Genomic DNA, 72,089 nt, shown 5'->3' with positions numbered 1-72,089 from the left:
AGAGCATTTGCTCCCTCCTTGCTCTCATTTCTACTGGCTCTTTATTTCCTTCCAATCTCTTCTCCAGTTCTCCCAATAGGCCATTAATCCAGTTAGTATCTCAATAGACTTACCTAGCTTAGATTGCATACACTAAAAAAATACAAAACAATCACCAAGTAAACCAGAAAAAAAGTTCTCAATCTAAAAGAAAGTAGAAAATATTAAAATGAGTCAAAAGAGAGGTGGAATAATGAGGTGTTAGATTTTAACCTAACTTGTTCTGCAGTCGACAAGAGAGCAAGGGTATTCACGTCTCTGGTTCATGGCTAGATGGAGTTTCCCAGAGGCCCAATCCATGGGTAGTTCCCATGCACTGCTTTTTATCTTCGTTTTTAAATAAAACAAGATTAAAATGGGTCAGAAGGTAGATTTACCTTAATTGTTGCCTGGTGTCATTCACACTTTCATAGAGGAATAAACAGATACCAAAGGACTGATTGCATGCCTGGAGTCATGTAATGAAAATCCGGTCATAGAAAGGCTAATCGTGTTAGCTCATATTTACTGAGTGCTTGCTGTAATACAAGAACTGAGTGGGTAGATACTTAATAGGCATGATCTTATTGAATTCTCACCTTATTTCTAAGAAACCAAAAATAAAACAGGTTACCACTGAGTCAAGACCAATGCATAGCAATCTTATGGGATAGCAAAATACTACCCAGAACATTTCCAAAGTTGTTAATCTTTGCAAAATAAGACTGCTGCATTTTCCTTCTACTTAGTCATAAGAGATAGGTATTGTTCTGATATCCATTTTACAGGTATGGGAAACTGAGGCAGGAGTGATGAAGTTACTAGGCCAAGATTACATGGTGGGAATATAATAGAAACCAACGGTTCCTCACTCAGACTGAGACCTCTTAGATTTACTCTATGTTGCCTCTAATTATTAGAAATATGCTTATAAGTGTGTTTCCTTCTGTACATTCAGTCACAGGATGACACAGTTATGCTGATTATAATTAAAAGTACGTTATGCTAATTATAAATGTCAACTTCCCTCTGCAAGAAACCCAGGAGAAGAGCTATGATGGAAGGCGTGATGCTGAAGCTTCATAGGCATAAGAGTTCTCCTTCGAGACAAGGATGGTGGGACGACTTCTTACATACTCTGGTCATGTTGGCAGGGGAGGCCAGTCCCTGGAGCGGAGCACCATGCTTGTTAAAGTACAGGGGCCAAAAAAGAGGAAGGGTCTCAATGACATAGACTAACCCCCTGGCTACACCAATGGGCTCACACATAGGAACGCTTGTGCGGATGGGGCAGTGTTTCATGATCCCTCATCCATTCCACGTTCTGATGACTGACAGCTGGTTGCACCTGTTTATTCTCATTTTCCTCAGTGTGTCCTCAGCCAGTGAAGGTCCTGAGAGCTATACTACAGTTGAATCATTATGATTAGCTCTACTTTGAGCAGGTAGCTCTTCCTCAGTCTTATTTTGAGTGTCTTTGGTACTGAGGGACTCAACATTAAGTACTATATATGACAATATTCCATTGATATTTGTCAGGTTTTCAGTATATCTGACAATGTCCCACTGGTATTCATATGTAAATTGTTCATGTATATTTATAAATTACTAAATGTTTGTGGCAGCAACCTATCAGTCAATATACTTCTGATGGAAAATACACTTCAATACTAATGTAGGTCCTCTGGCTCCAGAAATTTCATACAAAATCAGGTTCAACCAGATGTTTGAACCCACAAGTAATTTTCAAAATCTGCTGACTCCCAGTGTGTCTATTACCCCTAATGTGCTTTCACAACTTCTTCAACTCATACCGAAGCCCTCATAAAGAATCCCCAATGCCAAAATGTAAAAGTGAAATTCATTTGCAAACCTCATGCAATACACGCTGCGCTTGGAGTAGAATGTTATAATATTACACCTCATTCAGAGTATGCCCTGAAGTGCAGTAAAGCAGGAAACCTTTCAAGCTCGTAACACTGAAAACATTTAATTTTCTGGCCCTTCGGAAATTGAAGGGGTGATAGCAAGGTGGGTTTCCACATCAATTTACCAGGAGAAGCTAAATGAAGTCGCGGGTAGAAAATTCTGAAAGAAAAGCAAGACTTGAGAATTGGTTAAAAAATATGTGCAGGAAAATATATAAATGAAACACACAAAATGAGTGCAATGCATAAGAATATGTGTTGTCATATAAAGCTTGTATGTTGACCGCACTTTAAATAAGATTTAAGCAAAATTGATAGCTTCAATAATGATCGTCTCTTACGCTAGCTATGTTGGTGATTGTTCAAAGTATTCATGAAAACAGGAAGCAAGGTGGCAAAAATGGAAAATGCTTATGTTTGAACTACATACTACCTTTTGCAAGGTCTTGACCGACCATGGAAACAAGTGACTACAGTCCTTGTCAACAATCATGACCATTTCTAAACCCGATCTATCTCTTTAGTAACATAGTACTTCCATTGCTGAAATGTCACAAGTGGATGTCTTTTAAAAACAGATACTTGTTTTTTCATGGTTTTAAAGTCTAAAAGTACAATTTGGCTTGGCCATGTCAGCTTTTCTTGTAGTTATCCCCAATCATGACTTACTCCCTGGGCATTCCTTGGCTTATAGATAAGCTTCGCATGGCCTCTCACTTCTCCTATTAGTCCCTGTGTCTGTTCTGGTCTTTCTCTAATTCAGAAGTGATTGGGTTTAGGATCCACTTTACACATGCATTGCTTCATCCATATAACAAAAGAAAAACTTACTTCCACATAGGATCACAATAATTGGTATGACCAAGAATTCAACAACATATATTTAGGAGACACACAATTCAATCCCTAATGATAACACATAATGGTATCAACATAATCGTACCACATCCTTTGCTACCATTACATGGCAGCCTAATGGTAGCATGTGTCTTCATTATCCAGTGCTATTTAACACATGTTTCATCAATGGGTAGCTTTCCCAAAAAGAATAATAAATATTTTCTCGTGGTGTAGTAAACTGAAAGTACAAGGGTCTGGTCTTTCTTGGGGTAATATTCATGTGGTTTGGTATCTCTCATACCTCATCTCTATTTCCTACTTTACTTGTTTGATTTTAATATCTTTTACATTTTCAAGTAGGTCAACTCAAGATGAAAACTGAAACTGTCATTGAGTCAATTCTGACTGATCACAACCTTGTGAACAGAGCAGAACAGAAATGGTTGTGGGTTCCCTAGACTGTAAATCCTTATGGGAGCAGAAAACCTCATCTTTCCCCTGTGGAGTGTCTGGTGAGTTTGAACTGCTGACCTTGTTGTTAGCAGCCCAACTTGTAACCCCACTAAGCCACCAGAGCTCCTTGACTCAAGATATACCCTACCAAATCCTGTCCAATTGACATAAAAGGGAGTCCATTTCCCAATGGGTTTATAACCACAGGGTACCCGTCAGTGGATTTGAACTCACAGGGACCCTATGTGCAACAGAAAGAAACACTACTGCCCAATCTTGAGCCATCCTCACAGCCACTGTCAGTACATCTCACTGAGAGTCTTCCTCTTTATCGCTGATTATCTACTTTACCTAGCACATTGCCCTTCTCCAGAGGTTGGAACTTCCTGATAATGTGTTGAAAATACACACATGCCATCTCAAATAACTAAAGATGAGAATGGCGGTACAGATATCAAATTAGCTCACTCACCACATATTCCCACTTGCTGTTATGATTAATCTATTACTTATAGTAAATCTTCCTGCTCTTTGGCAATGAGGAAGATAAAAGTCATATTCCCCAGTTCTGGTGCAGTTAGGTTTGTACATATGATTAATGTTCCGTGCAGCATATTGTATTACCAAAGTTGCTGAAGAGGAAAATGGGGAAGGTAAAATTGCAGCCTCACCCAGGGAATTGAATTCTACACTGACAGGGGTTGGGGGGGGGGAACCGGCTGTCTGGGATGGTTTTGACGGGGGCTCTAACTGTGAAGCATAAGTGTCCAGTAGCAGATGGAAGGAGCCGGGAGATTTCTCCTAGACAGTCCCCGTGGGTGGCGGCGTGATTCTTGTATTTTGTCCCTGACTTCCTGGCATACAGGCCTTATCCTTGACCTTCCTGAATACACAGTATGCTACTACATTTTAATAAACAGATTTAACAAATCTGTACACAGTATGCTACTACACTTTAATAAATCTGTAGCTACATTTTCTATTGTTCACAGTGAAGAATTTTGAACAAAAACTGTATGGATGAACCTAAAAAACATTGTGCTTTGTAAAATAAGTCAGTTAGAATGGGACAAAGACTGCGCAGTTCCATTTATATGAAAGATTTAGGATAGGTGAATGTATGCAGATAAAAGATTGTTAGTGGGAACCAGAAGAGGAGTTTTTAAGGGGGCCTCACTTCTAGGGGCCCTGAACCCCTGCTAGGGTGATGAGAAAATTTGGAAATGGAAAATGATAATGATTGGACAACATGATAAATAAAACTAATGTCACTGAATTGTATAATATTTAATGTTGGAATGGCAGAGGATTTGTTGCATATGTGTTTAACACAGCCATGCACACATGCGCACATGCACATTAGAAGAAATGAACCAGTAAGGGATGAAAAGGAATTCTAACCACTAAAATACTGTTTACACAAAGAAGATGATTTTAAATAAAGTTTACTCTTTGCATAGTAATATGCCCTAGGGAAACAAATACACAATTTAATAGGTTATTTAAAATGTGTATTCCTGTACATTTCAGTAGATGTAGTTTTCATACTCTAAAATGTAGAGACGAGTGACAGGGTTTGATGAGTTTTGACAAATGCCTACCATGGTGAGCCCCCCTACTGAGACATGGAATAAGCCCATCAGCTGAACATGTTCTCTCACATCCCTGGAGTTCCTCCTACCTTGAGAGGTGACTCACTGCTGATTCCTGATAGAATTGGTTTTCTGATCAAAAACTTCCTATCATTAGAATCATGCAATAAATAGGCATTGCTGCCCAGGGGCTTTCATTTAGCATAATATTTTTATATAGATTCATCCATGTTACTGTATGTATCATTAAATTTCTTAGCGTTATTATTGAGTTTTAATCAACGTGCCACAACTTTGTTATCTATTCTCCTATTGATGGATATTAAGGTGGCTTCCATCTCTGGATATTATGAATTGAGCTGTTAAAACTATTTTGACACAAGTGTTTTTATTTGCATACATTTTTATATCTATCAGTGCAATACACAAGAATGAAGTTTCAGGAACATGAAGTAGAATCACGTTCACTTTAGATGTTCCACACCCTCATTATTATTTCTGGTTATATCATTTTGTAGCCTCACCCATGATGCTTGAAAGTCCCAGTGATACTAAACTTTTCCAATATTTGATGTTCCGGGTTTTTTAATTTTAAAAATTCTAAAAGGGAGCATGTAAGGTATGAGAGAGGAATCAAAGTTCACTGCCTTCCACTCCGTTTCTCTGATATCATTGGGTGAAGAGATGTTCTTTCCACATGGAATTGCTTCCGCACCTATGTAGATATTAATGTGACAGCCTGTGGGCATCTATTTGTGGTCAGTACTACAATACAGCCTGTGCAAGGCAGAACTTCTGTAAGGCGGAAACTGTCAGAGAAGGAAACCTTGTGAGACCCAGAAAATCAAGACAGTTACAGTTTACACAGCATACATATTTTACTGTATTTTTCTTCTATCATTTTGTCAAAACTTGTGTCTGCACCACACTTTGTAGATTATTGTACTTTTATAAAAGTCTGTAGATTATCTTTATTAAATCCTGAAAACTAGGTAGAAAAAGCCATCAATTTTTGTTCTTTTAAAAAGTGTTATTGGTTATTCTAGACTCATTGTACTCTCCAAGTTTTTAATCATCTTGTTATTTTTGAAAATCTTTCTAACATATTAATTGGGATTGCAATGAATTTATAGAATATTCTGAGTATAACTGACCTCAGCACTTGTGTACAAAATATTAAGTAATATAGAAAGCATCAAAAGAATAGGGAAGGACTACACAGAGTAACTATACCAAAATAAATCAATGTTCAGCAATTTAAAAAAATAGCCTGTGATGGAGAAATGGTGGTATTGAAGGCAGAATTCCAAGCTGCACCGCAGGCATTAGCAAAAAGCAGGCTCCTAGATTGGCAGAATACCAGTTTAGACACTGCACCAAGTGGATGGAACACTGGAAGTTCTTACTCTGCTTTGCCAAGATATTCAAAAGACAGTTACCTGGCCGGCCATCTGGAATGGATCCTATATATGTCCATTTAAAAGAAAGGTGATGCATGAAATTCAGAAGTTCTCAAACAATACATTTAATATTATACACCACTAAAATTTTACTGAGCATAATCCAAATAGGACAGTAGCAGTATATCAACATGGAATTGCCAGAAATTCAACCTGGGGTCAAAAGAGGATGTAGAATGAAAAACCTAACTGATGCTGTCAGATGGACCCTGGCTGAAAGCAGGAAGCACCAGGCATAACTTTAGCTGTGCTTCATTGACTATGCAAATACATTCAACTGTATGGATTATAACGGATTACTAATAACACTGGGAAGAATGAGAATTCCAGAATGTGTCATTGTGCTCATGCAGAAACTGTACATAAGGACATGTTACATTAATTCCAACAGAAAAAGAGACCAGTGCATGTTTAGAATTGGGAAAGGTGTGTGTATCAGGAAAGGTGCCAGGATTGTATCCATTCATGAAATTTACTCAATTAGCATGCTAAGCAAATGACCTGACTGTATGAAGAAAATGCTGCATCAGCATTGCAAGCAGTTACATTAACAACCTGACAAATGCATATGTGCTTTTTCAACAAGATGTGCTTATTGAGAACGCACAGGAAACTTAAGGGATTGACTGATACAGAACAAAACTGCAGCATTCCATATAGATTACAACCCACTGTAAAAACAACAACAAACATTTCTCACAATTGAACCAATAGGCAACATCATGATAAAAGGAGGAGAGATCAAAGTTGGCAAGGACTTCATTTTATCTGGATCTTCAATCGCCTCTCATGGCAGCAGCAGTCAAGAAACAAAAGAATGTGTTGCATTGGGAAAATATGCTGCCCAGACCTCTGTGAAACATCACATTGAAGACCAAGGGGAACCTGATTCAAGCCATGCTATTTTCAATGACCTCTTAGGCACATGAAAGTTCAGCAGTTAATACGGAACACTAGAGATGAATTGGTGCATTTGAATTATGGTGTTGGTGAAAATACCGATAGTACCATGGACTGCCACAAGAAAAAAACCTAATATATCTTGAAGGAAGTACAGCCAGATTGCTCCTTAGAAAGGTAGGTAGTGAAACGTTGACTCCTGGACTGTGATAAGGGACATGGATCATACATTATCAGGAGAGACCAATCCCTGGGAAAGGGTATTACGCAGGGTAAAGTAAAGGATCAGCAAAAAAGAGAATTCTTGACAAGATGGATTGACACAATGTCTTCCCCAATGGGTCCAACATAATAATTGCGAGGGTGGGTAGGATGTGTTAGTCTGGGTAGAGTAGAGAAACAAATTTGACACTTTCTTGCAACTCTTTAGCCCTATACAATTTTCAAATAAGCAATAAAATCATGTCTGTACCCAACAGGATAAAACTACAAAGCATACAATTCAATATGTGCCATCTTCATTTAAACATAACATTCTATAAGTGACAAAACAAAAAATATCCTATTCCTAACAATTTCAGTTAAGTAACACCTACACCCTAATCCCATAGGCCTACAAATATCTTCTCCCACATATGAAATTTTTTAAAACAAATACTTCATGCCCCCCCCCCCAATTTTGGGTATCCAATTTTTATTCTGCCCACTTACATCAACTCAGTGCTCTGATGAGGCAATCATATTCTTTGATGTGAAGAATCTTCATTCCAGTTGGAGCCTTGTGAAATCTGCATCAATAAACAAATTCAAATCAGGACAGACCATCCATAAAGTCTGCAGCAATATGCACCAATTCAGCGGCTCAAAAAGCTTCTCTTCATCTGGTCGGGTTCTGGTCAACTCAATGTGGGCTGCCTCACTTAGCCTCACCAGGGTGCCCATTGGCCACCTTGCCATTAGACCATGGGCCACATCACAAACCCTGGACCCCTTGGGCTACATCATGAACTTCACACCAGTCAACCTGCTCTCATCTTCTCCTCTAGTGCCTGTAAACCAGGTCCACATGTGTCAGTGGCCACACTCGACCCATCTCTATTGCTGTATTTCCCTCACTTCCACTCAACAAGTAGATCCAGGTGGTCAGCTAGCAAGCATTTCAGCTTGCCCACAGATTTCCCTCAACATTCAGTCCTAAAGAGGAGGTTTCTTCATGATTACAGATTTTTTTTTCAGCTTCAAGGACAAGCCACTAGTTCAAGAATCAAAAAACCAAAAAGGTCTTTTTTCTTCCATCTGTCAACAGCCCCCTAAGGCAAGTCTCTGGGAATGCAAATGTCCTAAGTATTCCAAAGCACTGGGTGAGGATTATCTTTTCAGAGCCTTCTTTGCAGGCATGTCCTAAACCCATTTAAAGATCAAATTTCAATGACTCTAGGCAAGCAGGTTTACAAGCTCTCTATTTACATATTTCCCAATAATCATTTCTATCAATCATTATATCAACAATAATAAGAAGAAAATAGTATAAACAAAGTAGAATCAGATACTAATCTCAATTCTTAAAGCAGTCAAATCCAATCCTTATTTAGTTTCTCTTAATCCTTATCTATACTATTCTATTGAAACAAAATATGGGATTAGGCCTCCGACAGCATCAAGCCAGAGCCAAGCTTTTGGTCAGCAATATTCATTTTCATCATCTCAAACAGGAATAGCCAAAGACAACAACCAAACAAAATAATCAAAACTTTAACTTCTCATATTCTTTCCAGAAAACAATCCAATAAACTGTATGGCCATATCTGATCTCTGGCTAGCCAAAGAAAAACTATCATGAGGCAGAGGTCGAACAAGTATCCACTCTCCATCATTATGATTTGTTTCTGTAGCACCCCACTCCCAGGTACCATAAAGTGTTAGTCTGGAGAAACAAATTTGTAGCCACTCATATGTTTATAAGAAAGAGCTTTATATGTAAGAGCAATTGAATATTGAGAAAGCATCCCAGCCCAGTCCGGCTTAAATCTATAAATCCAATATCAGCCCATGTATCCATTACCAGTCTATAAATTCTTCTTCAGTCTCACACAACACTTGCAATGATGCCAAATACAGGAAGATCACAGGCCAGTGCATGGAAAGTCTTATGGGTCCAGTAGTGGTGGAAGCATCTCATTGCTAGCATGGGTCTCCATGTGACTCCTCAGCTCCAGGGCTCTGGCTCCATCAGCCTCTCTCCATGTGGCTTGTCATCAGCAATGTGTCCCACATCCAGTGAGCTATTTATATGCTTAGATCCTCCAAATGAGGGCATCATGCTGTGAGCTCATTGACAGGCTAAACTCCACCCCTTCGTGCTTCAATCTCAAACTGACAAGAGATTATAAACTACCACAGAGGACGAGGCAGTGTTTTACTCTGTTGTACTAGGGTCACTACGTTGACTCAATGTCACCTGAGAACAATAACAAGCATAGTGCATTTCTGTCCCTAAGGTAGGACCTATAGAAGCCATCAAATAAAGGCCCAACATATTCATTAAGGTCTCTCCACTATGGCTTTCTAGATTCCCAATATCTCTCAAACATATAAGACCAGAAAGATTTATGATTGGCTCAAAGATTTTTCAGGAGCTACTATCTTCCTAGTTTGATGTGATTTTGTCCTCTGCATGCACAGCTTTCTGTTAGAACACTAGCTGTTCATATTCCTGAGGAGGTCTTTCTACTCTTCGCATCTCCCTTTCCTGTGATTCGATCACTATAAATATCAACAGCTGCCAACCAGCTAATCAACTCACTGCAATTGAGTCGATGCTGACTCATAGCAATGCTGTAGAACAGGTTAGAACTGCCACTCAGTATTTTAGAGGCTGTAACTCTTTACAGGAGCAGAAAGCCCCATCTTTCTTCCACAGAGAAACTGGTGGTTTTGACACTGCGGCCTTGTGGTTAGTAGTCCAAAGCGTAACCACGCCACCACCAGAGCTCCTGGTATCGACAGCTGCAGCAGTCTCAAATTCTGAATTCTTCTGGAAACTCTCCCTCTAACCTCCACTTTTCTGTTCTCTAATTGTGATATGAATTGAAAGCCAGCGTAAACGTGGAACTCTTCTAGGGTGGATCCTAGACCTAACCTATCTTTATCAATTTTGTTCAGTTCTATTATATGAAGGAAGCCTACTCCTTAGAGTTTCCAAGACTGTCAAGCTTTATGGGAGCAGATAGCCTCATCGTTCTTCCATGGACCAGCTGATTAGTTGGGATTGCTAACCTTTCTTTCTTTCAGTTAGTAGCACTATGTTTCACCCACTACATCACCAGGACTCCTACGGTTATTGAGGTTCCTGGGTAGTGCTGATGGTTTGTGCTCCATTATTACCTGAAGGAATGGGGGTTAAAGTCCATCCAGCATTGCTGTGGGAGAAAGGCCCAGAAATCAAATTCTGTAAGATTACAGACATTCAGGACTGTCCATTCTGTTTTGAAACACGTGGGGTTACCACAGGCTGATAATGATAATCAACGAGTTTATAGTTGTTTATAGCAAGAGAGTTTAGTACTGTTCCTCTACCGTTGCTAGACTACATAAAATGATGGCTTTGCTGCATTGTATTCCAGCAATATAATATTGCAAGATAGTTACGCTTTCAGTGAATATTTACTGTGAACCTCCAATATCTGTGACATTACACCACGGCTTTGAATTGATAGCACACACAATTCCTAAGCTCATGATATATAAAGGCTAATAGATCATAGAAAAATAGTCTAGGCATTTAGCATAGACTAAGGTATAAAACGACATGGAGGAGGAACTGGAAAAAATGATGGGGAGATAGAGAAAACACACCAATCAATCAACCTTGAGGATGCTGAGAGAGGCTGATGACACAAGCAGTTTCTAACTAAGGGAAGAGGAAACGACCGGGGCAGACTGGTCAATAAAAGGGGTAGACAGGTGACTTGATCTGTTTTCAAGCAAAGGGAAATATAATTCATGTAACTTAAAATTTACAGTGCATTTCCATTATTTTCTTTCAACTGTTTGCAGTTGTTATACTTACCTTTTGATTTAAATTGACTGGGACAGGATTCTCATTTTGGTAATTGGAGCTTACCCCGTGATGTGAACTAACACAATGTAATCAATTCCAGGAAGGAGTCTGCCGTGAGCAACCAAATCTTGTGGGAAAATTGTGTTGGAGTGGTGTTATTAGGTGTTGTCCAGTTGATTCCAACTTACAGTGAGCCGATATACAAGCAAACGTAGCACCACCTAGTCCCACTCCATCCTCACACTTCTTGCTATCTTTGAACACATTGCTGCATTCACTATGTCAAAGGTCGTCTTCATCTATTTCAATACTACTTCACTTTATCAAACATAATGTCTTTCTCCAGGGACAGTGCTCCCCTGAGACGGTGTCCAAAGTGTGGGAGACACAGTCTCACCATCCTTGCTTCCAAGGAGCATTCTGGCTTTACTTCTACCAAGACATATTTGGTTGTACTTTTGGCAGTCCACAGTATGTTCAATATTCTTTATCAGCACCTAATTCAAATGCATTCTTACTTCTTTTACCTTATTCAATGCCCACCTTGCACATGCCCATGAAGCCACTGAAAATACCATGGCTTGTGTCAGGCACACCTTATTCCTCAAGATAACAAACATCCTTACTTTTCAACACTTGATAAAGGTCTTGTGTAGATTTACCTAATGCAATGCATCATTTGATCTCTTAACTGCTGCTTCCCTAAGCTTTGATTGTGGATCCAAGCAAGACAAAATCCTTGACAACGCCCATCTTTCCTCTGTTTATTGTGAAGTTACCTCCTGGGTGCCTACTGGTCCAGTTTAAGGGATCTGGGTTTCTTTACATTGAGCTGTGATGCATATTGAAGGCTCCACCCCTTGATCTTCACATCTTCATCAACAAGTGCTTCCTGTCCTCCTGGCTTTCACAAAGCAACCTGTGTCTTCTGCATGCAGCAGGTTGCTAATAAGCCTTGCTCCAATCCTGATGCCACATTCTTGTCTGTTTAATCCAGCTTCTCTGATGATTTCCTCAGCCTACAGATTGAATGAGCATTATAAGGGAATACAGCAGGGGCCCTCACCTCTCTGGATTTTAAACAACGCAATAGTCCTTGTTCTGTTCCCACAACTGCCTCTTGTTCCAGGTACACGTTTCCAGTGAGCACCATGAAGTGCTCCAGAAGTCTCATTCTGCTCAAGGCTCTCCATAGTTTTATATGATGCACATACTCAAATGCCTTGGCAATGTCATTAAAACACAAGGAAGTATCTTTTCTGGCACTCCCTCCCTTTAATTAAGATCCATCTGATGCCAGCCATGATATCCCTTGATCGTGTTCTGTTCTGAATCCAGCCTGAACCTCTGAACACCGTCAAGGTACTGTCGAAACCATTATTGGGTGATTTCTGAAAAATGTACAGCATCTAGTATTAATGACATAGTTCTAGAATTTGGGCATTCTTTGGGATCACCTTTCTTTGGAATTGGCACATAGAGGGGTCTCTTCCAGTCAGTTGGCTAAGTAGCTGTCTTCCAATTTTCCTAGAATAGAAGGCGGAGTGCTTCCAGTGACTCGTGGCTTGTTGAAGCATTTCCATTGGTTTCATCAACTCCTGGAGCTGTGTTTCAGCTAAAGACTTCAGAGAGCATGGACTTCCTCCCTCACTGACCTTGGTTCTTGATCAATTGCTATTTATTGAAATGGTGAAATATGGACTACCAGGATTGTGTAACTTTTCTATCTTCCTCTGATGCTCCCTACATCAATAGTTTGCCCAGAGAATCTTTCAATATTTCAACTCAAGGCTTGATTTTTTTCTAGCATTTTTTCAGTGCTAAGGGATGCTCTACTTCTGGGGTCTTTGCTCATTTCATTGTACTATTTTATTGTGTCTTCCCAAGCTTTTTAAATGTGGGGGTCAGCTTTTTGACATCACCATTTATTCCATTTGCTTTAATTACTTAACAATTGAAGCAAGTTTCAGAGTCCCTTCTGACATCCACTTTGATCTTTCCTGTCTTTTTAATGTGCTTTTATTTTCTTCGCGATGTCATCCCACCACTCACCAGTTCTGTCATTAGTGTTTAATGTAGCAAATCTGCGTGAGAGGCTCTCAACATTGGGGTGGGGTTTCCTCAAGGTCATATTTGGATTTTCATAGACTTGCTTTCATTTTCTTCAGCTTAAACCTGAATCCACGTCTGAGCAATTGATAGTCTTTTCCACACTTTAGTTACTGATGTTGAGCCTCTCCATCATCTCTTTCCACAGGTGTAGTCAGTTCAATTTCTGTGTGATTCATTTGGAGAATTCCATGTGTATCGTTGCCTTTTGTGTTGTTGAAAGAAGGTATTTGCTATGAACAAATCATTGGTTTTGGAAAATTACATCACGTGCTCTCTAACTTTGTTTCTGTAACACAGACCATATTTTCCAACTCCTCTTTCGTCTTCTGTTTTCAACTTTGCATTCCAATTGCCAATGCTTATCATTGCATTTTCATGTGTGTTTGCTTAATTTCAGACTGAAGACATTATTAGAATTATTCAATTTCTGCAGCACTAGTTTTAGTGGCTGGTTGGTAAATTTAAAAACTAATTATATTGATTGGATTTCCTAGAATGCAGACAGACATGATCCCATCACAGACAGCATTGTACTTCAAAGCAAATCTTGAAATGTCTGTTTGATAATAAATACAATTCTATTCCTCCTCAATCTGCCACTCCCAGTATAGTAAACCATATGATTTTCTGATTCAAAATGACCCATACCAGTCTAGCTCAGCTTACTAATGCCCAGAATATAGATATTCATGGGTTCTATTTCATCTTCAAAAACTTCTAATTTTCACAGATTCATACTGCCTATATTCCAAGTCCCAAGTGATGTTTGCAGGTATTTCTTCTCCATTTGAATCATGCCCCATCAACCAATGAAGGTCTCAAAGCTTTCCTCCATCCTTATTATTATGGTCTATTCTACTTTGAGAAGGTAGCTCTTCCTCAGTCATATTTTCCATTATCTTCTTGCACTGTCTCTGGAAACTTTCTGCTGCTATCAGGGGGGTTTGCAGTATCTGACACCAATCCACTGCTACCCGTACATTTCAGTGATGAATTGCTTTGAGGTGAACAGCCTGTTCTTTCTTTGCAGTCTGTTCTTAGAATGGCAGCTCTGCTGGAACCTGCTCACTTTGGGTGACTACCGGTCTTTGGAGTATCGGTGGGACAAGCTTTCAGCATCATAGCAACACAGAAGCCATGACAGAAAGACAAATGGGCAGACAAGTGCTGGAGTGCTTCCCCTTCATCAACTCACAGCCCGGATGCAATTGGAATTCTCAGCAGATATAGTCTATCCTGTTAGAGTTGATTCTGTGTATAAGCTAATCCTTTCATCTTGCTGATCCACATCTGCATGTGGGTCGAAACCCTGATATATTGCTTGCCAACCCTGGGAGCTATAATCACGGGCCATGATCCCCACAGACCTTGTATTCATTTGACTCTGCAGCCACCTGCCTGACTTCCAGCCCGGGTCAGCTTCCGGCTTCCTGACTTGTCAGCCCTGGGTCCTACATGAGTCAGGATAAGCCACAAATCTGACTTGCCAGCATTGAATTAATTTGTCTGTCCCTAGCAGCCTTTGGTCTCCTTGCGTCCTGGTTTGGTTTCCTGCTTCCGGCTTCCTGGTTTGTCAGGTGCCCCACTGCTCAAGTCAGGAAAGTGTCCAGCTTAGGATCTGACTCATGTACTTCAACCAGACTGGACTCATGTGAGCTACTTTCTTGATATAAAATCATATATATATAATATATTCACTGGTTTTGTTTCTATAGAGACTGCAGCCTAACATACCAATGAAAAACCGTTCTAGGGAATATCTGTATGCAATCATCTGTATAGGATTGCCTACTTTTCTCATGGTAAATCTCTTAGAATTCAACATTTCGGGTCAAATGTGTGCACTTTAAAGTTGTAAATGCATGTGAAATGAAAATCTCCCCAGAATGGCTGTATCAATTTGCATTTTCCACCAACAGCCTTTGAGACCAGCAGGCTTTATATTCCAGGAGCTTTTAGAACTGTTGCTGAAATCTCGGGCCTGTCATCGATCCTTCTACATCATTACTGGGGCCACCTGCAGATCTGTCTCCCCCAGTTCCCAGCACAAGTATCAACTTTAAAAGAAGCATCTTGAACTCATTTGGAGCACCCTTCTTGACCTCTGAGATAGATCACCTTTCCTGCCAAGGCAACCCCTGTCTAGTGGCATAATTTCAACCATCAAGCTTCCCTTTATTTCGAAGTTTTCACTGCCAGTATTCTTTCAACATTTCCCTGTCCCCTGCTCTGATAAATTCCTCGGCTCTCCACTTTCTGCGAAATGAGGCACCTGGCCTATGGTTACATATTTCCTCCTGGGGTCTGGAGGTTTGTTGATGGACCGCATGCCTGTGTCTGGTGCTACTAATCGAAAATGCTGACAAAATGTTCTTTTACCAAGTATTTCTCTGTACTTCTTAATGTCAGCCAACTTCAAATCAATCTCCTTGTGTTCCACTTATTAACAGGGAGGCTCCCCTCAGGACACCCCAAATTTGAAGGCTTAACTTCTATCACACTTTAAAAATAACCCAAACCATTTATATCACAAAAATCCTCATAAAACCCCAAACCCACTCCCATTAAGTTGATTCTAACTCATCATCATAGCAATGTCTGATGCTCATTTTTACAACCTCAATAACATCAGTGACATTCATGCATATAAATTTCAAGAAAGAATAACCTTACTTTGAAGGCAATTTGAAAGTCTTTGTCTCAAAAACAAAAAACCAGAATGTTTTTGTTTGCTGCAAAAAAACCGTCAGAAAAAGAAATTCCTTTTTACTGACATCTTTTGACTTAATATTTTATAAAAACTTAACTCCATTCCATGCAAGAAACAACAATAAAAATAACAACAAAAATCTCTCCATAGGAATAGTTCTTCTCTTTAAAAAAAAAGCCTATATTTGGCTTGATTTTACATACTTAGCAAGTAAAACCATATATTTTCATTTTATTTTCTTATCTTAGGGGTGCAATGCTTATAAAATAGCATCATAAATCATAATGAATATGCACATTCATTATATTTCCATGGAATATTGTTATGTGCATACCATATATACTGGTGTACAACCTGAGTTTCTCAGCATATTTTTATGTACTTTTGTGGTAAAATTAGGTGCCTCAGCTGATATTTGGGTTGGCTTATACTCGAATATATACGGTAGCATATACCTCAACTACACATAAGATGTGCACGGAGAAGATAAATTATATCCATTGAGTTGAAATCCTATCAACCCTTTTCAAATGTGAACTTACTCTGAGCAGCATTCGGGAGGCCCCGGGTGATGCAAAAGGCTAAGAAATTGAATGCTAGCTAAAAGGTGGGAAGTTTGAAGCCACTTAGTGGCTTCTCAGGGGACGGGCCTGACATTACTTCTAAAGGGTCAGAGCTTTGACTAGCCTGTTATGAAGCAATTCTACTCTGCACACATATATTCATCATGTGCTAAGGTTAAGTGGAAGGCAACTTATTTTAGCTTGTCTACGCAGTATTCTTAGTTTTGAGGTTGAATACCTTTTGATATGCACACACAGATTCCAGCTTCCTTACTCTTGTACCTACCATTTCTCTGAGAAGTATGGAAATCCTGGAAAAAGTCAGCAAGGAAATGATGGCATAAACCAATATGTGCTATATTTCATTGTCACAGCCATCAAACACACACACACACACACACACACACACCCCTATATGCAAGGTCATAATCAATCAATTCTTATCACAGACACCAGACATAAAGTGTGCATCCAAAGGATGGTGTCATGCCAGGACTAGTTGGCGGTCACTGTGTGGTGACCTTCATTAGCCAGAAGATACAGAACAAGCATTTCTCAAGTTAGAAGTTTGCTCTTTCCCACCAAAGGAACTTGAAGTAGGATGTGGAAGCCTATTTGGACTCTTCTGTTCGTCTTTTAACCACATGGTAGGTAGTTGACCCCCGATGCTCCTCAGGAGAAAGATGGGGCTTTCTACTCCTGTTAGTCTGGGAAACATACAGTGACAGTTCTATCCTGTCCTATAAGGTCACTATGAGTCAGCCCTGACTCAATGACCTTGAGTTGGTTTGTCTGGTTGGTTTTAAACAGAGAACATGGAAATGCATTTTTATTTGTTTTATTGCTTCTCCTTTTACAATCTACCCTGGCCCTATTTTCCAGTTCTTTCTCCATCCAAACCTTTTCAGACTTCTGATAACTCATGCGAGTACCCCCCCCCCACACACACACACTCTATCTTCTGAGTACTTGCTTTTACGCTGCAAGGCTTCACATCATTTATTAGTTATGACAGCTATTATGATAGGTTCTTATGTTGACACTTTGATTTATCTTAATTTCTTAGTAGGGTACCTATTTTTCAGCAAACTCTATGTTAAATGCATTATATGCATCAATGCCTTATACTGTTGTTCAGGATTAAAATTGTGGGATTGCCATTAACTTCTGCATTCCCTCATACCCCACTTACAATCCTTCAGGAATTCTTGTTGACTCTACTGCTGAGAAATCCAGAACGTCCCCACGTCCCCATCACCCAGCACCCCCACCATGCTACCATCCCAGCTTAACCCATTGCTTTCTCTTAGATTAATGACTGCAACAGACTCAGGACTTTTCTTCCTGTTTTACTATTGCCCTCGCTCCTGCTTCTCCCTACTTTCAATATGGGAAGTGTGAGATTATGTGACTCCTCTGTGGAATCCTATTCACCTCACAGTAAAACCCAAGATTCTAACAACAGCATACTCTGATCCTTCCCCTTCTGACCTCAGGTCCTAAAACTTCTTCATGTCTTATTCAGCCCCAGGCACGCTGGTCTTCTGGTGCTTCCTGCAATGTGATGGGCTCCCTCCTCCATCGTGGATTCTATTGGCTGCTCTCTTTCCAAAATATATGAGTACAGTCATCATTATCTCCTTAAGAACTATACTCAAATGTGACTTTCTCTGTGCAGCCTGCTCTGGTAATCCTATTTGAATCTAATTCCCTTCCTTCTGCCTAGTCCCAATTCCTTTTATCCCACTGCACTTTATCTTTTATTTCTCCCCAAATTTTATCAACTTATCACTCAAAGATAATTAATTTCTCTATTAGATCTACTACGATTTATCTGCCCCCACTGGAGATTAAGCCATATGAAGGCAGGGTGTCATCCTTTCTTTTTCTCTTTTAGTTGGTATCCAGTTACCTCTGACCGATGGCTGCCCTATGTTTGACAGAGTATAACTGTACTTTATAAGGTTTTAATAGCTGATATTTTCAGACCTTTCTTCAAGGTGTTTCTGACTACACTTGAACTTCCAACATTTTGGTTGGCAGCCGACAGTATTAACTGTTTTCATCATCCAGGTACTTGTAAAGATAGATAACTATAGTAGTTACATAATTTTGTGTCAACTTGAAGTGTAAGAGTGGAATCTCATCTGGCAATCAGGTCACAGCCAGATGGCATCCTTGTGGGCATGACCTCATTTATAAAGAGGATCCTGGGAATCTTCCCCACTCTCTCTGCCTTCACCTTCCCGTTGGGAGCCACAGTGAGGCCTACCAGAGGCCTGTGATGCTGACACACAAGACTTTTTAGCCACCAGCCTGTGATTTCCCTGCATTTTTCATCATTACATGTGGCTGATGAATCTGAAAAGGATCTTATGGACTGATGTTGAACTTATGGACTTGAGTTAGACTGGACTTGGATGTTTAATTGGTGCACGATTACTTCTTGATATACTGCTCTTTCTTATTCAGATAGAAGTATCACTGAATTTGTTTCCCTAGTCAATTCAGTCTAATGCAATACCTTTGTCTATCTTGTTCACAGTTATATGGCCTTGTTTCTGTTGTGTGCTATCAAGTTGATTCCAACGCAGAGTGCTAAAGGAAGAGAAGACTGCATCACAGTGTTGCTGAAATTCTAATCTCTGTGGGAGCTGGTCCCCAGGTCTTTTCTTCCATGTTACTGCTGGTGAGCTTGACCCCACAAATTTAGTGATCAACTATTGTTCAGTCTTGGGATCAACTACTGAGCCACTAGGGAACCTTCACCAATACATACTGCTTACCTATGTACAACAAACTGAACCACTGACCCATCCCACACCTTTCTCACATCTGTTTCTATATTTGAGCCCATGGTTGCAACCATTGTGTCCATCCATCACATGAGGGCTTTCATCTTTTTCACTGCCCCTCAAATGTACCAAGCATGGACTGTCTCTCCTGACATAGGCATATACATACTAAGCACCTATGATAGTCTTGGGGATAGGATAGGCACTTGATGAATATTTCACCAGGGGGTTAATTAAATGTGGTACTCATTTCCAGCAACCTGTGATGTAGAAACTCCTTTCCTCTAAGAGGAGAGTTTACTCATCACCTACTTGCAGCTGGTGATGGGCAGTGAGATATTTCTCACTTCAGAGAACTGATCTTTAATACTGATTCCCACTTTATTATGCATCTTGATAGAGTCCTAGGGTCTTGACGGCAGGAGGGGCATCTACCTAATGGACCTGGTTATGTTTAAAACCACCAGTCACTCCTGGGTGGAAATACAGGGCTTTCTACTTCCTTAAAAGAGTTGCAGCCTCAGAAACCCACTGAGGTAGCTGTATCGTGCCCTATAGAGTTGCTATAAGTCAAACAGGATTGACTCAATGGCACCGAGTTTGGGGTTTGGGTTTAATATACACAGTACCTGTGCACCATACGAGCTCAATGACCATCTGTGTGATTAGGCTAGAGCCACATTTCCCAGGTAGCATGGCCATGTTTTCCACAATGCTGTTACTCTGTAGGCTCTTTCACACTTTCATAGAATGCACCATGCTAACCCAGAAGGAATTGTTAAAGAGGAGAACTAGAGTCTATACAAAAATTAAAAACAAATGAGGTTTATTGAAGGAGCATTACAATATGCAGTTGGGGAATGATTTGTAAAATTTATAAACTGCTCCAAAGTACAGCAAACGAGCAGGTCTTTCATATAGATGAGCCCTGGTGACATACTGGTTATATGTTGGGCTGCTAACCACAGGTCAGCAGTTTGAAGCCATCATCCACTCCTTGGAATAAAGATGAGGCTTTCTGCTTTATAAAGAGATAGAGGCTGGCAAACTCACAGGGATAGGGCTACCCTGTCCTTTGAGTTAGAATCAACTAGATGGCAGTGAGCTGGGGGTTTTTATCGGAAAAATTTAGACTAACAATAACCATTAATCACCATTAATCACCATGAGTACTCATAGCCAATTAATATACCAGTAATACAAACCATGTATCAATTAATCTATTGACCTTCTGTCCTGGAACTAGCCTATAAAAACATATTGTAAAATATGAACTATTTTGTCTTTTAAAGACAGAGGCCAACCCACTGTCATTGAGTTGATTCCAACTCAGAGCAACCTGTGAGGCTGTAAATTGTTACAGGATTAGATAGCCTCTTTCTCACTAGGAGCATCTGGTGGATTTGAACTGAAGACCTTTGGGTTAGCAGCTCAATGCTTATGCAACATTGCCACCAGGGCTCCTTAAGGATAGGGTAGCTGGTACAAAGACTTTTTTTTTTTTTAAGTAACTTCAGTCCTGTCTCTTATATTGTCTGAGTCAGTATAAATTAATCCATTACTATGAGCTTGATTTGGATGCTATTTTTTTCTCTTTATTGATTTAAATGAAATAGAGTTTTTCTTTTACCTGGGCAGCAGCTACTTCTATCACAAGCACCTAGGTTTGGGGAGCACTTTCACAATATGATTTGTTTGTTCCTGTTTTGAAATTGTGGTTCTTAATTTTTTTTTTCAGGTTTGACAAGGAGTGTCTGTCTACGACTAATGTCATCGTCAGAAGACTGGTGACATTAGCAAATGCCTTGAGCCAATTTACCATTGTGGCAGAAGTCAGAAGTTATCCATTAGAAAGAAAAAGAACCCGGAAAGATTCCATAATATCAGGTCACACCTTGTTTATCAATCATGACAATTGATGCCATGCTTCTCAAGCTGCTTGCAGAAAGGGAGGACAATTCTTTGGATACACATTCACATTTTCAATTATTTAGCAGGTCTCAGTGGGCTCCCTGGAGAATCGCAGTTGGTTAACAAAGCCCTGGGAGGGATCCAGACCGCAGTGCTGTGCTTCTGGCCTGTGTGTGATGACGAATCCCTGATTACTTGGGCTGTCACCATCCACCCATGCTGCGGAAATCTTTTAGCCAAAATAAGAATTAGGATAATTTATGGTCTTGTTTTTACAACTAGGAAAAAGAAAGAATTGATCAAGGAACAATCTATTAGTCTGGCTCAAGGCCGTGCTGCTTTTCCCCCTCAAATTAAAATGAATACCATGGAGAATATTGATTGAAAACCTTCCAAATGCTATTTAATTCCCAACTCAATCTTGGAAACCGTGATCACTTCTGCAGTTTGAATTGATTGCTTATTAACTGTCTGGGGGAAGCTGCCTTATTTTTACTGCCCCTCATGGTCAGTGCTTGACCATCCAGGTAAATTAAATTGGTTCTGCTGTCTGTGCCAGTCCAGCTTTTGCCTTGTTTGGACTAAACAACCAAATTTTGCATAACCTCAGTGTACAGTGGGAGACACAAATGGTCTGAGCTCAACTGTTAATGTAAACCTAGCAGTTTGGACCTAGCCGGGTCTCTTTCTATAAAGCTTAAAGCTAATGTGTAAAGTTCTATTCCCTAACACATGGGGTCATCAGTTTTAAAGCATTTTCTTCCTTCTTGTATACCTTCGTACCAGCCCCCAATGATTCCCCAACTCCTCTGTCATATCCTGCCAGGAAACATTAACCTAGTTATTGTCTCTATAGACTCAGCTACCTTGGGGTTCCTGTATTGAAAAAATAGGAAAAAAGAATAACAGAGAGTTAAGTAGGCCACCAACAATAATAAAATGCAATGGAGATAAACCCCAGTGTGAAAGAAAACAGAAAATATTAAAAACCAGAGAACACTAAAATTGTGTCAAAAAGGAGATCAAATGATAAAATGTCAACCATTTGAGTTAGATTTTTCATAAAGGAAGTCAAGCTCAAAGACTAGTTAACCAAAATATTAAATTCATATTCTCAAATATATGTATTAAATCATTTCACTTACTAGATATTAGAGATAGGAAATAAATTAAAAACAAAATAAAACAAATTCAGATTGCAACAAGTGGCTATGATAAAAATGGGAAGAAGATTCAAAGACAAAAGTAGACAGGTTTAATCCTACTAATCCAATGTTGAAACCACAGCATCACCAAGGTTCCTTACATTTGCCACGACAGCTTCACTTTCTTTATAATATTAAAATCCATGTAACCATGAGCAATGGCACAGGCAACACTGCAGTGGTACAAATAAGAAATAGTACATTAAACATATCTCAATGTGCTGTGTTCCCGGTTATACCAAAACAAACACATATTTTAAACTTTCTTTGTAACACCGGCACATCTTTAAAGAAATGTATTTATATATTGTATAGTCTAGATGCCAAAGGTTTTTTTTGGTATTTATTTTGTAATGATTTTATTAGGGGCTCATACAACTCATATCACAATCCATACATACATCAATTGAGTAAAGCACATTCGTACATTCATTGCCCTCATCATTCTCAAAACATTTGCTCTCTACCTAAGCCCCTGGCATCAGCTCCTCATTTTCCTTTCCCTCCCCACTGTCCCCTCCCTCATGAACCCTTGATAATTTATAAATTATTATTTTGTCAGATCTTGCACTGTCTGACGTCTCCCTTCACCCACTTTTCTGTTGTCCATCCCCCAGGGAGGAGGTTATATATAGACCCTTATAATTGATTTCCCTTTCCAACCCATCCTCCTAGTATCACCACTGACACCACTGGTCCAGAAGGGATCATCCACCCTGGATTCACTGCATTTCCAGTTCCTATCTGTACCAGTGTACATGCTCTGTTCCAGCCATATTTGTAAGGTAGAATTGGGATCATGATGGTGGGGGTGGGAGAGGAAGCATTTAGGAACTAGAGGAAAGTTGCATGTTTCATCGTTGCTACATTGCACCCTGACAGGCTCATATCCTCCCAGAGACCCTTCTGTAAGGGGATGTCCACTGGCCTACAAGTGGACTTTGGGTCTCCACTCTGCACTCCCCCATCATTCAAAATGATATGAGTTTTTGTTCTGATGATGCCTGATACCTGATTGCGTAGACACCTCATGATCGCACAGGCTGATGTGCTTCGTCCATGTGGGCTTTGTTGCTTCTGAGTTAGATGGCCACTTGTTTACCTTCGAGCCTTTAAGACCCCAGACACTATATCTTTTGATAGCTGGACACCATCAGCTTTCTTCACCACATTTCCTCATGTATCTATTTGTCCTCAGCGATCGTATCAGGGAGGGAGGCACACAATGATATGATTTTTTTTTTGTTCTTTGATGCCTGATAACTGATCCTTTGGCACTTCGTGATAACAAAGGCTGATGTGCTTCTTCCACGTAGACTTTGTGGCTTCTGAGCTAGATGGCCGCTTGTTTACCTTCAAGCCATTAAGACCCCAGATGCTATATCTTATGATAGCTGGGTATCATCAGCTCTCTTCACCACATTTGCCCATGCACCAGCTTTGTCTGCATTGATTGTGTCGCGAAGGTGAGAATCATAGAATGCCAGTTTAATAGAACAAATTATTCTTGCATTGAGGGAGTACTTGAGTGGAGGCCCAATGTCCTTCTGCTACTTTAATACTAAACCTGTAAATATATGCACATAGATGTATTTCCCCATCCTCATATACAAATATATTTACATATGTACATGCCTTTATTTAGACCTCTATAAATGCCCATTGCCTCCTAGCTCTTTCCTCTATTTCCTTTGACGTTCCTCGTCCCACTATCATGCTCAGTCTTAATTTGGGTTTCAGTAATTACTCTTGGTTATATTACCATTGATCATGCCCTACCAGACCTCCTATACCCTCCTCACCACCAATTTGGCTCATTTGTTGTTCCCTTGTCCCTGGGTTTGTTAACACCACTACCTTTCCTCCCACCTCCCCTTCTCCCATGTCCCCCGGGACCTGTCAGTCCAGTTGTTTTCTCCTCCAGATTGTTCATCTAGCCTATCTTATTTAGACAGACCTGCGGAGATAATAATATGCACAAAAACAAAATGGAGCAAAACCGAGAAACAATATAAAACAAAACAACAATGACAACAAAAACCAATGACAAAAAAAAAAAAAACCAGAACAGAAAAGCCTGTATTTAGTTCAAGAACTGGTTGTTGGCCTTTAGGAGTGTTTTCCAGTCCAGATTGTTGGGGCACCATGCCCCAAAGTCAACCTTTGATGCCAAAGTATTATAAGAGTTTTCCCTTTTATATAACTGACTACACCTCAGAGCCTTGGTCATACAGCAGAAGCAAAAAAGAAAAAAATTTAAAATACTTCTTGACTGAACTATTGAATTAAATGGCGTCTGAATTATATCCTAATAAAATGATTTCAATAAAAAAGAATGAGACTGATCATTTATGTTCTCTCAACAGTAGAGCCTTGTCATGTGACATTATGCTGGACATCCATAAATGGTATTGTTAGCTTCTTTTGAGTCAGTCACCAACTCATGGGACACACACAATGAGATAACACCCCTGTAATCCACAGGGATCCATGCACTGATTTTTGAAAGTTAATCTCCAAACTTGCCTTGCAAGTACATCTTCTGATGACATCTACCCTGAAACTTGTTCAGCGTCATAGTACCACACAAGCATTCCCTGCAGAGGCTGTGAATGAGATGCGTTTAGCAGGAATTGAACCAGCATGTTCCCATAGGAGGCGAGAACTTGCCACTCAACTACCACTACCCCCTTGTAAATAGTAGAGGGCTAAAATGTGATTCTCCTCTATATGATCAAGGCACTAAACATTTGTTAATTCACTGCTATTTGTTTGTACATCAACTATTATTGGATTCTTTGTCATGAAAATCCAAGCATTAAGCATAGTTAAAAACATTTTAAAGGAAAGGGCTATTATCAAACAATGTTCTAGGTAAGCCATCATGTGGTGGTACAAGGTGAAGGAAAACGGCAGTAAGAGAGTCAGGTGCACAGCAGCAGACCCATTCCACATTATGCCCATTGAAGAAGAACATTTCTAGCCTAGAGTAGAATGGGTAAATCGGAAGAATACAAATTTTACAGCAGGATACCTGAGCATTATTTGTAAAATGGATGGAGAGAAATACTTAGTAAGAGAGATAAAAGATCATCAATTTACCATGAGGATAAACTGACATATATAAAATTATATATCACTAAGCCTTGCAAATAAGTAGCTTTTTCACAAACCAACAATTATGTATTTGTAAATTGCATATCACAAAAAGCATAATTAATGTAATTGAATCGTATGTGTTAGAAATGTAGAGATGGTAAGTGTTTTGTTACATACATATTGATGTCAGGGGCTGTCAACTGTGCTCTGACTCCAAGTGACCCTCTGCACAACAGAACAAAACTTTGATCAGTCCTCCCTCCTCACCATCCTCACAATGGTTCTTGTGTTTGAACCTATTGTTACAGCCACTGTATCCACCCGTCTTGGCAAGGGCCTTCCTCTTTTCTGTCACTCCTCCTCTATTTTCCCAAGCCTGAGGTCCTTCTTCAGGAGCTAGTCTCTCCTGATAACATGTTCAAGATACACGAGACAAAGGGCTTTTATATCTCCCTCTAAGGAGCATTCTGGTCACACTTCTTGCAAGGCAGATCCATTTCTCTTTTTGGCAGTCCATTGTACTTTCAATATTCTTCTCCAACACCAAAATTCCAATATGTAACGAGCTTGTATTTCAATACTTTAAAGAACTCTTGTGTAACAGACTGACTTTATGTGTCTTTTGATCTCTTAACTGCTGCTTCAATGAGCCTTGGTTGTGGATTTGAGCAAGATGAGATCTTTGACAACTTCATTCTTTGCTTCCTTTGACATGATGTTACCTGCTGGTCAGTCCAGTTGTGAGGATTTAGGTCTTTTTTATAGTGAAGGCTGCAATCCATGAGCTGCATCAGCAAGTGCTTCCAATTCCTCTGCACTTTCAGGCAGCAAGGTTGTGTCATCTGCCTATCACAGGTCAGGGCGGAGTGTAGCAATGATGAAACATATAAATTTCCTCTATTTATATTCCACACATACACTATCATGATCCCAATTCTACCTTACAAGTCTGGCTAGACCAGAGGCTGTACACTGGTACAGATAGCAACTGGAAACACAGGGAATCCAGGACAGATGACTCCTTCAGGACCAGTGGTGAGAGTGGGATACCTGGAGGGTGGAGGGAAGGTGGGGTACAAAGGAAGAACAGATCACAAGGATCTGCATATAACTCCCTCCCTGGAGGACAGACAACAGAAAAGTGGGTGAAGGGAGATGTTGGACAGTGTACGATATGACAAAATAATAATTTATAAATTATCAAGGGGTTCATGAGTGAGGGGCATCGGGGAGGGAGGGAAAATGAGGAGCTGATACCAAGGGGACAACAGAAACCAAATGTTTTGATAAAGATTAGGGCAACAAATGCACACAATGATGCAATGGATGGATGGATGGATTGTGATGAGTTGTATGAGGCCCCAATAAAAATGATTTTAAAAAACATATTGTCTAACTATTGTTCCTTCTTCTTTGTTTTCAACTTTTACATCCCAATCTCCAGTAATTACCAATGAATTTTAATGGCATGTTTAATCAAGTTTAGAATGAAGTTAGTAAGATTTTTCAATTTCTTCATCACTAGTTTTAGTGGTAGGCTCATAAATTTGAGTATTATTTGTATTGATTGGGTTTCCCTGAATGAGGATAGATATAATCCTATCAGAGACAGCCTTATACTGCAAGATAGTTCTTAAGATGTCCTTTTGAAGATGAAAGCAAGGCCATTCTTCTTGATTGTGTTATTCCCAGCATAGTAAACCATATGAAGATCTGATTAGAAAAGACCGGATGTAGTCCATTTGTGCTCACTTGGATATGTCCTTTTTGTTCTATTTCATTTTTATGACCTCGGTTTTCTTAGATTCATATTTCATCCATTCCAAGTTCCGATTATTGGTAGGTTTTACAGTTGTTCTTCTCATTTTGAATCATACCCTATCAGCAAATGAAAGTCCAGCAGGCTTCCCTCCTGCAGGCTACTCCATTTCGGTAATTATGCTGAATCTGCTTTCAGAAGGCAGGTCTTCCTCAGTAGTATTTTGAGTGACTTCGGGCCTGAGGGGGCTCATCTTCTGGCATGTCTCTCACAGTGTTCTGCTTCCATTCATTGCACCTGACAATGTTTTGATGCTTTTGACGATCCATCAGGGTTTCAGTGCCCTAAGGGGAGAGTCTACTCCTTCTTTGTAGTCTGTTCTTAGTCTGCAAGCTCTGTTGAACTCTGTTCACTTTGGGTGGCCCTGTACCAGGTAGGTGGTTTAAACCCACCAGCTACTGTTGCAGAAATAGTTGAAACTATCTTCTCCTTAAAGAGATTTTAAGCCATGGAAGCACTCTCGAAGGTCACTATCAGTCAGAGTTTACTCATTGATGGCAGAAAGTAGGTGAAAGGAATTTTCTAACACTTGCCCCCAAAGGGCACAGACCAAAGGACCCTTTGTTTGAGCATCGGAGGACCAGAGAGAGGGCCATGCCTGCCAGCATAGCTGAGAGGGGATGCTGCTGATGGAAGAATGCTAGCCCTACCATTTTGTAAACTGGGAGCTTCCCTAATCAATCTCACCATCTCAGGCACAGTCCATGACTTTGGGGAAGACATTGTAGCAGATTGTTGAGCACCGCTGGAAAGCAGAGGATTGTGGGAAGGAAGGTTGGTATCAGAGCAGGATCTGGTAGGCTGGAGTGAAGGCACGTCAGGCCACTGCCTCAGAGTAACCATTCTTGGGCAGACATGAAATTCTATTCTTCTTCCCACTTGTAGAGCAGAGATTAGAAATGGTCCTGTGCCTTCTCTTCAGTTTTATTTAAAGAGTTAATTGCTGGCTTTTTTTGAAAAAGAAGATTCAAATTTGATTCCTGGCCACTGAACCATATGCCATACCACCACCTGTCAATGAAGACTTGTATGTTACTTTGATGCTGAATAGACTTCAGCTGTCCTTCCAGACTAAGATGAATGAGGAAGAAAGGGCTGGCAATCTGTTCCTGAAAATAAGCCACTGAAAATTCTATAGATGATAACAGACTGATCTGCAAATGATTATAGGGATGAGGCAGGGCCAGACATTTCATTAAGTTATGCTTAGGATTACCATGACGTAGCGGCAGACTTGATAGCAACCAACAACCACCAACACCTTAAAAATCACACTCGTACATATTGAAGAATCAAAATATTATCACTATAATTAGTGATGAACCCAAAACTTTTAAATGCTGAAGATTGCCTTTTACACTTATGCCATACAATGTTGATTGTGCATGATCAGTTTAACCAATTTAACATTTGTAAAGGAGACCTTGAGTTGTAAGCACAGACAAAAGGAGGGCTGAGTCACGAATCTTAGACTCTACATCAAAATATATTTAGAAGCTTACAGACTCAAAACTCTGGACAATAACTTCAGAACCCATAATTCTTCTATATTTCTTGTTCTTTTCATCCAAGGAAGAAAGCACATTGTCAAAGACAAATGCAGAGTCTAAGCTGAAAGATGCCTAGCCAGGAATGATGGTTATGTCTACCAATTTCAAAGGGAGGCAATGTTTCCTGCTTGTGTCAATGTGAAGGCCCCTCTAATGGGCGTCTCAATGGCTACTGTAACAGATGACTGGCTCTTTTATGGCATTGTCTTTACCTTGATGAAAAGCTGATTCATTGGTCCCTTCTACTTCTTCAGTTGTTTTCTCTAATACTTTTAAACCTATCTTAAGAAAGTCTAATCCACATTGGTGTTGTCAGATACCATCAAGTCCATTTTGACCCATAAAGACTATATGCACAACAGAATGAAACACTGCCCCATCCTGTCACGTCTTCCCAATTGTTTCTGTGCTTGAGCCCGTTGTTGCTGACACAGTGTCAGTCCATCTCATTGAGGGCCATTCTCTCCCTTGCTTTCCCTCCACTTTACCAACCATGATGTCCTTCTCCACGGACTGGTCTCTCCTGACAACATGTCCAAAGTCTGTTAGACAGTCTCGCTATCTTTGCTTCTAGGAGCACTCTGGCCATACTTCTTACAAGACAAATCAATTTGTATTTTTAGCCATTGGTGATACTTTTAATCATCTAATTCATATGCAAAACCATGAAACTAGGATGCTTGGAAAGAAACAGAAATTTTGCCTGGTTCACTGACCTTTCTTAGAACCTTACCTGGAGTCTACCTATCCTAGCATTGATTGACATGTAGTCAAGCGTAGAAGAATAAGGAACACAATGGAAGAAGTGGATGACTGTGTGGACGAATCATTTGAAAAGCACTATGGGTTGCCAAAAGAATGAACAAATCTCTTTTGCTTCTGTAGGAAGTACAACCAGAATGCTTCTTATAAGTCATGATGATGAGACTTCACCTCATGTGCTTTGGGCATGTTCTCAGGAGAGACCAGTTCAGAAAAGGCAATTCTGGTCAAGGAGAAGGACTGTAGAACAGGAGGAAGACGCTCACTGAGATGGACTGATGGAACAGCTGCAACCACAGACTCAAATCTGACCACAAATGGGAGGATGGCCCAGGACTGGGCAGTGTTCAGTCCCGTCACTCGCTGGGTTGCTGTTAGTTGGAACCACTTTGATGGCACCTAACAACAACAACGTCTGTGTGTGGTTGTGCCTTCGCCCTGGTCCTTCAAGCTGAGACCCACTGTAACCATCAGAGAGAGGCAACGTGCTTTATTAAAACTTTAGTTAAAAGAAATGCAAACATCAACGCAGCAGAGAGGACTCCTGGATAGATGACGTGTCTAGATGGAAAAGTTTGTCTTCTTTTAAGTTAGTATTATATTTATTCTTTCTCCAAAATTTGTTTATTAATATTTACCCGCTTGTTCCAGTGAACCGTGTTTTATTTAGAAAACAAAACAAAAAAACCAGTGGAGTCTTTCCTTGCTGTAGCATTTGGAAACATACTGAATGGACCTAAAATGCGCCAGAACCTGTAAGAAATGCGGCAAGTACCAGCCCCACCAATGACACAGTACAAGAGCGGCACCAATTGTAGATAGAACCAGGAAAGCAGGATGACGCTGTGAAACAGAGTTAAGATGGTGGATGGAATGAGATCATTTTCTGGTAAAAAGCTAGAATTACAAAGAAGATTGTGTTAAGGCTTGAATGCGTTGAGCCCAAGTGAGTACAGAAAAGTATGCTGGCTGTTGTCAGAGCCAAACACAATTTGAACTGGAAGGGGATACGACGAAAATGTGCCGTGTCCTCTGCAAAGTCCAGTTCCCGGACTGTTGTCCACAGGGAACGAGCAAGCTCCGAGTCTGTGTGCTTTGTTGGGGGCCAACGATAAGCCTCACTTTCACACACACACATACGGTAGCAGCAAAGCGTTCAGGCACGTGTTGAAGCAGAGTGTCACTTCAAAAGAGATGAAGCGGTCCCCTCTCTTGAGTTAAGGTGAGGATGTTGTCTAGGGGGTGCTTCTAGTTTTGATTTGGCACATTCAACAGGGAGGGGATTGCCACTCTGCAGATGGTCAAGCAAATTTCTGTTTATGGTAGCTTGTCCTTGGGCCTCGTTCATACATCATTTCTTTCCGTTTTACCTGGCCTGCTGCTCTGGATCGGCATGGCTCAGCACTATCTTTGAGCAAAGTCCGGTGCCAGAATTTGACTGGGCCCTAACATCAAGGTGAAGGTGTGGACCAAGTCAGGTCTCACTGAGTCCATTGTTCACCACTTGATCCATAGGGTGCTTTGTTCATCCCTGCAGCAGGCATGGCAGTAGTCCTGTTCTGTCTCCGTTATGATCTGGTTCTAGCCTTTCTCTCTTATTTTAAGATGAAAAAAATAAACAGTCTTGATACATGTAGAAAACTAAATTGTCAAAATTCTCATTCTGCTTGGATCGACATCCGTGGAAGCGGCCATGAAGCCATCAAGTGACATACTGCACTGGGCAAGTCTTCAGAAGCAAAGATGTCACTTCTGTGAACGCAGTAGACCTACCCCAAGCCATAGGTCTTTTTAAGAGCCATGAAGACAAGAGCAATGAAAAATGAAGATGGAAGAGGTGGTATATTAGAACTGTGTTGGTGAAGAATATTGAATTACTGGACCATGGATGACTTCAAGACTGAACAGCTTAGTCTTAGAAGAAATACAGCCACATAAAAGAGCAGGATGAGTAGTTGGTTCATATACTATGAACATGATCAGAAAAGTTTAATCGTTAGAAAAAGGCATCTTGTTTGGTGAAGTAGGGTTAGCAAAATAGGGTTTAAACCCTCAGTGTATGTCACAGTAGCAGCAACCATGGGCTCAACCACGTTACGGTCCTCGAGACAGCATTGGACCAGGCGAACTTTCATGCCGGTCTCCGTAAGGTTGCCATGATTAGAGCTGACTCACACAACCAACGGTGGCAGCGCCCCACATGTAACGCCCGCGTATCTAAAACTTTACCCAGGAACACAAATGATGCGCTTCTGTGTCAGTCTCCCTTAAAAAAAGCGGGGGAGGGGTTCTTTAGACTTATCAATTAGCCAGGAATCAAAATTCTTAAAAGATTCCAGCAGTTTTTCTGTTTCATGAAGTCTCTTGATTTATTCTTCAGGCTCCATGTCTTCATTTGCAATCTAGGCAACACAAAGCAGCCTGAGTTTGTGTCTGTTGGGGTCCTAACGCATTGTGGAGAAAGCCTACTCTGTTATGTTCTTTTGTTTTGACATGACCTGGTGATGGCACTTGAAGACATGGAAAAAGAATCTCTAGTAAACACTGGCAAGAATCTGTATAAGAAATTTCAGACCATCTAGTCTCTAAAAATAAAGATATGGCATATAGAATATTAAAGAATTAAAAATAGTAAGATATACTTTCACAGTGCCCTCATGTCTTCTTAGGATTCCCTGATGGTCTAAACAATTTCCTATTTATTTTCCACACAAGGCCCTGAGAGCCTCTTAATAACACTGTCTGGTTTTCAACAATTAAATAAAATATCATTGGAGTGGGGATTCCTATTAGCATCCAATATTCATTTGGAGAGTCTGTTTTCCATTATCTTACTATTCCTCCCATGTGCAGACTTTATAATGCGGCATAAAAATCTGCAATTATGTATCCATGGTGAATAATACAGGTGATACCCAAGTGACATGACTGCGGTAATCTGGATACAGCCATTGGACCAACCAAGGTGTCTGTCTGGTGTCTGTCTGGTACCTGAAGAGCACAAAGAATACCGATTAAGAAATAATTGTCTTCACACTTTTATGTCCTATGCTCACACCTTCCTTTCTCACCCTTTTCAAACAAAAACTTTGAGGGGAGAAATGGACAAATTGAATTTCAAGGGAAAAAAGCACATTTTACAGTCTTAATTACTTAGAGGACCATAGTTTTACCCACTTAGAGATGCAAACAGTTCTTTGCACTCCATCCCGATTGAATAAAATAGCTCTAATTAGAGTTAAATGACTCAAAAGTATGTAAAAATAAGTAGTTCATTTAGTGTATTCGTAGATTAAAAAATTTCTTCAAGGTTTAAATGCTTTTTCCCACTGGAAGGACATGAATCAGAAAAAAAAAATGAGTTTTGGGGTCAAGGCAGAGAAAGAAACTTCCCAGACAAAATAAAATACATTCTGCTCTCTGTCTTTCAGTGCTGCCCTCTAGCTAAGCCACTCTGTACTCAGCAACACCGTGTGGAAGAGTCTTACAGAGGCAGCCAAATGGCTACTTATCACTTCAGAGGTTGGAGTCATCATAACATGTCAGCCATGTACCAGGTTCAAAGTATCGTGGTCGATTAGTAAAGTTCTGGAGGGATTTCTTTGAAACACTGAGACAGCAATCTGGTATCCTGAAAATACCGCCTCTTCTATTTAATTCGGCAAACGTTCTTGATACACTGTGTGAGACCCAGTAAGAAACAGAAGACTGAACACTGAGCTTTGACTCCTGTTATTGAAGCAAATTCCGACCACTTGAAACACACTTTGCTCTCAGAGGAAACTGGGCAGATACAACATACGCACAAATGTACACACAAATTCATCTCGATCATCATTCCATAACTTCAGCCTGGGACAGAAGAGAAAAAGGCAACTGCTATTGAGTTGATCCCAACTCCTGGAGACCTATGTTTCAGAGTAGACCTGTGCTCTGCAGGGCTTGTAGTGTCTGTCTTTTCAGAAGCAGAGCACCAGGCCTTTCTTCTGTGGTCCCTCTGAGTAGATTTAAACCTTGCCCAGCTAGGGCACACTGGCAGATGGGTCACGGGTCTTTACATTAACCTGTCCTAAGTCTCCCAACTTTCAGGTCAGATTTGGGTCTTCTTAGCTTAGTTTATTGCTCATATTTCCAATTTACAGTGATTTTTGGAATCGGCCTTATCTTCCCCTGAAACTCTGATCTTTTGTTCTCACTGTTATCTCACCACTTTGCCCCCCACCTCCCAGAAAATCTCAACTCCTTCATTAACTCCAAATTAACCTTATCGCAGTGCTTCTGCATCCAGCAATTTTTTAATGGAGGTCTGTGATAATACAGATGAAAAAATAGAGTAGAGTGGCAAAAAATAATAAACTGGAACCTCATACTTTGTTCTTCAGTAGTTAAAATATGATCAGTTTGAAGTGATTTTATTAGAGCCAATTTTACAGTCACCAATATTTCTTTAATTTCAAATCAGTTTTTTTCAAATAAAAACAAAAAAATTTTAACACTTAAATTCTACCTCAGGCTACTAAATTCTACCCTGTTTAGGCAATATTAATGGTATTCTTTAAGATTAAACTTCTGCCAAATGTTTTATCTCATTGGTACTATGTAGTTTGTTATTTCATAGGACAAGTCACTACCACAATATCCTAATAACCTACACAGAATATAAAGTTACTCCAAACCTTTTTCTCGGCCTGCTAAAGTATTTTTTTTCACTTTGCTTCATTTTTCTCTTCCCTAATTGCTTTGTTCATTCATTATCTAGAAAACATTGTGTTTGAATTTTGGTATTAAACAGTTTAAAAGAAATATATATTTATTTTGTTTTAAAATCATTTTATTGGGATCTTGTACAACTCTTATCACAACCCATACATATATCCATGTGTCAAGCACATTTGTGCACTTGTTGCCATCATCATTCTTTCTACTTGAGCTCTTGGTATCACCTCCCCACTTTCCCCTCCCTCCCTGCCCACCCTCACTCATGAACCCCTGATAATTTATAAACTATTATGATTTTGTCACGTCTTACACAGTCCGACGTCTTCTTTTACCCATTTTTCCATTGTTCTTACCCAAGGGAGGGGGACATATGTAGATTCTTGTGATTGTTTCCCCCTTTTCCCCCACCTTCCCATTGCCCTCCTGGTATTGCCACTCTCATTATTGGTCCTGAACTGTTTATCAGTCCTGGATCCCTGTGTTTCTGTACCAGTGTACATCCTCTGGTCTAGCCAGATTTGTAAGGTAGAATTGGGATCATGATAATGGGGGGCAGGAAGCATTAAAGAAGTAGATGAAAGTTGTATGTTTCATTTTGCTACGCTGAACCCTGACTGGCTTATCTCCCCCCTGCAGTCCTTCTGTAAGGGGATGTCCAGTTACCTACAGATGGGCTTTGGGTATCCATTCCATACTCCCCCTCATTCACAATGATATGATTTTTTGTTCTCTGATGTCTGATACCTTATGATCACATAGGCTGGTGTGTTTCTTCCATGTGGGCTTTTTTACTTCTTAGCTAGATGGTCACTTGTTTATTTTCAAGCCTTCAAGACCCCAGATACTATTTCTTTTGATAGTTGGGCACCAACAGCTTTCTTCACCACATTTGCATCTGCTTTGTCTTCAGCGATCATGTAGGGAAGGTGAGCATCATGGAATGCCAGCTTAATAAAACAAAGTGTTCTTGCATTGAAGGGTAACTGAGTAGAAGCCTGATGTCCTTTTGTAGCCTTAATACTAAACTTATAAATATATGCACATAGAACTATTTCCCCATTGTCATATATATTTACATATGTACATGCCTGTATTTAGATCTCTATAAATGCCCTTTGCTTCCTAGTTCTTTCTTCTATTTACTTTTACTTTCTTCTTGTCCCACTATCATGCTCCGCCTTCATTTGGGTTCCAGTAATTCCTCGTTTACATTGCCCTTGATCAAGCACTACCAGACCTCCTACACTTTCCTAGCCATCAATTTTGGATCATTTGTTATTCCCCTGTCCCTGAGTTTGTTAACACCCATTTCTTTTCCCCTGCCTCCCCCTCTCCCACGTGCCCCCACCCCAGAACCTCAAGTCCCATTGTTTTCCCCTTCCAGATTGTTTATCCCACCTATCTTATCTAGATAGACCTACAGAGATAATAATATGCACACACACACAAACAAGACAGAGCAAAACAAAGCAGCAAAAGAAAAAACTACCACCACCACCACAACAATAAAAAAGCCTTTACATATTTCATAGTTTGTTTGTTGACTTTTTGGTCAAATCTGATGGGGTGCCATGCCCTGGCCCCAAAGTCTATTTTTGGTATTCCCTTGGGACTTTCTTGCTCTGCCCCCCTTGCTGTTCTGTTGCACGCCCTTGGTGTTTTGCCTCAGTGTGTTGGGATCAGATCGGGTGCAATTCCCACACTGTCTCCAGTATTGTCCTCTGTAGGGTTATGGGTCAGTGAGGGATGTCATGTCTCATAGTGGGGCTGGCCATATGGTCTTGTCCGTGAATTGGCTGCTCTGAGTGGGAATATCATCCTCAAGGCTTGGTGGGCCAAGATGTACTGCACTCTCTCTTCTTCCCCCTTCATATGCTCCCATGTGCTCTGATCAGACAAGTCCCTCTCCCTGAGCTGCAGCTTCAGTGCTGTCCTCTGAAGTAAATACTTCTGGGGTGGAGGGGCTTTCCATGTATTTGGGATTGGGCCGGCCCCTCAGACCTCTCTGTTGGTTCCCTGCTTCATGTGGGTATGTTGCATTCCAATCTTGGAGCACCGGGTGGAAGTCTCATCTCTCTCCCTGTGGTGCTGAATCTCATACTGGATTATCAATCTTCATAGCTTTTTGAATGATGAAGAGTATTTTTGTTGGCTATATTTTTCTAAAGGTGTCTTAGGGGTGCAGTGGGCTCTGCTTTGGCCAATTAATTGCAAGGTCAGTGTTTTGTCCCCAGGTGACACTCAATGGGAGAAAGAAGGGAGTATTTGCTCCTGTGAAAATTTATACCCGGAAACACCATGGAGCAGAATACTTTGCCATGTAGTGCCATTAGAAATAGGCATCAATGCAAAGATAGTGCATTGAAGCTCTTCTACGGGCCCCTGACCCCTGCTCACTTTCTCAAGCTCCTCTCATAACTCCCATCTCTTTCTCTGCTTGGTGATCAACTTCCAAATGTATCACCCAATGAAAATTCTATGAGCACAGTTCTACTTTGACATATGGGGTCACTATGATTTGGAGGTGAGTACAATTTTTATTTTACTTTGGTTTTGGGTTTTATTTTTGGATCATTCCTGGTTGTTGTTGTTGTTGTTGTTGTTAGGTATCACCGAGTTGGCTCTGACCCATAGCAACCCTATGCACAATAGAATAAAATGGTGCACAACTGTTCCTATGCCGATCACACTGATGAAGCAATAGTGTCGATCCATCTTGTCCAGGGCATTTCCCTTTCACTTCCCCTCCACGTTACCAAGCATGATATTCTTCCCCAGGGACTGGTCTCTCCTGACAATATGTCCAAACTATGTAAAATGAAGTCTTGCCATCCTTGTTTCTAAGGAGCACTTTCGCCTTACTCCTTTCACAATAGATTGATTTGTTCTTTCAGCAGTGCATGGTATTTCAATATTCTTCTCCAGAACCATGATTCAAATGTGGTTCAGATTCTTCTTGGGTCCAAAAAAAAAAAAAGAGAGAGAGAGAAAGATTCTTCTTGAGTCTTCCTTTTTGAATGCGCAACTTTCATATGGAGATGATGCAATGAAGAAAACCACAGTGTGCGTCGGTGCACCTTAGTCCTCAAAGGAACACCTTTGCTCTTCAACATTCTAAGGAGGTCTTATGCAGCAGATTTGCCTAATGCAATATGTTGTTTGACCCCTTGATTGCTGCTTCCATGAGCATTGATTGTGGACCCAATTAAGGCAAAATCTTTGACAACTTCAAACTTTTCCCCATTTATCATAATGTTATCTATTATTTCAGTTTGTGAGGATTTTTGACTTCCTTACACTGAGTTGTAATCCATATTGATGGCTACAATTCTTGTTCCCCATCAGTAGGTACTTCAATTCCTCCTCACTTTCAGCAAGCAAGGTTGTATCACATACATACTGCATATTGACAATAAGCCTTCTCCAATCCTGATGCTCCACTCTTCTTCATATAATCCAGCTTCTCTGATGATTTGCTCAGCATAGAGATAGAACAAGTGTGATGAGAGGTTACAACTCTGACCACACCTTTCCTGATTGAAACCAGGCAGCATTCTCTTGTTCCGTTTGAATAATTGCATTTGATCATGCAATTTCAAAATGAGCACAATATAGTTTTCTGGAATTCCCGTTTGTCTTAATGTTATCCATAGTTTGTATCTTCCAAGTCTTTGAATGCCTTTACTTAGTCAATGAAACACAAGTAAACATCTTTCTGGCATTCTCTGCTTTAAGTCAAATTCAACTGACATCAACAATGACATCCCTTGTTCTACATCCTCTTCTGAATCCAGACTAAACTTCTTACATTTCCTGTCAATGTGCTGTGGTAACTCTTGTTGGATGATCTTAAGTAAAATTTAACTTGTGTGCAATATCAATGATATCATTTGATAGTTTTAGAATTCTGTTGAGTCACCTGTCTTTGGAATAGGTACAAATATGCATCTCTTCCAGCATAGGTAATCTTCCAAATTTCCTGGCATAGATGAGTGAGTGTTTCCATTGCTTTTTCAGCTTTATGAAACATTTCAGGGAATATCCTGTCAATTCTTGGAGTCTTATTTTTGGCTCCTGCTTTCAGTGCAGCTTGATCATCTTCCTTTAGCACCATTGTTTCTTGCTCATGTGCTACCTCTTGAAATGGTGAGATGCTCACTGGTTCTTTCTGGCACGATGACTGTGCATTCTTCCCATCTTCTTTTGATTCTTCCTGCATCATTCAGGATTTTGCTTCTTGAATCATTCAAAATTGCAATTGGAGGCTTGAATTTTTCCTTGAGTTCTTTCAGTGTCAAATATGTTGAGTGTGTTCTTCCCTTTGGGTTTTTTCATTCTAGGTTCTTGCATTTGCATTGTAATATTTGGTTTTGTCTTCTTCAGCTGTCCTCTGAAATTTTCTGTTCAGCTCCTGGATGTCAACCTTTCTTCCATTTACTTTAGCTGTCCTACAATTAACAACAAGGTTCAGAGTCTCTTCTGACATCCACTTTGATCTTGTCTGTATTCCCTGTCTTGTTTAATGACCTTTTGCTTGCTCCATGAATGATGGTTGTGAAATCCTCATCGGGTCTTCTGTGATTAGGGGGTCAATGTGTCAAGTTGGTTCTTGAGATGGTCTCAAAATGCAGGTGGGTTAGACTCAAGGTCATTAAATGTTGGTTATTGAAAACTCAAACTCACTGCCATCAAGTCAATGCTGACTCATAGCGACCCCTGTGGGTTTCCCAGACTGTAAGTGTTTACGGGAGCAGCGTACCTAGTCTTTCTCCTGTGGAACTCCTGGTGGTTGTCAATTGTCAGCAGATCGCAGCCCAGTGTGTAACCACTATACCACCAGGGCTACAGGGTTATTGAAAGTAACTGGTCTATTTTCAAGATAACTTGAAATAAACAGACTTTGAAATAAATAAACAATAAAAAAGACTTTGTATCCTAGTTGCCTTTAAACCTCTTGGATTGCACGATATTTAACAAATATCAGAAAAAGGCCACGCTATCCTAATAGATACTCATGTCTACAAGAGAACACTGACCTACTTCTTAAATACAGCATTTTAAAAGAAAACCACAATGAAGCTTGCTGGCCATATTCTTCTCTCTCATGACAGAACCTTATTACGGTCTCAATTCAAACTAATTTTCAAGTGTTTAGTACCTGATTCCAAGATCCCTATAGCGAATAAGTATATGGTAGAGGGCCTAAACAATCAGTATGCATATAGTCTGCTTCCTCCAAAGATGCGTATTTGCACTCCTTAGCAAGCATGTCACCTTGGAGGTGCAGCTGCGGGTTAGTAGTTTGTTTGCTTGGGGAGACCATATTATGTCAAACATGCCCTTTATGATAATAACAACCCAGCTACTACCTTGGACGAACACCATAATAACTCAGTTCAGTGGGTATGTTAGTCATAACCCCAGGGAGAGAGAAGTGGTTGGTTTTGTGTCAGCTGAGTCAGAGCAAACCCCACAGCCTGGGAAAATGAGACTTTGTCACAATTATATCTGCACTGAAACGTCCAGGTGTCCACACTAAGTGGAGTGAGTCATTGCTTAGGCACTGCCTTCAGGAGGTCCTACTGCCCACTCCTAAGTGCACAGTAAAACCTGCTCCATTCTCAGAAATGATGCCGTTTTGTGTCATTCTATTATCTTCCGTTGCTTTCTACCACATGTCAGGTTCATCCTCTCTCAAAAGGCGCTCTCCCTCCTGGAATGATTTCATATATTGTTGTTCTAAAGGGAGCTAAAGAAAGAAAAGTATTTGAATGTAAAATATAGCTCTGAAGATGATCGCAAGGGGGAAAATCATATGTAGAAACAGAAAGAGGAAACTGTGGGGGGCCCGGGTCCTTTAGAACAGTAGTTCTCAACCTGCGGGTCTCGGGTTGCCACCTATGCGACCCGTTTGGGGGTCGAACAACCCTTTCACAGGGGTCGCCCGAGTCATAACAGTAGTAAAATTACAGTGATGAATTAGCAATGAAAATAATTTTATGGTTGGGGGTCACCTCCACATGAGGAACTTTATTAAAGGGTCACAGCATTAGGAAGGTTGAGAACCACTTCCTTAGAGAAGTAAGTGGAGGTTTGGGTTTTTGTGTGTGTGTTTGCTTGTTTGTTTTGCTTTCTTGTTTGGATGAACCTTTACAGAAAAAATTCCATTCAAAATCCATACCCATTTTGTCTCATAACATGAGTTGCAGTGTGAAAGTCCCCCTTCCTAACAGAGTTCTTCCTTCCTTCCATTCCTTCTTCCTTCCTGCCCCTTCCTTCTTCCTTCCTGCCCCTTCCTGCCTCCTGAGCTTGGCTTTTGGGGAAAGAGCTGCCCTTTCGGTCTGCAGTCCTTGATTGTTCTGAGGAGGACGTTCCTCAAAGGTGCTATTGTTCACTTAGAAGGCTATCTAGTGTTAGGCTGAAAGGTGATTCCCCCGGAGAGCAATTACTCTCTCTAACTCACTTTCCCTGACTGGCTCCTGTTCTCTCTCTCTCTCTCTCTCTCTCTCTCTCTCTCTCTCTCTCTCTCTCTCTCTCAAAATGAAATCAGGGCAGTGCTCTCTAAACTTAGCAATTCTTCAGGTGCCAATGTGCCGTCCTATGGGACTTGGGGAGCAATACTTTCAGCAAATGTTGGTGCAGGTGAAATTTAGCATGGTGTGCATTCATCTCCCTGCTCCCTGCTTCCTTACCATCCCTTCCCCTGAAGTGTTCTTTCCTAAAAGCCTCCGTGTGTCCAAGTAAACGCAAGCCAAGTGTTTTCAAACCCTTGGAGATTTCAGATCACAAGTCTTCCAAGGACAAAGACCTTGTTGAGAAGAACATAGCTGGGACTGTAGTCATAAAATCAGAGTCTATCTATGGTGTAAGAATTGAGTGCTTCACTGCTTCCAAAAGGTCGACGGCTTGAACCCAGCCAGAGGCACCTGGGAAGAAAGATGTGGTGATGTTCTTCCAAAGGTCACAGCTTTGGAAAGTGTGTGGAAGGCGGTTACTCTTACACTCCTGGAGTCACCATGAAGCAGACTCAACGCAATGGTAACTTCTTTTTGTTGTTCTTATCGATACGTAAGATACGCTGCATTGGTGACTCAACAGAATTTTCACCTTCAATATGAGAGAGCCTCGTTTGATTCCAATCCAGTTCATGTGTGGTTACCACCTATCTATCCGGAGAAGCTTGAGGATTGCTATGATGCTCAATCTGTTTAAGCGGAGCTTCCAGACTAAGATGGACTAGACAAACAGGCTTGGCAAACTACTTGTAAAATCAGCCTCTGAAAACCATATCTATAACAACAATCTACATCCACAAAAGATTGAATATTATTTTGTTCCATTATGCGCAGCATCACCAAGAGTATGAGGTACTCTGAGTCAGAAATTAGCTGGACAGGAGCTAACCACAACAGACCTGAGACAGCCCCAGTGGGAAGAACCACACGATATTTTTTACAGCATTTGCCTTATTTCCTTTTCTACCTATTTTTCTGTCTATCATTTATTAATAAAAAGTTAATTGAGCTTAAAGATCTTTTCCCTTTAGTGTGTGCCCACATGGTAGCAGGCATAATGCTCTCTGCATACATTATCTCATTTAGTCTTCCACAATAAATACTAATTAACATTTCAACTTCCTAACAAACCACAAGGTGGGGCTTTTCCAAGAAAGAAAATCAAGTTCAGAGAGATTATGTACATTTTGTACTAAGAGCTAAGCAATGGTATTTCTGACTAAAACTCAAGTCTTTCTGAATTCCAGAAGTATATTCTTTCCAATACCTCACCTTATCTCCCATGCAGCTCTGCGGATCTCTCAGCACAGAGGGAAAGGGGCCAAGAGGCTCTAGGTTACTATAAACCTCATCAAAACACCTTTCCTTAAAACCCACTGCTGATAAGCTGATCTCTACTCCTAACAACCCTAGAACCAAGTAGAACTTCTTCATAGGGGTCCCAAGACTGTAAATCATTATAGAAGCAGACTGCCCACCTGTCTGTCATACAGTGGCTGGCAGGTTCAATCCACCTGCCTTTCAGTAAGGAGCCCAGAGCTCAACACTTGGCACCACCACCAAGGCTCCTTTCAAAATTACTTCCAAAAACCAAACTCACTGCCACGGAGTCAGTTCTGACTCGTGGTGACCTCACGTGGTACAAAGTGGAGTTGCACATCACAGGGGTTCCAGGTCGTGACCTTCGTAGAAGCCTTTGGGTGGACTGGAATGCAGACCTTCTCGTTAGCAGCTGAGTGTCCACGTGTCTTCGCCACCCTTCACTTTGTAAACGAGGTTGACGAGAGTCACCCATGTTCAAGATCGAGCTAGTTTGATCAGACTCCAACAAGCCCTTTTTCCTCTCTACCCCGCCCACCCCCCCAATGCACACTCGCATCCACCCTGCATTAAATGGGTGAATCTAACTTCTACACAACCCGCATCACGATAGATTGAGCGGCTTCTCTTCCCTCCGTGAAGAGATGCAATCAGAGCTCTGATATGAAAGAGCAATATGCACTTGAATTATTGGGAAATATTTTTGTCCCAGGAGTGGATGTCTCCGAAGAAACTGAGTGCGAAAATGAATCTGAATTTCACCCTGTCAGAAAAAATTAATCCAACATGGGTCCTATCCCCTGAACCTTGCCCCCACTTTCACTTCTTGATTAAAAAGATGGAAAGAACCCATGGCAATTGTACAACAAAACAAAATCATGACAACTGCTACTGAGTTAACAAGTTCCTAGTGGAATCGCATCACGCTGGGCATGACAAATAAGGACTAGCAAAGTCCTGTCAGTTAGGCCTTGAGATCTAGTTCACTCAGACTACTTCAATGTCTCTGCCTGCCCTGCTGTACTTTTTAGAAAGTCGACAACAAGAAAATAGATTTGGCAACCCCAACACGAACAAACGTCCGGAATAGAGACCCTCTCTAGCAGAAGATGCAGTCCTTTAAAAAGCTGGTTCAAAATAGTATTTCAGTGAAAGGCGATGTGTCTGGACTCTGATTCCTGATTAAGATAAACACATTTCATTCACAGGGGAACTTTCTACCTGATTAACTGAACTTGAGTGTGAGGCATAAAAACAACACAAAATAGACCTTTAGGGTTTGTAAGCACTCAGGAAGGAGCTAGATGGATACTGTCTTGATGATTCCATAGGTTTGATGCAGTGATAAGCTCTGCCATTTCCATGTCCTTGAAGTGAGTGTAACATTTGCTGTCTTGGCTTTAGAGATCTGAACATCAGCCCTTAGCACAGCTTTGAGCGCAAATAGTCACATCCTATGTTTCTTAGCAATATCCAGTAAACCTTCAAAATCTGGAATCTGCATAAGTGAGAACCCTGTCAAAAAAACTCAAGTATTATCCACTAGAACGAGTGATAGAAAAGTGACAAGACCCAGAATACAAAGGCTTTCTGGCGCTCACAAGTTGCAGTGTGTAATCATCTTTATTTTCTAATGGCTTACTTTTCAAATAAGACTAACATCTGCAACTGGCGTTTTATTTGAAGAAACACAATTTGTGCTGGTTAAAGGCATGGGCTGTCTAGTCACCTAACCTGAGTTTGAAGCCTGTGTCTGCACTTAAGATGTCTATCATCTTTATTTAACTTTTTTAAAAAGTGTTTTATTGAGTGCTCTTACAGCACTTGTAACTATCCATACATCAATTGCATCAAGCACATTTGTACATATGTTTTCATCATTATTTTAAAGATATTTTTTTCTATTGAGACCTTGGCATCAGCTGTTCTTCCCCCTTCCATCCCCTCATCTTTGTTGCCCCTTGACAAACTACACATTATTATTATTTTCATGTCTTACACAGACTGCTATCACCCTTCCCCCACAGTTTCTGCTGTTCATCCCCCTGGGGGTGTTGGGTGTGGTTCTGTGTCGATCATCACAATCAGTTCCCCTTTCCTACCCATCTCACCTCACCTTCCTCTTGCCCTCCTCGTATTGCTGCTCCCATTCCTGTTCCTGGATTCCATGTGTCATGAGATCTTATGTCTCATCCGTACCTGTGCACATGCTCTGGTCTAGCCCGCAGTGAAAGGCAGTACTAGGTTCATGATTGGGGGGTAAAGAAGCCTCAAGGAACCAGAGGAATACTGTGTGTTTCATCTGTGCTTTACTGCACCCTGATTGACTAATCCCTTCCCTGCGACCCCTCTGTGAGGGGATGTCCCATTGTCTACAGATGGGCTTTGGGTCTCTGCTCTGACCCCCCTCACTCTCAACAATATGGTAGTTTTTGTTTGTTTGGGGGCTTCTAATGCCCATTACCTGGTCCTGGCGACACCTCATGATCGCATAGGCTGGTGTGCTTCTTCCATGTGGGCTTGTTGTTTCTCTGATAGATGGTCGCTTGTTTCACGTCAAGCCTTTAAGACCTAAGATGCAACATCTTTTGATAGCTGGGCACCATCCCCTTTCTTCACCACATTTGCTTCTGCACCCATCTTGTCTTCAGCGATTATTTGACTTTTAACTTGTCTGTTTTAGTTTTCTTATCTGCAAGCTTGTGATAAAGATTATAATGATCTCATTATGTGCTTTGTGCACATCAAAACAAGTTGTCGTTAAGTCAATTCCAATTCAGGCCAACCCATGTGGGCCAGAGTAGAACTGGGCACTGTTTTGTTTTCAGTGGCTGATTTCCAGAAGGAGACCTCCAGTCCTCTCAACGTGCCTCCGAGTGTACTTGAACCTCAAACCTGTCAGTTAACATGAATGCATTGACCCTTTCCATCACTCATGGACTTGCTGTGAGCACCGATTTAGCTAAAACACCACGGTAGGGTGGTGTCTAGAACACAGTCGGCACTCATCATGGTGAACTGGGATTCTTCTGAGTTACCCCTTCACATTTGGTCTGAACATCAGAAATATTTAGATACACCAATTTTCCAGGTACTTTTGTTATTGTTTCTGTGACATAAACCCAAGCATAGCATCTATTTCTTTCAGCAGTATGCTATTTTAAGTTTGGGAAAGAGTGTGGTACTTCATAATAAGTGTCAGTTTTGATTAATTTAAAAAAAAACTATGCTTGAGTAAAGCCAAATAATTAAAGTCAGTGATTTCAGATGACACTCAAAGGGATTAATAGAAAATTGTATAACAACATTTTTCATATCTCTTCTTCCTTGTCACATAGCATGTGTACTTTGCGATATGTTTTGTTGAGTATTGGGGGAAGATTTATGTCAAGATGATCAGCAGGAAAAGTGCTCATCATGTTTTTCAAAACTGCATGTTCTAGATATCCTCTGATTTAGATGGATAAAACCCTTTGCTTACTGGAAACATAAAGATCTTCTATAGGGATGGAATGACTATGTGATTTGTAGGCATCCAATTGTCTTTCAAACAACCCAAAGTTTACCCAGAGAAATATTCAAAATATGAACCCCCCACAATGATGGAAGCTCTTCTGTAAAGTCTTACAAATGCCTAATGATGAGCTCGATCCACTCAAATATGAACTCAAATTGATGGAGTTTTGACAGGATCAGATTAGCATTGGTGGTGGTGTTGGTATTGTTAGTTGCCATCAAATCAGCTCTGAATCATGACTGGTGCATCGTCATCATAATCATAGAGAGTTTTAGCTCATTGTTGTGGCTACTATATCAATCCTTGTCCTTGATGGGCTCCATCTTTTTCATTTCCCTGTGCTTTACCAATCATGGCATGTCTCTCTCCAGATATTTACGCTAAAGTATGGACAATCTAGCTAAAAATGTTGGGCTGAGATAATGAGGGCTAGGTTGCATTTTCCAGGAAACAGAATTTTGAATAGAAACAGTATAAATGCCCATTATGAGGAAATGTACTACATTACAAATATGAAATCTGTGGGGATGATTATAAGTAGTGTAAGTTCCTTCAGCATGTTTGTGCGGACTTTTCAGAAAGACATGTTTTTTTTTTATACACGTGAGTCAGATGAGATTGAGGATCAGAGTGTGTTACAGGGAGCAATTGGGTAATCAGCATGAATGATTTCTTTCTGTGGGTATGGCAAGTGTCACAGGAAGTTGCCACAATCTATTGCCCTTGGTAAAATCTATTTGTGCCCCAGCCAACCAATATTCAATGAAACCTTGCTTCTTCTGAAATTGTGATGTGCTCATCTGTGACCTATGCTTGGGAGACCTCGAGTTATTTTGGAGTTAATGTTAAGTTTGATACAGCAACAGGCAGAATAGAAACATGAGATTTTTCATCTTCATTCAAGAGTTGCCCAATTTCTGGCTATGTCTCACTGAAAATGACATCCCTGAGCCTAGATGTTACAACAGTTGGCATAGATCACTGTCGCCACAGAAAGACTGATTACAAGGGAAAATAAGGAAAACAAGGATTGTTAAACTATCAGATGCAACAACTTTTCAAAATTCCTTTGTCGAGAAGAAATAACTTTCATTAAAAGACTGCGTCAACAAATTGAGGCAAAGGATGGAAGAACATATTTAGGAAATAAATATCTGATCATAAGGTTAGAGTTTCTAGAATTGAACAACAAAAAGAGAACCCAATTTTTTAAATGGGCAAAGATCTAGGATAGACATTTTTACAAAAGAGAGAGGGGGAGATAAACAGCCAGCAAGCACATGAAAAGATAATCAATGTCATTAATCATTAGGAAAATGCAATCCAAAACAAAAATAAGATGCCACTTCACCCTCCTCTAGGATAAGTATTATTGGAAAAAATAGAAAACACTAAGTGTCGGAGATGATGTGGAGAAATTAGAACCCTCATCCATTGTTGATAGGATTTAAGATGGCCTGGATGCTGGGGAACACGATTTGGCAATTCCCCTCAAAAGGGATCCAGGGGTTGTGGGGAGGGGCATGGGAGTTGGAGGTGAAAGGGGACAAAGGGAGCTGATATCAATGAGTTTGAGAAGAAAGGAGATGTTTTGAAACTGTTTGTGGCAGCAAGTATATAACACTGCTTGATGTGACTGGACCATGGAATGTTATGTTACCTGTGATAACTCCCGATAAAAAGTTAAAAAAGAAAGTTAAACATAGACTTACCATGTGACCCAGCAATTCCACTCATAGGTATGTGCCCAAAGACTTAACAGCAGGCACACGGATACTTCTACACAAATGTCGTGACAGTGCTATGCTATTCATAGTAGCCAAGGGTGCAAATAACCCAAACGCCATCCAAAGAGTGGATAAAACAGGTGGTGTATGCATAAAGTGGACTACTCCTCAGCCTTAAAGAAAAATGAAGTTATGATACATGCGATAATACGGATGATCCTCAAAAACATTGTACTGAGTGAAATATTTCGAATCTAATAGAGAAAATATATGATCTCATTTAGACAAAATACCTCAGGAGAAAGACAGGGCTTTCTACCCCTGTACAGTTACACCCGTGTAAATACACGGGAGCAGTTCTACTCTGTTCTGTAAGGTTATTATGAGTCAAAATGGACTCAAGTGAGTGAGTGGTAGAATCGTCAAATGGATAGAGACCACACGTGTTTCAGTGTCTATTAAGATCATGCGGGAGGGATTTATTACTTTAGGGCCGTTGCTTCTCTGTTGTTCTTTACTAGAACTGCCCCATAGAATTTGCTAGCCAGTAATCTGTACGGAAGTAGATCACCAGGTCTTTGTCCTGTAGGGCTTCTAGATAGATTTGAACTGCCACACTTGGGGCTAGCTGCTGTTTTTGCTACCAATGATCCTTGATTCTTTGTTAACAGTGTCGAAAAGAATTGGAAATAGATAATGGTGATGGTTACACAGTATGGTGAATATAATCAATGTCACCGAGCTGTTCACTTGAAAAGAATGGAAAAGGCAAAGCTTTTTTTTTATGTGTGTCTGTATGTGTATGTGTTTGAATACAGATAGATAGATAGCTGGATAGATGATGGATAGATAGATAGAACCATAATAGAAATAAAAGAAGTGTCTTTACCAAGAATGGAGCCTCAATTTCTTTTGGCATGATGAAAAATTATTAATGCAAAGATTGTGTGACCCTAACTGAAACAGATGGAGTCCTGGGGGATTCAAACAGTTAGCCCGCTTGGGTACTAATTGAAGAAGTAGAGGTTTGGGTCCACTCTGAGACCCCTCACATGAAATATCTGGTGACCTACTTCCAAAGAAGCAGCTGTTGAGAACCATATGGAGTCCATTTCTAATCTGACACGTCTGGAGACACCCAGAGGTAGCGTCAACTTAATGGCAACTAGGCGGCAGACTTAAGCCAGTGACTCATCCTATTTTGTTAGCACTAAACTCAGCATTAGAAATTTCTAATCTTTGGAATTGTATAATATGTATATACTATCTTATTTGACTTCAATATAATAGTTATTTCAATAAAGAAGCTACATGTTAGGAAGTCATAAGTACCAGTCTGTCGAAAATCACGCATGAGGGAAACATTGACCCCTTGTTCACTGGCCTCTGGGTTCTGAATGGTTTGTCAAAGGCCCAAACGCTCAGTAAAACTCTCCCACAGCCATCAAACCAATCCCAATTCAGTGAAACCCCATGGGACAGAGTAGAATTTCCCTGGGGGAATTCCAAGAGTATAAATCATTACAGAAGCATAAAGCCTCATCTTTCTCCCAAGAAGTGACTGGTGGTTTTGAACAGCTCAGTTCACAACCCTATGCCACAAGAACTCCTTCTCAAAGCCCCAAAGGGGACCAGAAACATTTGTTCTTCTACTAACATGTGTAGCATCTACATGAGTCCTGATAAAACATCTCAGGTTTTCTTCACCCTCACATTATTACAGGTTCCCGTGGCCAACTTAAGTTTTATAGAGATAGAGACTTTGTTCATCTTGCTCATTGAGAATACCTGGGTACTTAAAAAGTTGTTGTTGATGTTCAGCTGTTAAGTCAACTCTGACTTGTAGCAATTCCACTGTGTGGTCCTGTAATATCCCCATAATTGTTATGTTTGAATGCATTTTTGCAGCCATATGTCAATCCATTCCATAGAGAAGTTCATGAATTTGTTTTAATTTCTTTCAACTTGAACTTGCACTTACATTTGAGCAATTGCTGGTCTGTTCCATAGTCAGCCCTTTGACTCTTTTTTCTGATAATTTAAAGCCCCTCTGTCATATCTTGCTATAGATGTAGTAAATTTGATATCTGTGAATTCCATCTGGAGAAGTCCACCTGAAAAGCTACAGATTACATTGTTGGAAAAAGAGTCATTGATTTCACAAATTTCTATCATGCAATCTCCATTTTTTCTATCACCAAGACCATATTTTCCAAGTACTGTTCCTTCCTCTTTGTTTCTAACTTTTGCATTGCACTGACTAGTGAGTATAGGTGCATGGTAAATGTTGGCTAGATTGATTTCAGGCTGAAGACATTAGTAGACTTCTTCAGTTTTTCATCACTAGCTTTGGTGGTTGGTATATATATTCGAATAATACTTGTATTAACTGGGTTTCTTTGCATGCACATAGATGTTACCCTATCACAGAGAGGACTTCAAGACACATCAAGGTTTGTTTGTTTTTTAATAATGAATTAAATGGCATTGCTATTGAATCAGGCATTTCTGACATAGTAGACCATATGATCTTCTGATTAAAAATGGCCCAGTCAATTTCACCTTACTAACACTGACAGTATGATCTTTGTATATTCCATTTAATTTTTTACAACTTCAAATTTTCCTGGATTTATACTTCCTACATTCCAAGTTTTAATTATGTTTGCAGCTATTCTTGTTTTGAGTTTGAACCCCATCAGGAAACCAAGTCTTCACTCCCGAATACTGTACTCCATCTGTATCACTATAGTGGGTATGCTGTACATGAAGAAAGCAGCTCTTCCTCGGTCGTATTTTGACCACCTTCCAAACTGAGGGGCACATTTTCTAGAACATTTTCTGATAATGTTCTTCTTTCAATGTCTCACAATGTTTTGCCAATCTTCATAAGGTTTTAAGGGGCTAGTTCCTCCGAAGTGGACAGCCTCTTCTTTCTTCCTAGTGTCTTCTTAGTCTGGAAGTTCTGCTGAGAATTGTTCGCCTTGAGTGATCCTGCTGGTATTTGCAATACCAGTGACATAGCTCCAGCCTCACAGTACATCAAGTGGACAAGAGGTGAATGTGCTTAAAATAGGGACCAGCATAGAGCAAGTCCTTCCTTATATGCAAGGTCTTACACAGTGCCAGACTTTTCAGAAAGTGATTGACATGTATTAACTAATTTAATACTTTCAAACAGCCAACTAGGAGATGCTTGTGTTATTCTTAAGGAGCTCTGTTAGCCCAGTGCATTTCCCTGTTAGTCCAGTGTATTAAATGCACTAGCTGTTCCCCTGGTGAAAGATGAGGCTTTCTACCCCAATAAAGTGTTATAATTTTGTAAATGCTATATAGGGTCACTATAAAAAGCCTATATTTATTTTCTATGAGTCAATATCACTCAATGGCAGGGGGGTTGTTTTTTTGTTGCTGTTACTCGTATTTTATATGGAAACTAAGGCAGCAGTGGTTTTCTTTCCACAGAGCCACTGGATGGGTGCTGTCAACATTTTGTTTAACGGCTGAGGGTTTAAGCAACATGCACAACATAATAGCTAAAAGTAAAGAAAGAATTTAACACAGACTGACCTCAAGGCTATCCACGCTACAGACAGACTGCCTTCACACACAGCATCCTGACAGACAGACTGCCTTCACACACAGCATCCTGACAGAATGAACCAGCGAGAAAGGTTGTAAAATATTACAAGGATTTTCAAAATGTCTATATTATGTATGAATCAAGTTGTCAGAGTTATTCGAACCCTTTCTGTAAAGTGAAGAAAGAAGGGGGTGGAGATATTAAAATTTATAAATATCATCTAAGAATTACCCCTGAGCACAAACCACTTCTGTTCTGATGAGAAGCTGGACAGTTCCTGATCGTCTGACATTTGTTTAAAGTGACTGGTGTTCATATCTGGATGGAGGACAAGCATGGAAGCCCAGAGATAATACAGCCTAGATCAGAAAGAGAGGTGAGCAGGGTTCCCTGGTAGGTCACGAGCCTAGAGATGCCCTTGACTCAGACCTTCTCTTTCACTACATTTTTAAGCCCTTTCCACAGATAATTGCCCCGAAGACTGACAACTGGCACCATCTTGCGGACGACACCTCACTTGGGGACGACATTTCCTGGAGCTCTTTGCACTTAGAGTCATCTAATGGGAGCAGAGCATGTTGAACTGAAGTTCCCAGAATCTTATGCTCCACACAGGAATTCTTAAAAACCCTCAGTATATATGCGCAGGCAAAGAAGCCAGTGTGCTGACTATACGGGTTCCACGGCTTCTCCGTCCTACAAGTCTCTAATAAAATGCTTCAGGATTGCCTCTATGTCGGACCAAAGTAAATCACTCTCTTGGAGAGAGAGAGAGAGAGAGAGAGAGAGAGAGAGAGAACGAGCAAATAGGGTTGCTGTGAGTCAGAACCAACTCCATGGCAGTGAGAATATATTTTTAGAATTCTGGTAACAGTAATAATAATTATTCCTTAATCTCTTCTAGGCATTGTCTTAGCACTCTTCCTATATCCTTTGGTTTAATCTTCACAATGACGTGGACTCATGACCATCCCAAGTATTACAGATTCAAACCCCTCCATAGGATCTCCTCGTGTGTAATTTTGATGCTCCACACCCATCTGTCACTTTGCCATGCTAAGGTGGCTTGCCTGTTGCTGTGATGCTGGAAGTTATGCCACCGGTATTTCAAATCCCATCAGGATCATGCACGGCGGACAGGTTGCAACAGTTTGGTCTGAACAGTTTTCAGACTAAGAGCACCCTGGGAAGAAGGAAAAGGAGGTCGACTTCTTGGGGGGGGGGGGGGAAGTCACTGAGAACCTTACGAATAGCAGTGGAACCCTGTCTGGTTTAGTGCCCCTCAATGTAGAAGACACTCAAAAGAGGATTCCAGAAGAGCGGAGTCAACCATAATAACATGGACAGAACACAACTCTGAGTCATTTGCTGACTCAAGGTGAAGAGAAACTGCTGACCACGACATTGATAATTGGAATGTGGGATGTGCAACGTGCGAAACTAGAAAATTTGAACATGGTCAAAAATGAAAAATCATAAGCATCAATATCCTAAGAATCAGTAAGCTGAAACTGATGGGTATTGGTCAATTAAATTGATCGATTGTGGAAAAGGTCCAGAGATCACATCTTACCTCCTCTGGCTACACAGTGGAGAAAGAAAACCCCAAATTGCCCATAGCCCCACCCTCCATCTTTCCTTACCCTATTCTAATGCCTGCCTTTCCTCTCGGAGGATTCTACTTTTCTGTTGGGCTCAATCATCTCTTGCAGTTGCCACAAGGACCTCACGGACCATACTCCTTATTTGGGCGGCTTATTAGATAAGTGAACAAGTTACCACATGTAAGGATCAGTAAGCAGTAAGGAGAAAGTCATTGATCACAGCAACACCTCTCCAGCAAGCAGCCACCTCCATCTGCAGCCCTCAGTCTCCCTGTGTTGTGTTCTGTTGACCTTTGCCCCTGTGAGCCAAGAGACCCGCTGCTGTCCATCACCGGATCATAGTCTAGGTGCTACCCCTCTGTTCTGTCTCATGGTCTCCTTCCCTGGCTGCTCATCTCGGGCTGGCTCCTTTGCTCTGCCCTGTGGTCTCTGCTGCAGCCTCAGGTGCCTGTGGTCTCCACCTCCATTACTTTAGACAGAGATCTCTCAGGTGCTCCACTTGTAGCTCTTCTTCTGATGCTTCTGGGATGTTCTTCTCGGTTTCTGAGGTGGTTATTACATACCAAGGAACGGCTTAGTTAGAGGTGGGGCTTCTGTCTTCCAGCAGACCATATCCCCAAGGAAACAAAGGGTGGTGACTTAGTACACACCCTATAGCAAGGTGGAGACTCAGCACAGCCCACCTTCACTCTGTCCATTAGCATAATGGAGAACTCCTTCCAAAATAAGATTATTACTGCACGCATAGAGGTTAAATCCATAATACGTCACAAGAAGAATTATGGCTCATGGGGCCATATTAATTGACTACATTCCAACAATCATAAGATGTACTATGTAAGAGATGAAAAATTCATAAAGATTGAATCCCAGGCATATCAAAAAGAACATTTCAAGTGGTATACTGAAATGCAGTGTTGGCTGTGGTAGGGGCATGGCTCAAAATGAGCAGAAGCAGCAGCGGGCATCTATTTATAACTGGAACTTAGAATGAGCAAAGTATGAGTCTAGGAAAATTATAATTCATCAAAAATGAAATGGAATGCATAAAGATATATGTCTTAGGCACTGGTGAGCTGAACATAACTGATATTGGCCATTTTGAGCCAAACAATGATATGGTTTACTATGCTGGAAACGACAAGTTCAAGAGGAATGGTATTGAAGTCATTCTCCAAAAAGGTATTTCCAGATCTATCTTGCAGTGCGATGCTTTCTGTGATAGTACAGTGTCTGTATGTGTGATAGTACAGTGTCTGTATGTGTGATAGTACAGTGTCTGTATGTGTGCAAGGACATGCAATCGATACAACTATTATCCAAATTTATGCCCCAACCACTAAAGCTAGTGATGAAGATGACTTCTACCAACTTCTTCAGTCTGTAATCGATCACACTTGCAATTAAGATGCCCGGATCACTGTTGGATATTGGAATGTGTAAGTTGAAAACAGAAAGGAAGAGCTGCTGGAAAATATGGCCTTGTGCTAGGAACAAAGCTGGAGATTACATGATAGAATTTTACAAGATCAACAAACAGTTCATTGCAAATATCTTTTTTCAGCAACATAGGCCATGACTTAAAGTATGTCCTGGAAAATGACATCATGTTTGGTAAAGTAAGAGCGTAGTGAAGAAGGGGAGTACCTCTGAAAGACGAGTTAACGCAGTCGCTGCATACATGGCCTTAAACATACCCACAATAGTGAAGATGACGCTGAACACGGAAGCATTTTCTTCGACTTTACATTAGGGTCACTATGGCTGGAACCAACTGGCCAGCACCTAGCAACATAGATGTGGATTTCTTCAAATAGGATTCCCAGAAATCAAATTGACCACATCTGTAGGTAGAGATGACAGAGAAGCTGAATGCCATCTGGCAAAATGAGGCCAGGGGCTGGCTATGGAAGAGACCATGTTAGGCAGCTTAGCCTAGGGAATTGGGAAGTTCACTGACGCATGCCCAGGAGAGCCAGCATAGGACAAAGCTGGATTTTCCCGCCGGTGGGCGCGGATGGGATTTACACTTGGAGCAGCCCACCTGGGCTAGGTGATTGCAATTCAGTCAATGGGATCGACCTGGGGTCGTTCACCACACCTCCCCCGGGAATCCTTGAAAAGGCAGGGACAGGAAGGGAGAGGGTCTTGTCTGGTGGTCTTCGTGGGAGGAGGGAGATCCTTGCATGACCCTGAGCAGCCTCTGCCAGGCCGCATGGTCAAAGGAATCCTATTGGTGCCGTGTAAAACCTGAATCTTCTTTTAACTTTCATTAAATTCACTTGGATCACGAGCCCGGCTTCGGCGTGAAATCTTTCTCGCTCAGAGCCCAGGACTGAGGTTGGAATCTAGTCCCGGAGAGAGAGACCTTACAACCATCAATTAATCATACCCAAATTCAGATTGAAGCTGAAGAACATTAAAACAACTACATTAGAACCAAGCTACTACTTGGGTATATCCCACTGAATTTAAATGTCATTTTAAGAAGAGTTCTGACACATTAAACACTAATAACAAAAGATTAAATGAGCTGTTAAATGAGACTAACACCATCATTCATAAAGGGAACTACAGCTCACTGAAAAAATAGGGAAAAAGAAAAGATCTAAGTGCATGTGAGAAAATACGTAAACTTTCTCTTGAATGTAGACTACCTAAAGCAAGTGTAAGAAGTGATGAAGTTTAAAGAGATAACATTTTTAAGAGGCAGCTGTAGAAAACAAAGCAAAGCATTATAATGAACTCAGCAAAGACCTGCAGTTAGAAAAACAAAAGATAAGAAACCCCTCAGCATATCTCAGCTTCAAAACAAGTTCACGCCTCCCATCACAATACTGAAAGTCTCCAAGGAAGTTGAAAGGAATACACAAAGAGACTGTTCCAAAAATAATTGGTCAGCATTCAAACATTTCAAGAGCTAGCAAATAATCAAGAACTCACTTTTAAAGGAAGAAGGCCAAGCTGAAATGAAGGAATTTGTGAATAAGGCTCTAGGCCTTGACTTAAAACCAATTAAAATATTTCAAAATCAAAACAGAAACAAAAACTAATGCAACACTGGGAGTACTCACTAGTCTATGCCAAGAAGTTTTGAAGGCAGTTACTTGACCAACTGACAGGACAGAATTTCTTTTTGTGCCTATTCTAAAGAAAGGTGATTTAGAAGAATGTGAAAATTATCTAACAATGTTATTATTATTACACGCAAGTACTTTTTCTCTGAAAAGAATTTTTTTAAAACAGTTTCAGTAGGACATTGTCAGGGAACTGTCAGAAACCCAAACCAGACACAGAAGAGACTATCTAATGAGGGAGAGTACTGCTGGTGTCAGTTGGGCCAATCTGAAGGCAGAGGAGATCAGAAAGACACTCAGTGATGCTTTATTGACTATACCAGTACATTGGGCTCTGTGGAAAATAACACACTCTGGGTTTGTTACTATGAATGTGAAGAATGATAATTCCAAGATGAAGAATATGAAATCCAAAATACTTGTGCTCACACAGAACTTGCACATTGACCAAAAGGCAGTTGTTTGTGCATACTATGGGGATATAACACGATTTACAATCTGGGTTGTGTGTCAAGAGATGGATCCTTTCAACCTGAATGCCAAGCAAATAATTGGAGAAGCTGGTTGAAGCTGCAAGAAGAGCGATTGGAGGAAATCTCATTAACAGCCTGTGATTCGCAGACGATACAATTTTGCTTGTGAGAGTCAAGGTGCCTTACAGCAGCGATGAGGACCAAAGGCTTTAGTGTGGGCTCCACCTCAATCTGAAGGAAAACCATGACCTCAAAGCCGGATGAATTGACACCAACATGATACAGGAAGAAGAGGTTTGATTTTCCGAGGACTTCATTACTAAGATAAGTCAGGCCTGAGTCATCCTACTTCCAAGTGCCTTATATATAAGTGAAAGTTGTACAGTGAATAAGGATGCGTTTGAATTGTGGTGCTGGCGAAGAATCGTGAAAGTACCACGGACTGCCAGAAGAACAAACAAGTCTCTCGGAGAAAGAACGGCCCAAGTGCTTCTTAGAAGAGAGGATAGGGAGTCAGTCATTTATTTTTGACCTGTCATAAGGACGACCAGTTCTTGGAAGAAAACATTATAATTGGCAAATTGGGTCAGCCATAAAAAGAGGAAGACTGTCAAGGAGATGGATTGACACAGTGACTGCAACAAGGATGGTACAGGCTTGGGTAGCCTCTTGTTCTATGGGACATAGGTTCTCTATGAGTCAGAGATGGTTGAATGGCACCTAATAACAACAATCTTCATGGAAGCACATTGCCAGGACTTTCTTCCACGGCACGGCTAAACGAATCCAAACTCCCAACCTTTGGCGACTAGCTTCAACTCCATTCCCACTCATGGTGACGCCGTGTGTGGTAGCTTAGAACTATAGGCTTTCTTTACTTGTCTTAATGGAAGATCATCACCAGGCCTTTCTGCCACAGCCCTGCTGGGTTTTGAACCATTCATCATTAGGTTAGAGTCTACCTCTAATTGTGTTTGCTTCCAAATGGCCTTTGCTGTCATATATCAGTGAGTTGATGATTCACAGGGGTCCTGTCATGCAGAAGAATTGTCTTCCTGTTGAGTCTGTCTCATAGCCACTTCATGTGCACCAGAGTAGACCCAGGCTCCACAGGGTTTCAATAGCGGATACTTTCAGTAGTAGATAGCTATGCCTTTCTTCTGGTATGCCCTGGGTGAGCTAAACTGTTGACTTTGTGGTGATCCAAAGTATTTGTTAACAAATACTCTGAAAATGTGCAAGGAACATGACCAGCTCAAAAGCTTAAAATTTTTAAAAACTACAGTTTGATGTCTTCTCACTTCTCTACTTCCCTAACCCACATACTCTACTCTAAATAAAAATAAAAGAAGACTCAAGTGCACACTTTAAATGCAACGTTACCATGAGGATGTTGTTGTTGTTGTTGATTTTCTTAGTACAAAATGATGGTTCCCTTTATTTGAAGGCAGACTTGTTCTATTTGGCCAGGCCTCCTGCCTAGTGGTACTGGCCTGAGCACATGCCTGGTCTGCCTATTGAAGACAGGTTATAAGTCAAGTGCTGTGTAAGAGTCAGAGGTGGCCTGTAACATTGCTCGCCATCGCTGTCCATCTTCCCCACTAACTCAAAACTCATCGCTCTCGCCTCCTCGTGGCTTGGCATCCTGAGGAGTCCTGGTAGTGCAATGGTTACGCGATCCACTGCTAGCTCAGCAGCTACTGCCCGTTTCAACTCACCAGGGACTCCCCAGAGACCTGTTGATCTGCATGTAAAGAACACAATTTAAAAACTAAAACAAAACAAAAACGACGGGGCAGTTCTACGCTGTCACGTAAGGTGGCTGAGCTGAAATTGATCAGACAGCACAACAACAACAACTCGGCATTGCTGGCCCAGGAAGCTACCTCGGGCTTTATATGACTGCATTCGGTGCCCCCCTCCATGTCTCCACAGCAGCCCCAGGCTTACGCTCATTGTATCCCATGCTAAGCATATGCCAGAAATGAACCTGTCTTAGAAGACATGCAATCAAGCAAGGCAAGCGTTTGTCTTAAATGCATTAGAGATGTTATCAAAGAGAGTAGTCCCTGAAAATGGACATCATTCTTGGTAAAACTGAGGGTGAAAAAGAAGAAAACCTTCAGCAAGATGGATTGGCACGGTAGCTGCAGTAGCGGGCTTACCCCTAACAAGAACGGTGAGGGTGGTGCAGGTGGGCAGTGTCGCATTCTGTGAGTCAGGGTCTCTGTGAGTCAGGGTCGATTCAAGGACACCTAACAACAACAAGACTTTGAGTAGATGAAATACAGACTAACAGACAGACAACCTGGCCTGCCATTCCACTACTGGAGTGTGAATGAGCATTCACTCAGGTTCGGTTCTCTGTACATAGTAAAGGCAGAGAACGTGTGTAGACAGAAACCTCCACACACATTGGCCCTGCCTCTGTGGCCACCCAGACCTGCCCTGTTAACTACCTGCTTATGGATTCATGGGTTCTCACCCTCTTGGGGGTGCAGTGCAAGAAGGAAAACAGCAAGCAGGGTTCCTTTAACAGCCTGGCTACCTGGACTTATGTTTAAATCAATGGCAGCTGAGTATGCCTTAGCTCCCCCCTTAATGGGATAGAATCACACTAAAAAGGCCAACTGAACAAAGAGACCATTTAATTTCCAGGGTAGAAGATGAGACTGAGAGGGAACACAGGCAGAAAAGCTCCCAAGGTGATTGGACTGAGAATAAATGAGAGATCTATTGTTTTCAAGTTGCTGCAAAAATTGATGAAGGGGGAAAATCATTAAGGAGACCTGCCAATGACCTCAGCAGGACTGAATCCCACACCTGCCTGGACTGACTGAAATTCTAGTGCAGGAAGGAAAGGGAGAGGCTGGTGTATGTGTAAACTGCATTGCCTCGGAACTTTCCAGATAGAAAGTAAGAGGGAGAGAGGGTTGGATTCTGAGCAGAAAAGGAGGATTTCTGGGATCAGATTCTAGGAACTTCTGAGATCACTCTGTTTTGGACTGCTAACCACAGGTTAGTGGTGCAAACCCAAAAACTGCTTCATAGAAGCAAGACGAGGTTGTCTGCTCCAGGAGCAGCTCTTCTTTGCCTGGGAGACAGAACCAAACCAGTGTGACTGGTTAACGTGAACCTAAAAGCTTGTAGATCCTTGGATGCAAAGGGGAGTCCAGAAAGGTGGGAAAACTGGATTAGACATTTCATGGTTTATAAAAACATGTGTGCTAGCAACTTAAAGTCATTTTTCAAAGAAGTACTTGTGCATGATTTGAATAGTAAGAGTATGATGGTCTACATAATCTACACAGTCATCGCTTCACACAACTTCACCTGCTTCTGCTGATATTGACTATTCAATTTTAAAATTTCAAGTTTCTGATTAGCACTCAGCTGATAACACAGAGGATAGAGGTGTGTTGGAAGGAAAATCTAATGACCTACTTCCAAATAATCATAAATTTCTATCTATTTGTTATTTTCATACTCTCTTGCCTTTTTATTGTGTGATCGTCAAGCAGGTATGATTCTGCCTTTGTGAATGAGTGCCACTGAAAATTTTGATCTATCTCTGACCCTCATTGTTTGTTTGAATAGAGTCCGGTCACTTAAACTTTTCATCTGTACAAGTCAACAGTTCACATATTGTGCTCTAAAAGGTTGACCTATACATGTATAATTTCCTTTTATCAACAGTGTTTTGATTTCTATACCAATGGCTAAGTGAATAATATTATCGATAGAATTATCTTATGCCTTATGGGGATGACTTATAATGTTTTCCAGTGAAAATAGAATACTGTCTCTAAAATGAACCAGGGACCTATATAAACCATAGCTGTGAGAGTGGACATTGCACACACAGTTACTCATGGCCCTGATCTACAACAGTGCTTACGACATGGCCCTACTCAATATTCATCCTCAGAAAGAGATTGCTGAAGATACAGATCCTATAGCATTTAAAACCTGAGGTAGTAAAGGTTTGTTTTAATGCAGCCATCTTGGGGAGAGGTCCACTAAGCACACCTGAGCGAAGCACACCAGCCTGTGTAATCCAAGAGTTAAAATAATAAAATCCAAATCCAGAGGAGGGCGCAGTATCAGAGTTTAAGTTCTAAACATGTTTGCCGAAGGTGATGGATGATGTGGAAGGCCAAAATTCATTTGCAGGGTCAGCATTTGGATTAAGCATCTGGTGAGTCCCCCTTCTGACCATAATCCAGGGTGTGAGTCGTCTTGGTATCAGACAGAGAATATTGTAAAGTCAGTACTGGCAGATACATCTGGGAAATAGAACCGGGAAAAGAGTATAGGTAGAAAACTCTCAACGGTCAGACATTAAGGTGCTGGGAGACCAGGGCTCCCATGGAGGTAGACCTTCATATTCATGGTTTCCAGACACATTCTCCTAAATAAAAGGTATTCCCTACAATTTCCCCCATAACAATGCCAATTTTAAGGTGCTGTTCACAAACACGTGTTCATGTACTGCATGTAGACTACTGCCTGAAGGCGATCTGCCTGATGGTTATCTCACACCCAAAGCAATGAGACCCTGTTGTCTGTCTCAAACTAAGTAGGGTCCACTCCCTTCTGATAAGGATCACAGATTATTCTCCTAGGAAAGAGTTCAAAGACAGCTAAGGTCAAGAGAGCTAAGAGACAACCAAGGTTAGGCTTCCATCTTGACTCTAGAACTCATTCATCTTGTTACATATGGAACTTCCTGCCACATGTCACATGTATGCCTCTAGCACCTCCCTTCCTACTGCTTGTATATCCCTAGCTCACCCTACCTCATGTTATGTATGCGCTTACTGTGGCTTGCAAGCTTGAAATTATATAAGCTCATGAGATAATACATAACTCCCTCATTCTGGTTCCCTTGCATCCCTTTTTTCATGTCTCTTTAATTTACCCCTTGATTATACAAGTGCCCCCTTATAACCCATGCAGATGTTGGCTGGACCTCACAGGTACAGTTAGGTTAAAATATAACACCTTATTATTTGCTCTCCCTTTTGACCCATTTAGAATTTGTTGCCGTTTTTAATATATTTTTATTTCCTTTCATTTGAGGCTTTTCTGCTTCCCATTTCTTGTTTATGTATGTAAAATCCAGGATAGATAAACGTATAAAGACAGTAAATGGATTAATAATTACCAGGAACATGGCAGGGGTGATTGGGGGAAAATTGGGGAGTAACAATAACTACAAGAAGGAAGTAATGTTCTAAAATTTATTGTAGTAATTATTGCACAATTCTTCTTAGTATAATTGAACCACTGAGTTGTATAATATGTGAATTATATGCCAATAAAAATAAAATATCCACAAAGGTACTAAAACGCTAAAGTTTGCTTTCAAGATATTGTTGAATTACAAGTAATAGTAACAGCTCTATGGTTAGAAAGTCCTGGACAGAGGAGGGATGACAAGTAGAACAAAATTCAAAAACATAAAAAAGGTCCAGCTGGCTTGTCTGAAACTCAACTGGGCAGTTGTACCCTGGCCTCTTGGGTCACTGTGAGGTGAAATCAACATGATAGCATTGAGGAACAAAGTCTGTGTAAAATGGTTGAGTGGAAAACTAGTATGTTCGTCCCAGCTATAATAAATAATAAAAAGACACTATTAGAATTAAATTATTTTAAAACTACAGAACAGTTATACTCTGACACACATGTGGCCATTACACATCAGAATCAAGTAGACTGCAAATGATTTTTTGGTTTAATTTCAACCTATCTGTTCGGCTATTTCTTTGTTTCACAGTGTAGACATGATCCAATTTTCTCCTGCTAAGGAAGGTGAGGATTTTGTTCTCTGTGCTAATCATTACTGCATCCTGAAACTCAAGTATGTCGTATGCTTGTTGCCTTGGGAACAACTCTAGCGCAGCCTGATTGCCCTCTGGAGGTAGAGCAGGTCTCCTGAGCCCTTTGGCCAGCGGTATGGGAGGCGAAGGATCCTTCTTCTCCTCTTATTCCCTTGTCTTTTCTAATCAGCTACTGGAAAGTCAGCCCTGGCTACTGGTCAATTTTCTATAGATTGAAATGGCTTGTTTGTTTTGTTTTGTTTTCCTGGGGTATCTCTATGTGGACTCAAACCTTCAACCTCTCAGGTGAGAGGGTTTGGAGGTGACTTGGTGGCAACTGATGTCTTTTCTAAAGAACTCTGTTTCCCAAATCTCATGCTTTCTCATTTGCTCCATCAGCTGAGCAAGAGACCATTGAAAAGCAATCTGTTGACATCTTGCATGGCTGAAAATGGTACTCCACCTCAGAGCAGATTTCTAGTCTGGCTGAGGAAAGTAACTCCAGGCAGAAATCACTTTCCTCAGGACTGTGATGTCATTTCCACTTTCTCCCAACTGCCAGGGCTTCTGCTGGCAAGCTCCATGCCATTATCTATCTTGCTCATATGTGAACTGCTGCGTTTTTCTTGTCTGAGCACTTTTAGAACTCTCTCTCTAGTGCTAATGCTCGGCATCTTCTCGATGAGAAGCCTTGATGTGAGTCTTTTCCTCCCTTCTGTTGGATGTGAAATAGACTCTTGTAATCTGGATATTTATGGCTTTCAGGGAAACCATTTCTTTTTTCTATGGGTAGTTGATTAAAAAAATTATATATATTCCAATTGCAATCCTTTTTTCTGTCCAATCTTGGAAGTCTTCCATTGGTATTTTAGTTTTCCAGTCTCACTATAACAGAAATCCCACAAGTGGATGGCTTTATTAGAAGTTAGGCAACGAGCTTATAACCTCAATGTTAGGGGTTCAAATCTACCCATTACTCTTCAAGGAGACAGATGAATCTCTGTCTGCTCTTGTAAAGATTTAGAGTCTTGGAAACACTATATAGGACCGATAAAAGTGAAATCTACTTGCTTTCAGTGGGAATGGGTGGTGTCTTTAAAGGATGGGCATGTATTTTCCTACACTTCTGGAGGTTAAGAACCTAAATCAGGATCTGGGTCGCAATCAGGGCCTGGGTAACATGTCGATGTCTCTCTTGTCAATAGATCTCAATATCACTTGGATTTTTGGTGATCCATCATGGCAGTTCGTGCTCGGCTTGTGTGTGATACTATCTCTGCATCTATGATATTATTCATGTGACTTAGAAGTGATTAGGTTTGGACTCCACTCTACACTGGTTTGTTAGGCCAGTTGACTAAAGAAACAAATTCAGTGACACGCATATATGTATAAGAAAGAGCTTTATATCAAAGAGTAATTATATATTAAGAAAATACCCCAGCCCAGTGCTGATCAAGTCCATAAGTCCGATATTAGTCCATAAGTCCAATACTAGTCCGTAAAGTCTTTTTCAGACTCACACCGTCACATGCAATGATGCGAAATGCAGAAAATCTCAGGCCAGTGGGAGCGGTCTTATGGATCCAAAGGAAGTGGAAGCATCCCTGTGCGGGCATGGGTCTCCACGCAGCTCTTTCAGCTCTGCTATGTTATTCAACGGGAACGTGCAGCAGAGGGACAGTATGTAGCCCACTCCCAGGGAGAAAAAGAAGAAGTTCCCAGAATTCATGTCTGAAGACCACACGCACTAAGAGGCACCATCAGACTGTGACTGATGGACAGGCTAGACTGACCCCTTCACTCTTAGTACCCTCACGTTGACACAAGATTATGTACCTACCACAGATGGCTTATATTGCCATCCTTCAGAGTCATTGGGACCCCTGTGTGTCAAGTGGAACTGTACTCCCTAGAGGTCTCAATGATGAAGGGATCACCAGGTCTTTCTTTGATATGCCTCTTGGTGGAGTCCAAATTTCTATCTTGTAATCAACAGGAGAATTTCCTAACCATGTACGCTACTTAAGAATAGTCTCCTGTGTAGGTCACTTAGCTTTCCCACACATGTTCTCAGGGGAATACAATTCAATCCATAGCAATTAGTTCATGGTGGGTGAGTAAATTCAGTCCCCATTCAAGTGGGGGGGGGGCGGATTACAGAAGAATGTGAATATCAAGTTGCAGGACCACGCAGGGTCATCTTGGGGGCTGCCTGCCTCATCTTTCTTAGAATCAAGAGATTAGAAATATAAACTCTTCATCACATCTGATTTTTATGAGAAGCAAACTGTATTACCTGGAAACCTAACAGGGTCTCAAGTTCTATGTACAGGGTTTTCCTAAGTGCTTCTTATAAGAATGAAAGTTTTTTGGTGTGAATGTGCAGTGGGTGCTGGAATATTTGGTTTTCATTTTCATAAGAGTATCATGCAAGTGAGTGTGATGTCTTTGTTGACAGGATAAAGGATTTTTAAAGTATGGTTATTCTTTAACATTGTGAAGTATTCTACTGCTGTGTATGTACCAGACTTTGTTTCCATTGGACATTTACCTGTGAAAGAACTCATGACATGGATGAACCTGGGGGTCATGATGCTGAGTAAGTTTAGGCAATAACAAAAGGACAAATGTGGTATCTTACCACTATAGCTTTTGAATCTCACCATTATTTTAAAAAGTCAAGAAAAGGTTTTCACACTAACAGAAAGTTTATTTGATATCTATCAGAAGTGGAAGGAAAAGCACAGTAACCTAGAGGGTACATACATGTTAACTTGGATAAACGGGAAGCCAGGGAAAAAGCGTACCCAAATACAGCGAAGCCAATAGAGTCTGCATTGCTATGGAAGAGATATTTTCTCCCAAGAAATAACTATGATAATTTTGAGATGGCCTTAATCTAAGAAATGCATTAACAAGAAAATTCACTAATAGGAAAATTAAGATAAAAATTAGGGTAATTCATTTCATTAAAATATGCCATTATCTTAATAAGGGGATACAGTAAAGATATATAAGGATAAAAGATTACTTCTCTAAAATCATACAAATCAGTGAACCCAAGTTTCCTATCATTTTGCCAACAGAAATACTCATTTCAAAAATCATTACTCAAATTTTGTTCAATTGTCTCATTTTTAAAGAAAACCCAAAGAATTACAAATGGATGTTTGAAAATGTTTCTGTGGCTCTGTCACTCTCAAAGAGAGAAAATTCAGATAGATTATTATAGATTTAGCACAGACAATTTAGTTGGTTATTTCAGGTTTTCTCACTTTTAAATTGATTTCTAACAACCAGCTCTTTGTTCAACATTTCTTGTGATAGATTAATTTTACAAATCCCCCAAACTATGCATATTTTGTGTTTTAAGGTCATTCAGTGGGTAATTAAACAGCTGTTCTCATCACCAGTTCCCTGTGTATGTGTGCTATAAATGCATTTTACTTTGTATTAATCATCTCTACAAAAATATTGTAAGTGGCCATTGATTTTTAGGTGTAATACATAAGCTATTTTCACCTCAGAAGAATGTGAGCAAATGTGATATTTTATTGTAGAGTGAATTAGGAATTGGTTCCACAATGTGGGTCACCTTTTTCCTGAGTGCAAACAACATAGTTCCCAATGATCAAATTTTACTTCAATTCAAATCTGCCAAAATTGACCAACCCTAAAGCAGTTATGTAGTACAAAGGACGTGTACTACAATGCTACTAAATTAAACTTTCCTCACATTCTGCTATAATTCATGGCGATATTTTCAAACCAATGCTGAAATTATTATTCCAAAATCTACATGGCTTAAAGGATATATGGGAGTTATATATATATATATATATATATATATATATATATATATATATATATATATATACATACATACACCCTTGGTTGCATTGTTGGAGAAAGTTGGAACTGCTGGCCCCAAAGTTGGTGGTTCAAACTCATTAGTTGCTCAATGGAAGAAAGATGAGGCTTATCTGCTCATGACAAGATTCACAAAACTTCAAGAGCCCTGTGAATTCATTTGATGTCAATGGGTTGGTTTTTGCATTGATTATGGGTCTACCAATGTGCTACACATTGTGGAAGAGAGATTAGCAACAGGAGTTCTACACAATGTTCAGGGAAAACACAACACATACAAGGTAGAAAGGCAACAGTAGAAGCTTGCTGATGTTCACTCCCTGCATACATATCCCTCCACGATTTGCCACCTTAGTTTCACAATTCATGTACTGTCCTTTCTAGCACCAAGACCTGACCGAGTGCTTAAAGGAAGTTGTTGTTTTTAGGTGCCATTGAGTTGGTTCCAATTCAGAGTGAACAAAAGCCCACCCAGGCCTGTGTGATTGTCATGATTGTTGTCAAGTGTGAACTCATTCTTGCAGCCACTGTATCAATCCATCTCTTCAAGCCTGTCCCTGTTCTTTCCTGATAACATGTTCAAAGAATGTGGCAGGATCTTGGCATCCACTCATCTACAGAGCATTGCTGCTGCACTTCTTCTGAGACAGGGTTGTTTGTTATTCTGGCAGTCCATGGTTTTTTCAATATTCTTCTCCAACACCACCATTCAAATGCTTCAATTCTTCTACAGCATCCCTTATTCAATGCCTGCCTTTCATACACATGAGGTGTTAGAAAATACCAAGGCTTATGTCAGTGAAAACTTTGAGGAGGTAGCTCTACCCAGTCATATTTAAGTGAGTTCTCGTGGCATGGTAGTTACTCGTGGACTACTAACCACAAGGTCAGGAGTTCAAAGCCACCAGATTTAACCCAAAGAGCTAACACCCCTACACATAAATCAACCCCCTACACACTATCTACAACTAGACCACTCTTCCAAGCAAACAACAGCTAATAGCATTAACCACAAGTTCAAGATAAAGAAAAGTCAACAACCAAAGATTACGCAAACCCAATGAAATACACAGCAAAAGAAGCCCTAGAACTACCAGAAAGAAAATACAGCAGAGTGATGTTTAGAACCATGCAAGAGATATGGGAATCAATCCTGAAAACTAAGAAAGAGATTGAGAAATTAAAACCTCACATCCAAAAGAAACCCTAAAAGCTAAACAATGCGGTAACAAAATTACATAAAAGAGAAAAAGAACTGAGCAATAGAATGGGACAAAAGAAAAATTGAATCAGTAAACTCAAAGACAACCATGCAGACTTCAGCAAATGAGAAAAATAAAAAATAAAAGAATCTGAAGAAAGCCTGAGGAGAATATGGGATAGCATGAAAAGAAATAATATATGCCTCATTGAAATACTGGAACAGGAAGAAACAAATAAGTCTACAGATAACTGATAAAGGAATTCATGGAAGAAAGCTCCCCCAATATCACAAAGGAGGAGAGGCTAACCATCCCAGAAGAACACCAATAGGTTCAACCCCACAATTTGAGAAAACTGCAGACCAATACCCCTCATGAACATAGATGCTGAGATTCTCAACAAAATCTTGGCTAATAGAATCCAACAACATATGCAATAATAATACATCATGACTAACTGGGATTCATACAGGGATGCGAGGATGATTCAACATTAAAAAAAACATATAAACATCCACATAAGCAAGATAAAGGACAAGAACCACAGGGTCATATCAATTGATGCAGAAAAAGTATCTGACAACATTCAACACCCACTTCTAATAAAAGCACTCAATAAAACAGGAATAAAAGGGAAATTCCTCAACACAATAAAGGCCATATATAAAAAACAGCAGCCAATATCACACTCAAGGGGGACTGATGAAAACATTCCCACGAGGTAGGAGCGAATATTTTGAAAATGATGAGGGCAATGAATTTACAATGCGCTTCACACAACTGATGTATGTATGGATTGTGATAAGATTTGTGTGAGCCCCTAATAAAATGATTTTTAAAAAGTGAGAACCTGATAAAAATTCTCCTTATCATCACTATTATTCAACATGGTGCTGGAAGTCCAAGCCAGACCATAAAAACGACAAGAAAATAAGGGGAATACAACTGGGCAAAGAATAAGTGAAATTTGCTATTTGCAGACAATTTGATGTTATATATAGAAAACCCCAACATATCCACAATAGGATTTTTGGAAACAATTGAGGAATTTAGTAAAGTAGCAGGCACCAACATTAACAAGCCGAAGTCAATTGGACTCCTATCTACTAGTAATAAGAATTTTTAAAAAGACATAAAAAATACAACTACTCACAATAGCTACACAAAAATGAAATACAGTTAATGAAAGAAACAAAAGACCTCTACAAAGAAAACTGCAGAATATTAATATAAGAACGTAAAAGAAGCCTACATAAATTGACCAAATATTACATGTTCATGGACATAAAGACTCGATATTGTGAAAATGTCAATATGACAAATTCAACGCAAATCTGATCCAAATCTGAACATCATTCTTTAAAGAAATGGAAACACTAACTACTAAATTCATATGGAAAAGGAAGAAACCCAGGATAAACAAAGTTCTCAAAAAGAAGAAAAAGGTAGGTGGTCTTGCACTACTTTGGGGGGTCAGATTTTCGAGAGAGAGGTGAGGGAGGATAGCCTCTTTGTGGCTACCATGCAAAGATATGAGGTGGTCCCCAGGAGTGGCCAGCAAGGCATTCCTATCAGAGTGATGAGGAATACTGATGGGTGAGCCAAGTCAGGAAAGTGGGATATGCATCTGGGAGAAGACAAGTGCATGTCTGCACGTAGATCAAGAGAGAGACCAGCTTCCTAGTGGGAGAAAATCCCTAACAATACTTTTAAGAACCCCAATGGTAATTTGCTCCTCTTAAGCCACATTGGTCCCAGTCCCTGTACACACCCTGGAGACCCAGGCCATATGCCACAGAACACTGGTGCATTGAATTCCGCTCTTCAAAGCATACAACATTCTCACAAGGTCATCCCAGAGGGACCTGATGTGGAAATCCGACTAGGTGAACTAGACTCTGCCTCAAGCACACCTGTCACCTGAGAACTGAAGACTTAAATTACATGGTGAGTGAAGAATCCAAAGACAACTGTACCAAAAGTCTTGAACTATCAATAGGTGGACTAACATTTACTTACTATGTGAATACCCTACTTGCTGTATTAAGACATGTATTATTCTGACAGACATGAGATTGACATAGTCAGTGAATATTATTTAAGGTTTGCCTGACCATCAACTCCCATTGTTAGTGCAAACAACATCCAGTTGTACAAGGATCTATTCTGTACAAGTGAATAATCCAAATATTGCAATGAGTCTATACTTGTCCAATCTCCCTCTCCCAATAGAGTGTTAAAAGTAGTACCCTAAGCTAATCAATTACACTGTCAGCAGAATGCCCCACTGACCTTGCATCTAGCAGTCCAACCCTTACTCAGCTGTTTTGCCAGGACTACTTACTGCCATCACTACCATCAAGTTATCTACAACTCATTGCAACCCTGTATGGCAGAGCAGGACTGCCCCTGTGGGTGTCCAAGACTATAACTCTTGGCAAGAGTAGAAAGCCTCATATTCTTCTAAGAAGAAGCTGGTGGTTTCAAACTTCAGACCTTGCAGTTAGCAACCCAACAGCTAACCCACTATGCCACCAGGGCTCCTCCTTACACATAGGGTGTCTTACAGAAATAGTAGCGATTGTGGGTAAAAACAGCTAGCTTCCTCCCAAAGGTAGAGTGTCTGGGTGGCACTAACAGACAACACATCTTTGCCAATTGAAATGTTGGAATTGCCTCTGAAGAAGGACTTGGTGATCTACTTCCTAAAGACCAGCCATTGAATGTCCTACAGTTTTACTCTCACACACATGGTGTTACACTGAGTGAAACATGGCTCCATGATAAGTGGTTCTTTCATTGTGAAGTGTCATGCATGAATGGAAAAGGACTTTCAGGCAAAGACAGTCCCTAGTTTTCCTGCAGGTAGGTGTGTTCAGGTGACTAATTTCCACCCAATAGTGTGAGTAGGAGTGATAGGGTCTTGTTCAGGAAGGAGAGTTAAAATGCAGGTGTGTCCTCTCCCTGTCCTACAGCTGATAATGGAATAAGACTTACAGTACTATATAACTGACCAGGATTAGTGAGAACATAATCTGCTATTCTAGGTAGGTAAGTTTTCTTGACTGTTCATCTGGATGACTTTCCACTGGAAACACAAATGAAACTGTGTAGGATGAAACTTGGTTTTGATTTCTCCCTGAATGGAATGGAAGTCAAAAAAAAAGCAGTGTTTGTATGTCTGAGAAAGTCTCGAAGCCCACAGCATTAGAGAAACATGTTGGGTGACTGTCCTATCAATACAGCTGGAATTCTGGATCTCTCTCACCAGAAGGAAGCTTGCTTAGAAAAGATGGTAATGTTACCAAAATTAACAGAAATGTGTCACTTTGAAACACCCTCCAAGAATGCTTACCAGAGTGCCAAGGAAAAGATACTGTGATGTGGCAAGATCCTAGAGAAGCCATATGACCAATAAATGGGATACATTGGAAAATTTAAATACTGCTTCCATCAATGGTACCCTCTCTGCAGTTGGTGTAGTTGGTTGTTAGGTGGCATTGGGTTGGTTCTGACCCATAGAAACCCTATGTATCACAGAACAAAACACTGCCTGGTCCTGTGCCATTCTCACAACTGGTCCTGCGTTTGAGTTGTTAGGTCCCACAGATGGCTCCCTATTATGAACCTAACTACACCAGAATGAAACCTTTCCATTCTCACAATTGCTCCTGTATCTGACTGGTGGAGTCCTCCTCAAATATGCAGAGAGTATTGAACTTAAGCATGCTTCTTCAACATGAACTGGATGGAATCACCACTATTTCTCATTGATTGTTGTTATTGCCTCAGCTCTGGCTCATGGGAACTCACAGGTGGGGAAACCCATTGTTTTCAATTCTGTGTCATCTTCATGATTTGTTGGTATGTTGATTTCATTGTTCTGGCTTCAGAGCAGTCTATCTCACCTGAAGATTTATCTCATGTTCACTGAATACATACAATGCTCTTTTCTGTTGCATTGGGCAAATGCACAGTAAAAGACCTCTTTAGCACATTAAATGGCAAAGGTACATCAGCTTGAATATTAAAGTGTGCCTAAACCAAGCCATAGTATTGTAAATAATCTCAAGTTCTTATTGTGCTTAGGTGCCATCTAATCGGTTCCTATTTACAAGACAACGAAGCTCTGAGCCGTCTTGTACAAGGCTCATAATTGTTATTATGTTTGAGTCCATTGTTGCAACCACTCTATAATCCATCTTGAAGAGGATCTTCCTCTTTTTTGCCGACGCTCTACCAAGCATGATGCCATTTTCCAGCAACTGGTTGCTCCTGAACATGTTCAAAGTACACAAGACAGGCTTGCGTTAAGCTCTCTTATAAGGAGCATTCTGATTGTACTGTTTACAAAATAGATCTATTTTTTCTTCTGGCAATCCACAGTACTTTCAATAGCCTTGTCAATGCCATAATTCAGATATATCATTTCTTCTGCGGCCTTCTTTAAGCATTCTCCAGCTTTCACATTCATATGAGGTGATTAAAATACAATGGTTTGGGTCAGGTCCTCCTAAGTCCTCAAAGTGACGTCCTTGTTCTTCAACACTTGAAAGGAGTCTTGTGCAGAAGATTTTCCCAAATGTAATGTGCTACTGGATCTCTTGACCACTGCTTCCATGATTATTGCTTGTGAAGCCAAGTAAAATTAAATCTTTGGCATCTTCAACCTTTTTTTCTATTCATCATGATATTGTCTATTGATCCACTTTTGAGGATTTTTCTTTGCTTTACTTTGTTACAACCCATACTTGTGGTTAACTGAGGGACTGGATGAAAAAGTACTGCAGTTAAATCTTCGATGTTCATAAGTACACGTCTGGAAAGCCAGCTCCAGTGGGGGCACACCCTCACAGTTATGAGATATAAATAAGTCCCAA

Source organism: Tenrec ecaudatus, chromosome 3, assembly GCF_050624435.1.
Source record: "Tenrec ecaudatus isolate mTenEca1 chromosome 3, mTenEca1.hap1, whole genome shotgun sequence".
Lineage (NCBI taxonomy): Eukaryota > Metazoa > Chordata > Mammalia > Afrosoricida > Tenrecidae > Tenrec > Tenrec ecaudatus.
This window is presented reverse-complemented; position numbering follows the sequence as displayed.